This window comes from Macadamia integrifolia, chromosome 12 (assembly GCF_013358625.1).
Source record: "Macadamia integrifolia cultivar HAES 741 chromosome 12, SCU_Mint_v3, whole genome shotgun sequence".
NCBI lineage: Eukaryota > Viridiplantae > Streptophyta > Magnoliopsida > Proteales > Proteaceae > Macadamia > Macadamia integrifolia.
This window is the reverse complement of record NC_056568.1, coordinates 15,481,437-15,553,525: the sequence shown is the minus strand read 5'-3', so window position 1 is coordinate 15,553,525 and position 72,089 is coordinate 15,481,437. Positions and strand designations below refer to the sequence as shown.

Below are 72,089 nucleotides of genomic sequence, written 5' to 3'. Positions count from 1 at the left end.
TGGTTGTAACCAAAATATACGTCCATGAAGGTCTCATGACCTACAGTCGAGTAAATGAGGGAGTTAATCCTGGGCAAAGGATAGCAATCTTTGGGATAGGCCTTGTTCAAGTCAGTGTAGTCTATGCATATCCTCCACTTCCCAATGGACTTCGGAACCATGACCACATTGGCTAACTAGGTCAAGTACTTTACTTCCCTCACAAACCCTGCTGCTAGGAGTTTGTCAACCTCCTCACTGATGATGGTGTTCCGTTCAGTCACGAAGTTCTGGGGCTTTTGCTGGACAGGCTTGAAGTTAGGGTTAACGTCCAGACTGTGCTCAACCACGGCCCTGGAGATGCCTGGCATATCCAAGGCTTTTCATGCAAAAATATCAGAGTTTTCATCGAGGAAGTTTAAAATTTCTTCGCGCTCAGCAGCGCTCCGAGATGAACGATTCTTGATGGTTCGGTCCCAGTGATTGGGACAGTAAGTAGCTACTCAACTGGCTCGACTTGGGTCAGGAGGCTTTCATCTCGGTAATCAACAATTTCTACCATACATGCTAGGCCCGAGCACTGTTTCTTGACAGATTTTATGAAGTTGGCATAGCATTCCTGAGATTCCTTCTGGCTGGACTTGCATTCCCTGACTCCATTGCTGGTGGGAAATTTAACCTTCATGTGCTTGGTGGACACAATCGCCCCAAGACCATTGAGACTAGGTCGGCCAAGGATGGCATTATAGGGTGAGGCGATCTTGACGACCATGAAAGAGACCATGGTTGTGGTTGTCTGAGCTCCCTGTCCGATGGTAACAGGCAAGTCAAAAACTCCTTCTAGCTTTGTTGGCATACCTAAAAATCCGTACAAGGGTCCTGGGGCCAGTTTCAAGGCCCCGGTACCAAGCCCCAGTTTTATGAAGGCTTCATATGATATGAGGTCAATGGAGGCTCCCGTGTCCACTAGGACTGTGGAAGGGGTGGTTTGTCATAACTAATTGAACCACGACAGTGTCATTGTGAGGCCAGTTCAACTCTTCCAGATCTCTGTCAGAGAACGTAATTCCTTCTACTTGCTCAGTGAGTCATTGGATACGGCTCTCCAGGTCATCTCTTCTCTCCTCGGCTCGGTGATCCAGGGATCGACGTGCCCCTTCACCTCTTTTGGGGCTTCTTCCTTAGCCTTGGTGACCACCAGGTTGATCCTGACCTTGTCATGGTGTGCCCTTGGTCGGCCTGATGGGTGAGCCCTGACCCGGGTGGGGTTGATCTTGTCGAGCTGGCCTCTGGTAGTTTTCGCATTCTTCTCTGTGCGGACATGTGCCTCTACTGAGTCTTTGAGGCTACAGTTGGCGTCTTCCTACCCGGGGTAGGGATCTATGAGTATCATGTGTCTCTGGGCTCCGGTGATGCACGAAATTACAAGCTCTTCCATTCTGGGCAGGGACGGGACCTTACCTGTGCCCCTCAATAAGAGAGTGGGGTGGTACCAAATGAACAGTGCATGAAGTTCTGACCGATCCCCTTCTTGTTGTTGATTGAGGGGAGACACTATTGTCAGGAGATTCGTCGTTGAGGTGTCTACCCTGAACAGGCCTAGGCGGCTGAGCTAAACTAGTCCGTGGCACTGGAAGTGCCAGGCCGAACTGGCGTATGAAATCCCACACCAGTGTGTTTGTAGCTAATACCTGCAGCTGCAAGCTCTGTATCTGCTCTTCCATGTTCGGGTGAGTAACCCAGGATGATGGGATATAGCAAGATAGCTGAGGGTTTTGCTCGCGCTGATCCCCCTCTCCCTGGTGACTTGTGCATCAGGCCTGGTTTGCTAGGGTCCTCGTGGAGGGGTCTTTGCTGGGACATTTTCCTGCTCTGCTATTGGTGGTAAATGGGGACGTCCAAGTGGTACTTTACGAGTGGATCTTGCTCGCGTTGTCGTAGAAGAAACAACCTTCTCACTCCTTAATTACATTGGTCCAAGATGACTTTTTGTAACACTTTCCCACAGACGGCACCAATCTGATGTAGTAAAAATTGACCGGACGATCTTCCCTACAGTTCCTGGTGCTTTGGCCGACCTACATAGAAGAGATGATAGGGGAGAGCCAGGCTGACCCGACAGGGGACTCTTTGATACCTAAGTCAGATCTTTCCACAGCAGATGCTCAAGAGAGCTTTTCCAGTAAGAGAAGTGAGTGATCAATCCCCAATGATGGAGGCTTACCTTGGAATTTATAGGCTGCTGATGGAGGGAAAGTGGGAGATGATTGTGAAGAGTCCTATCTAGGTGTGGAGTCCTTGAGGGGAGTGGCTCTGTGATTCTGGTAATATTCTGGGTCTTAGGGGTATATTCCAGGGGAATATTCCCCCTTATCTCGGAAAGGCCAACCGTGTGAGGGATAGACGTCTATGATGATGTGTAGTGGATAGATTCCTGTCCTTCTGAATAGGGATTACGTTCCTTGAATGTAGGGGTGGATGAAAGCACGTCTCTAGAAACCTTGTTGTTGACGTCAGGCAGTGGTAGTAGCACAGCCCGATGGAGGGTTGAGGTGACAGCACGGCCTGTTGGAGGGCTGAGGTGGCAGCATGGCCTAATGGAGGGCTGAGGTGGCAACTCGGCCTAATGGAGGGTCAAGGTGGCAGCCCGACCTGATGGAGGGCCGAGGTGGCAGCACGGCCTGATGGTGGCCCTAGGTGCAGCATGGGTCAGGACCGGTCCTTGCCCATGCCGATGGAGGGAAGAAGTATCCTCATCACTACCAACCCTAAAAATTATATTTGAACTAAATCAAATCTGAAATTGCTACGCCTATAGAAACAAATCTTGAAGAAAAACTTGCACTTGAACAGAGATGCTTTAAAGCTTGGTTCTTGTCACCTAGATCTATGCCTTGAACCAGTAAATTAAAATTATTTCAACTTAAATAACTTGAATAACATGAACCATAAAAATAAAAGACATTGCATTCATTAAATGAAAACCAATTACAAAAGTGTTTAAAGCCAAAAGCAAAGGAGAACTAAAACTAGAACTAGAGCACAACTAAAACTAGAGAAGAAAAGAGGAAGAGAGAAAACCCTAAAAGAGAAATGTGCCCTCCCTCCCCTTGGTCGACTCTCTTTTATAGGTAATGGGAGGGAGTACAACGATTTATGATTTCTTAGTTTAGGGGATTTTTTGAGATTCTTGTTGATGAAGTGGAAAATAGGAGAGAAAAGAGAAAAAGAGAGAAAATAAGGGAAAGAACAAGAGAACGTCCAAGTGCAGGCCCCTCTTGGATCGTGTGATGAGGTGGAGGGAAGAGAGAGGAGAGAAAAGTAGAAAAAATAGGAAGTAGGGAATCTTCAACAATTTTGCTTCCTTTTTCTTTTTTTTTTTTTTTTCTTTCCTTTTTTTCTCTCTCTTCTTCAAACGTGGGTAGCCTCTTGGACGAATTTTCCATTCCTTCTTTGATCGATTTGGAAATCTTCTAATTTAATTGGAAATTCCATCCATGCCTCGTGTCTTTAAGTAGGTGGAAAATAAGAGATCTTCAACAAAATCTCCTAAAAAAATAGGAGAGAGAGTGTTCAATGCCCAAGGAGAGAGAAATCTGCCCCCAAGGTGGGTCCCTCTTACTTTTTGGCATCTGAAATATTCTCTTGTACCCCTGGACAGCTGCAGAAGGGTTGGGTCTGCATCTCGGCTCACTTCTGGTCCATTATTCTTTTTTTTTCCCAAAAAGAATTATCGCGTGTATGGATGTCTAAACAAATGTGTACTTTTAATGCAACACGTCCATCTTGCTCAGAATTTCATCCTCTTTATAGCCATAAAATGAAATGGGCCTCTTTACGTGTAAAATTTGAGAAACGATGCCCTTGAAAATACAAAACCTGCAAAAGGAGCGTAAAATCCAAGGTAGCTCCATTCTAAATATGTAAAATGCATGCTTTACTACCTAAGATTTCACGCATAAATGTGCTCATTAGAATTCCCCCACACTTAGACTTTTCTAGTCTTCAATCAAAACAACAAGAAAAAGAATAAAAAGTAAATAAAAAAAAAACCTAACTCATTTTCATAGGAATCACGGTTGCACTTAGCATGTGCAACAAGCCTTCAAACCACTAGGTCACCCTTAAAGGACAAGTTGTGTCTCATGGGTGTTTATAGTGAATATACACTCAAAATTTAGAAAAAAATCCCAACCTTAGCTAAAGGTAAAGGCCATACCAATCTGGAGTAAAGATAATTCCTCTTACACTTGATCTAGGGACCCCCACACTTGAATTTTTATTACCCCATATCAATTTCAGGCACAAACATATTCCTTAATTTGGAACTCACCTTGTCTCTTCCAAAACATCCTTATCTCAAGGTAAAACCACTTGTAAAGTAATAGGGAACCAAGGACTAAGGCGTTGGAGTGTTTTTGACTAAACATGTTACCAAGGCATTGATGACATTTGGACATACTTTCCTACTGTGTGGTTTTTTTTTTTCATAATAAACTCTATCCTACTTCACTACTGTTGGCCTGAATGACATGGTGGAGCAAACACCAGACACCCAAGTTACTATATAGCTTTGCTTTTTGTATATGCTCACATAGACAGTGATGCTAGAATTCTTTCAGAAATTTCTTCCCTAAGAGTTTCGATCACGACACCACGCTCCCTGAGGCGTAATGCCCTATCTAGTTCCAAAGAAATCAACTTTTATATCACTTTCCACACTTCACTTTAAGGTTTATATTTATAAACTCATGCTAATCTAAAAAGAAGGTTTCAACTCCAAATCAAGAGTACAAGGACCCATAGACTTACATATGGTCCAACACCGTAAAATAAGGGTTTCTTATTTTTCAAAAGAAAAACAAACACAAACAAAGGGGAAAAAGTAAAAACAAAAAGAAACACTGGTTTCCCTCCCCCACACTTAAGTCATGCAATGTCCTCAATGCATGAAAATAATTAAAAGTGAAGGCAATGCAAGGGGGTCATACCCAGGTAAAAGTTATTCATTTATGTAAAGAGGTTCATAGAGATCCATAACCTCTTCTAGAGCAGAAGATGACAACTCAATGAAGGGCTTCAACCATTGACCATTGACCTTGAAAATTACACCTGTGCTAGGGTTCAACACCTCAACAGCACCATGAGACAAAATAGTATGCATAACATAAGGACCATCCCAACAATATCTCAACTTGCCTAGAAAAATATGTAACCAAGAATTATAAAGCAAAACCTTATCACCAGGTGTGGAAAACTTCCTAAGGGTTTGTCTATCATGAAAAAGCCTTAGATCATCTCATTTGTAAAACCTTATTGCAAAAATGCTTGTTTATCCATTTTAGAATTTCTTTGTGAATTGCTTCCTTCATCACTGGGTTAGCTCTTCTCTGGGGTTCCGTTGAAGGTTTGGACCCCTCAATGAGGTGATTATGATGTTGAACAATAAAAGGGCTAATTCCTTTGATGTCAGCCATGGTCCATTCCATGGCTTCCATATTTTCCTTTAGAGGCTTGATCAACTCTACCTCCTGATTGGAAGTCAAATTAGAAGCAATGATGACTAGAAGAGTGTGATCCTTACCTAGCAACGCATACTTAAGATTAGAGGAAAACTTTCTTAACTCAAGCTTGGGGGTTCAACAATGGAAGGCTTAAGCATTAAGGTAGATAAGGGTCCAATGGGCTCTACAGGTGGTTGGAGACTCCAAACCTCTGACATAGTTGCGTCCTCAAAATCACCCATTGTTCCATACACTCTGAAAATCCAAAATCAAAATCAATATCAAAACATGTCTTAGTGGAATCTGGGATTTCCTGGAGCATATGAACTTCTTCTTCATCTAAATGAGGTTGCTTGCCTAATAACCTAAAGACATTAAATTCCAATAAAGTGTTGCCAAAAGAAAGTTTCATAGTACCGTTCCTGCAATTGATTATGGCATTACTGGTGGCAAGGAACGGTCAATCAAGAATGATTGGGATCTGGTCCCAAATGTTGGCAGCTGGTTTGGTGTCTAAAATAATGAAATCAACGAGGATAAAAATCCCCCTACCTTAAGTAAGACATCCTCAACCATCCTTTTAGGAATCTTAACAGATCTATCTACCAGCTGAAGAGTAGTTCCAGTGACTTTTAATTCTTCCAATCCTAGTTGCTTATACACATGGCAAGGCAAAAGATTCACACTTGTGCCAAGGTCAAGTAAGGCATGCTCAATGTAGGTGTTGCCTATGACACAAGCTATGATATGCTCCCTGGATCTTTATACTTGGCGGCAATAGGCTGAATAATTATGGAACTAATGTTGCCTACCAAGAAAACCTTTTTGGGCACACTAGTGATACGTTTGTGAGTACACAAATATTTTAGGACCTTTGCATAGGCAGGGATTTGGTGTCATACCCCACTTCCAGTAAACCCAACTTACCATTAGGAATACTGACGGTGTGAGTAAGACATGTACCTATCTTACAAACATACCAGGATCTCTGATAGCAATACCTTAACATTTTACAATCTCACATCACAAACCAACCAAAAGTAGCAGAATCAGAGTAATATAGTGGAATCATAAATAAAATGGGGAAAATGTCTAATGATAAATAATATCCATAATCGAGTTATTCTGTTTACAATCATTCATGACTTACAACTAATAAGTTTTAAAAAAAAAAGTACCGTACATAAGCTCGTATCAAAATCACCAAAAATACGATGAAAACCTTATAGTGCCACATATGCACAAAAATCACAAGCACGGTCCTGGCCATGATCCTCCACTTCTGGCATCTGCCAGTCAGTCACTCTGTACTCGAGTCCGGAGGAAAGAGATCACTAGCCTTAGGCATGATCATACCTGCATCTTCATTTAAAAAGTGTGTATATGTGATGTGAGATTTTCAACTTGCTCAGTGAGGGGTGGGGTTCAAGCACATCCTAGCAAAACAATCGCAGTAATAATTTATGATGCATGATAATAGAAATTAAACTTATAGCTCATGATGCTCGTGATGCAATTCATTTATTTTATTATCCACTTGATAATACAACTAAGTCTGGTAAATGCTACTACGACACATTAGGGATACAAACCCTAACTGTGAATAGAAGTCCATTGATCCCCATATGCATCCATAGGTCACCTAGCAAACCCTTGATAACCCCCCTCCTGACTATCATGGCACCGGTATCAATCATCAGTCACACAACAATTCTCATCTCTGACAAAAATCACATCATACTGTGGGTGTGGCATTCTGAAAAGGCACATCGAATATACCACAATGGGTTATCCAACACCTTAACCCCTGTTGGCAAAGGTTCGTAGCATAGGGAGTGATACCTAACCATATATATGCTACATGGCTTCATAATCATACAGTTAGTATGAATTACATGATACCGGTAACATATCGACCACAAAGTGTAATTCATCTCCAAATAAGTCACGGGGCACACGATATCAGTAACATCTCGGCCACAAAGTGTAACCCATGACCATTTACTTAATCTAGCATGCATATAACAGTTGAGTATGGACAACGCAACACTGATACCGATCATCGACCACGAAGTGTATCCATTTCCAAATATAATCCCAGAGCATGCAATACCAGTAACACATCGGCCACAAGATGTAATCTGTGACTACAACTAACTCTAATGCACATAATTAATGCATGAATGTAACACACATACGAAAATCACAGCACCGGTGCCACCTTGGCCACGTCGGATTCTGTCTTATATATACAATAAACACACGATGATCACGGTACCATTACCACCTCAGCCACATCGGATCCTGTCATACATATCAATAAATATTTCATATCAAATCCATAAGAATATAACATATGATAATCATCATCATCATGTGAGCAATATAATTAAACATATTAAATCTACACGTGAGCAATTCTAGAATAATAAACATTCACAAAATAAGGCAATCCATCCCCTCACCTGGTTTATGTTCGTGTCTGTTAGGGTTCAAGTACGGCCACCAAACGTCCAAGTGTGGGCCCCACTTGGATAGTGTGATGAGGTGGAGGGAAGAGGAGAGAGAAAGTAGAGAAAATAGGAAGTAGGGAATCTCCAAAGATTTTGTTTCCTTTTTCCTATTTTTTTATTTTCTTTCATATTTTTCTCTTTTTTTCTCTCTCTTCTTTAAACATGGGTAGCCTCTTGGATGATTTATACATTCCTTCTTTGATCGATTTGGACATCTTCTAATTTAATTGGAAATTCCATCCATGCCCCTTGTCTTTAAGTATATGGAAAATAGGAGATCTTCAACAAAATCTCCTAAAAAAAAGGAGAGAGAATGTTCAACACCCAAGAAGAGGGAAATTGGTGCCTAAGATGGATCCGTCTTGCTTTGTTGGCATCTAAAATATTCTCTTTTACCCTTGGAATAGCTGCAAAAGGGTTGGGCCTACATCTTGGTTCACTTCTAGTCTATTATTCTTTTTTTGGCCCGAAACGAATAATTGCGTGTCCGGGTGTCTAAACAAATGTATACTTTTAACACAACACATCCATCTTGCTCAGAATTTCATCCTCTTCGTAGCCATAAAAAGAAGCAGGACCTCTTTTTGCGTAAAATTAGAGATACGGTGCTTGATAGTCCTTAAGGCCTCAAAAATACAAAACCTACAAAAAGAGAGTAAAACCAAGGTAGCTCTATTTTAAATATGTAAAATATATGCTTTACTACCTAAGATTTCACATATAAATGTGCTCATAACCTCACTTGCCAACAAGTCAAGGCAGACAGAGACAGACCCCATGGTTTACTACAGTCACTACCTATTCCGGAGTGAAAATGGAAGAATATCACCATGGATTTTGTCACAAGATTACCCCGCACTAGCAAGGGTATGGATGCCATTTGGGTAGTTGTTGACCAAAGCAACTCATTTCATCCCAATTAAAATCACCTTCTCCATGGACAAGTCGGCCAAGTTATATATTGACAACATCATTGGGCTATATGGTGTACCAGTTAGCATCATCTATGATTGAGATCCCAGATTTACTTCCAAATGGACATGTGTGCAAAAGGCTATGGGTATACAACTGAATTTCAGCACAGGATTTTGCCCACAGATCGATGGGCAGTTGGAGAGGACTATCTAGACCTTGGACCTACTTCAAGCATGTGCCCGGGACATGAGAGTATATCTCTTATTGAATTCTCCTATAATAACAGCTACCAGGCCACCATCGACATATCTCTGTTCGAAGTAGAGTATAGTAGGAAATACTGGACTCCTCTCTATTGGGACGGAGTTGGTGAACAACACATCCTAGGTCTAGACTTAATACATGCCACTAGCAAGGTATTTCTCCTCTATTCCCCTTTGATCACCAGCTAGATGAGGAATCTGAATGCACAAGGGAAGAAGCCACAAAAACTCTGTCTCTTTCTCTTTCTCCCTCTCTCTCCAGAATGCACATTGTGAATAAGATTAGGGTTAGAGGAGGGACCTAGCTCTCTATTTATAAAGTTTCCCAATGGACCCACTCATCACAAGTCCAATGGTTAAATAAATCCCACACTAACTAGCCTATATGACTCACATAATTAGACCAAATAATTAGCCTAGTTTTATTAAAGCACATAAACCCAATTAATATAAGCCCATATAGAAATATTCTAACAAAAACGACTAAGGAGGGAGAAAAATGAGGTTGAGAACCCCTTGGCCCCAATTAAAACCATAAGAAGCTCAATGATCCCTTGTAGAGCTGACACTATTTGCATCCTGGATAATAGCTCGTGCCATTTGGCTGACATTGGCTAAACGTCGCCCAAGTATAGTACAATTCAAGAAAGAAAATGAAAAAAATGAAAAAGTAAAAAATGGAAGATGGGTGGATCTTTCCCATGACCCTACTCATGCTTCAAATCTTAAGTACTCAAATATACAATCTGAAGAATAAAAAATGATTTCTTTTCATGAATATTCGTTGAAAAACAATGAAGAAATTATCTTATCCCTAAATCAGGGAAATAAACATATATGTTAAAGACATCTTTAAATTCACACAATTTGAAAAATATAGCCTTGATGTTCTCATTGACACTAGAGCGACACATGTTGTCTGTCAATGGCATGAAATTCCTGAACTATATTGAAAAAAAATGGAAAAATCAGTTTATGTCCATGGTGTTTCAGAACCTATGGTTACTTTAAAGTATAAAGCTCATAAAGTACAAATTTATTTAAGTGGAAAGAGTTTATTATTCCCAATTAAAATCCTTTGGTTTCCATTTATGCACGGTGATTTTATACAAGAAAAAACCTTTTTATAGAATCACCTACCATTAATGATTTTATCACATTCGGTAAGTTGACACTTTCTTCTCAAGATGTAGTGATACTCATTTTACCTAGCCATACCTCTTATATTGAAAAAGGATTTAAACCAAAATCCTAGAACCCACACATTGGCTCTATAAGGAATTATTTGATAATTTTAGTGACGACCCACTAAAGTTATGGGATAAAACTCATAGTATTACCATATTTAGCTCGATGATTTAAACAAGATCATCCGGATCAAATCAATTTATATTTTGAAAAAGACATTAAAGAATTTGAGATTCAATTAAAAGTGTTGTTAAATCTCAAATTAATTGAACGATCTAATAGCCCTCATACTAGTCCTGCTTTCATGGTATGCAATCATGCTGAGGAAAAACGAAGAAAATCCCACATGGTAATCAACTATAAGCTACTTAATCAGAATTTTATTTTGATAGATACTTCATCCCGAAAAAAGATGTTCTGATCCAGAAGGCAAAAAATGCCAAATATTTTAGTAAATTTGATTGTAAATAGGGATTCTAGCAAGTTAAGCTGATTAATGCAAGTAAACAACTCACAGCTTTCAGTGTCCTGTTTAATAAGCATTATCAATGGACAATAATTCCCTTTGGTCTAAATACAGCACCCCAAGTCTTCCAATGCTAGATGGATTCCATATTTAGGGACTTACACTTTGTTTCTATTTACATTGATAATATACTTGTTTTCTTTCCTACCAAAGAAGAGCATCAAGATCATCTTAAACAAGTTTCCCTTTTATTCCAAAAATATGTCTTAACCCTAAAAAGATTGCATTAAAGAAAACCTCAATCATTTTTCTTGGACTCATTTTAACACAAAATGGGTTACAATTACAAGATCATATTCTAGTTAGAATTAAAGAATTTTCCAATAAGCTGTATGATAAGAAACACTTAAAACAGTTTCTTGGAATCCTCAATTATGGAAGAAATTTAATAAAAGATCTTTCATTTTCTCAAAATAAAGGACATTTGTTACAAAAAATACACAAAAATGTAGAACGGACATGGATAAATTCTGACACGGATAATCCAGCAAATCAAATGGGAGATAGCACATCTTCCTCCAATTTATTTCCCAGCTCTCAAAGATTTCGTAATCTTGGAAACCGATGGTTCCACCGAGCATTGGGGAGTGGTATTGAAAGCCATACCCGTGAAAAATCCAATGGACGAACAAGTTTGTGGATATAACAACTTTACATTTGCCCAAACACTATATTATTTAAAAGAACTTTTAACACTTCTTTATGGATTACAAAAATTCAGAATTTTTCTTATTCCTGAGAGGAACTTTCTTATTAGAACATATAATCAAGCAGTTCTTGATTTTTTGAAATCCAAAAAGCGCAAAGAAAATGCCAGAAGAATTAATTGGTACAATGAAATTAGCTGATATAAGTTTGAGGTAGAATATATTAAAAGTTCAAAAAAATTTCTTGCAGATTGTCTCAGTCGGCAAACATGGATCAACTGCCTGGCAATGATGGATGGATAACCATCAATAAAGGAAAAGGAAAGGCAAAAAGCAACCAGCAGGCCCACTGCTCCAAAGCCCCTTAGATGAAAGAATACTACTTTGTATAGACACCCTGCTACGAAGACTGAATTGCCAAAAGAGTCACCTATCACAGGTGGTTCATCATACTCTCCCTTTTCCCCCAGAAATCATACACCAATATCATCTCAGTCTCTATTTCCTACACAAGGAATGTCTTAGCAATCATGGACTGCCATCTCTTAGATCTAGTGGGTACAAAACCCATATGAACCACCTCTCACCTATCTTTAAGTGAGTCAATTGCAAAACAGAACTAGGCTCCAATATCTCAATGAGCCTACAAAAGTCTCTGAATTCTGCATTACTGAATTCCATCGATATCAAGGACTCCCCAACAATGTCTACTACCAGATTTACCAAGTCTGAAAATCTCATTGTGCAGAAAAGAAAAAAGCTTTTAGGCAAAATCTCACAAACTTGTCTACAGCTCTAGGACAACATTTTGAAAATGGCAATCATTTTCAAAATCTTAACCCAAGTCAATTTTGACGATGAGATTGAATATGAGAAAATAAAAAATTTCTCAAACTTTTAGAATTTTTAATAGATTTTAATGACAAGCCGATTTTCCACAAAATTAGGCGAATTTGTCTACATGAAAAGGCGAAACAAGTCCTACCAAAGGAATGTTTCAAAATAATTAAAAAAAAATTATCAAGCATAATATTTTTCATTTCAAACAGATATTACAAAAATAGATAAAAGCTTTGTTTTTCCAAGACAATTATCTTAAATTCTTTTTACCCTTTCACTGACCCTTGGGATATATGCACTATCAACTGGGGACTTTGTGGAAGAATTGTTTTTCAACTAGATCATACAAAATTTGTGGTTCATCTACCCATGATGATCCAAACTATGAGATACATTAAAAAATTGGAAGTTCTATCCTGGTTTGGTTTTTGACATTTATTATTCCTTGGGCTGACGAGAAAGAGAACGATTTTATCAACCTTATCAAATTTGGATTCTCACTACTACCAATCAAGATTCATATATTGGACCCCCCCCCCCAATATTGAAGAAGATGTTTCTCTTCAAATAATCTAAGACAATAATCACAGATAAATCTGGAAAGCTGCCTTATTACAGTTAAGGAGGAAAGCTCGAGAAGCCGCTATTAGATTCACTACCAAAGTAACTGATGGACGAAGATTATTTTGTACCAATATTAATATTGAGAGGAAATTACATTCCCCTCCCTTGGACTATGGCCTAATAGCAAGTTCCCCCCACGTACTTTCATAAATACCAATCCCCTCCCCTCTAGTTTGAAGATTCTTTCAATTGTACCCCTTTCGTTAGATAACCCAGTTAAGTGAAGATCTCATCATTCAAGTATTTAATTTTATACAAAAATTACCCTTCCCATATGAAATAAGCCTTAAGCCTTTGCCCTCTTCTTTCGTCTTCTCTTCCCCTTCTCCACCACCGGCCATATTGGTTTCTGCTCATCCACCACCTACACCTCCATCTCCTCTCTTCATCACGGACTCTATTGCATTCGTAGGTTTTTCCTTCTCTTTATCTTTTTCTTTCTCTCTCTTCCACTCTTCTTCTTCTAATCTTACATTTTTGAATTTTTCTGCTTTTATGTTTTTGGTTTTGAAGTATAGCTTAGGTCAACTTTCTGTATTCAACCGATTAATTTAAAGGCTTCTTATTTTCAGATAAAAAATTAAGTTTTTCTTCTTTTATTTTCCACTTTTTTCCCCTGAGCATGATGAGATCTAAATTTTTTCTTTAGCTTCTTCAAAGGAAATTGAGAAGGAAAAAAACTTTGTTTTCAAGGAAGATTATGGGGAGTTCTGGTCAATCAAATAGCCTTCCTCTTCCATTCTTAAACTCTATTTTGAACTTCTTTAAATGTTTTTTTTTTTTTTCAAAATCTAGAAAATATAATTTTTTTTCTTACTGCGTATTGGTTTACGTGAACCCTAAATAAGTTCTGAAGAATTGAAGAAGATTTATCTTCTATCTTCCAGGAGACAAAACTTTGCTGGTGTTTTTTTCTTCTTTTGATGCTGATCCAGGATGCCTCCTAAGTAGCAATCCAAATCCGACATAGTAAAGAAGTAGAAGGTTGTTGAAGACAAAACCTTTGAACTCAAGAACAAAAACAAGAGCAAAAATGGTCAAAAATCCGTTTAGAGTCTCCATCAATCCGTCCAACCAAAACCTGACCCTTCGAAGATCGCTACCAAGAAGAAAAAGGAGGAAGAGATGGAGCGAGAGAAGATGCTAAATAATATATTCAAGATTGCTATTAGTCAGCCTAGGGTTCTAGTTGGTGCTGATCCAAAGTCTATATTGTGTGAGTTTTAGATATGTAACGCCCGGGCCCCATTAACCTTGCACAATATTGTCTTCTTTGGCCCATGGGCCTCAAAGTTTTAAAATGCATTGTGCCATGTTAAGGAGGCTAGAGGTTATTAACGAGTCCAAGAATCTCTCCCTAGGTGATATGGGACTAAAGTTTGCAAACCCTCACCGATCTTCCAAAGCCCCTGGTACTAGCTATATTCTTGGTGGGGACACCTCATCGATCTCCCAGGCGGGTCTGGTACTTGTCATATTTTGGGTGTTACAACTTTCCCCTTTAGGCATAGCGTCCCCACTATGGCCCTACAAGCTGTCGAGGTCTACTCTAATACCTTTGGCAATACCCCGACCCCATTAACCTGACACAATACTGTCTTCTTTGGCCCACGGGCCTTAAGGCTTTAAAATACGTTGTGTCATGTTAAGGAGGCTAAAGTTTATTAACTAGTCTAAGAATCTCTCCCTAAGCGATGTGAGACTAAAGTTTATAAACCCTCACCAATCACCCAAACCCCCTGGTGCTAGCCATATTCTTAATGGGGACACCTCACCGATCTCCCAGGTGGGTCTGGTACTTATTGCATTATTGGGTGTCACAACTTCCCGCCTTTCGGCACAATGCTGCTATTGTGGCCCCACACACTGTCAGGGTCAGCTCTTTGGCTCATGGGCCTCAAGGCTTTAAAATGCATTGTGCCATGTTAAGGATGCTAAAGGTTATTAACTAGTCTAGGAATCTCTCCCTAGGTGATGTGGGACTAAATTTATAAACCCTCACCAATCTGCCAAACCCTCTGGTACTAGCCATATTCTTGGTGGGGACACTTCACTGATCTCCCAGGCGGGTCTAGTATTTACCGTATTCTTGGGTGTCACAACAAAGCTGGGCAATGTTCTAAGGGTTATAAGTGCAACTTCTCTCATGATTTAGATGTCTAGTGAAAGGGTGAAAAGATTGATAGTTACAGTAATAAGCGTGATAAAGGCAACAACAAAATAATGGAGGATGCGATGAGGAAACGCTCCAAAAGGTCATGGAGTAAAAAAAGGAGTATAACCAGACCAAACCAACTGAAATTGTTTGTAAACACTTTCTAGAAGCAATGGAGAAGAAACAATATGGTTGGTTCTGGATTTGTCCTAATGGCGGCAAAGAGTGCCATTACAAACATGCTCTTCCTCCTGGATATGTGTTAAAATCTCAAATGAAGGCTTTGTTGGAGGAAGAGGTTGAAAAGATTTCTAGAGAGAAAGAGATAGAAAATTAGCATGCAAAAATAGCATCTACAACCCCATTGACTCCTGAAATCTTCATGCAATGGAAGAAGAAGAATATGGAAGAAAAGAAAGTCGGTCTTACTGCACAGAGGGTTGAGAGGGCTAAGAATGATCTCATGAGTGGTTGTGAACTGTTTCTCTCAAACTCTAGCTTGTTTGTGGATGATGCGGAAGCATATGAGAAGTACCAAAGAGAAGAAGAATCAAATGCTAGTGATTAAAAGGTCAAGGATGATTCTACCTCCTAGGCGCCAAGCAGTTCAACGGCTACATCTGCTGATGTTGAACTTCTTCTGGATGATGATGATAATGATGATGAACTATACTTGGATGAGTTAAATGAGCTAGAAGCAAGCTTGTCAAGAACATACATTGGGATTCGTTAGTTAAGTATTGAAGCACGGTCTTGAGAAAGAGAGAGAACATTCAGATCCGTGAGGCAGAATCAGATGCAAATTAATGTAAATTGTACCTGAGAATATAGGTAGATGCTATAAGGGTAAATCGGTCCTTTTACAAGCCAGTTTAACACCGTCAGTCATTTATGGGATGAATGCAAGAATCTTCAAACTAGAGGGGAGGGGATTGGTATTTATGAAAGTACATGGGGTGAACTTGATATTAGGCCATAGTCCAGGGGAGGAGAATGTAATTTCCTCTAATATTGATTATATGACCAATCCGTAGCAAGAACTCGAGGTTGGTCAATTTCTTGATACAATTCAAGATGTCGTAACTTTGGATGGGCCTCGAGAACTCCTCTCAGATGTGGAACACAATTTTTTTTTTTTGATAGGTAGGGAGGGGATGTAGATAACAACTAGGAGGCTTGAACTGAAAACCTCCTGGTGAGCATGGACTTTTTGCGGACCATAGCTCACCAACTGTGCTAGGCAGTTGTTGTTGTGAAACACACAATTGACCTCTAAGAAGCTATGGATGTTGACTTAATTGACCTTGGAGACCAAACTTCTACAGGCAGTTATGACTTGGTTATCCAACATAATATTGAAAATATGATGGAACCTTAACAAAAGGACCAATCTATTGTCCTTGAGTTATGTGAGTAGTAAAAAATAGACATAACCAATCCAAAACCGGGCTTGAACCAAATACAGTTAAAAATTTGATTCAATGTGGACAAACCAAAGAGACTCTTTGAAGATTACATCATCATAAGGCACATACGGACGTCACTTTTGCTACCAGAACTGTGCACTTACTACCGAAAATGTAGCAAATCATTGTTTATGGATTTAAGACCCTCTGGAATCCATAAACTTAAGAGCATTTGAAGTCTGGACTCTATATAAGGAAACTCCCTCCTCATATGAAGGCATCGCTTGCTTGTGTCCTCTTCTCTCCCTATCTCTCTTTTGTAATTAACTTTTCTAGTTCTAGTGTGTAACTGACATGGCCATTTGGACACTCACATCCCTGAGTGGTGGGAATATACTCCTGTATTCCCCATTGAACATTAGCATCGGCAGTATATATGCACTCCCCAGTGAATAATAGTTCGAGTGAGTACAAGAAGAAGTTAAAGATGGAATAAAAATCCATAACCCTAGAGAAGCATCACAGCCCCTAGAAAAAGCAAGTGCACTAAGCAATAGTCCAATCCAAACTCTAGAGAAATAGCCCACGCAATGGTAACATACATAATCACCACAACCTATGCAATGGCAATGTACATGATCTGTTACACCCCTGCCTTGACCCTGTCTGATTTGAACTGTTATGATAGGTCTCAGATTGAAAGTGGAAAGTACAGTAGGGTTTTCGCTCGTGGCCACCCATTTTTGAAGGGAAGGGATGACCCCATATGTTTGTGCATTGCTTTCCAGTCCAACTGGAGGGATTCGTACTTTCCAATCCTAGACTGTAAGTGACTCGACACCCCACACTTGAATCCCGGCATGCACCAAAATTGTTGGAAGACCATGAACACAGCCTATGACAACTACCAATGTGAGACCAATTAGAGGATAGCTTGGGCCTATTTTCGCTGGCTGCTTTCGGTGACCAATCAAGCTGTTGGTTGGGTTTCAATGTTTGTGGGTTCTGCCACCCGCATCATGGACAGCCTCGGATGATTCCAAATCCTCCCCCCACACCTTCCTCATGACATGAAAACCTTACGAGCCTTATGAGCTCTCTGTTAGGTCCACCGAAAATAAGACTGAAATTTCTGGTGGACACTCCCTGTTTCTAGTGGGTGTTTCTGATGACAGTGCTATCACTGTGAGACCTTATCTATAACCTTTGGGGGTGACCCATGTGGGCCCCTCCCGATGTTCCCGACATAAATTGACGTTCAGTTACCCTTATGTCTAGGATAGTAACTCATACGCACCCCGAGGCCAGAATTGAATGGAACGATCGATGGCCATACTTGAACCCTAATCCGCATGAGCCTAATCAAGTTGTGGGGTGGTTGCTTTTATTTTGGGAATGTTTATTTATTTAAAATTTCTCATATGTGTAGATTTTTACATGTTTAATTAAATTTCTCACATGATGACAATGTTCTATCATATGATACATATTTTTATGAATATGATATGAAATGTTTATGGATATGTATGGCGGGATCCGGTGTGGCCGAGGTGGTACCAGTACCATGATTGCCGTATGTTGTTGCATTCATGCATTGATTATGTGCATTAGAGTTGGTTGTAGTCGTGGATTACACTTTGAGGCCAATATGTTACCAGTATCGTGTACTCTGAGACTGCATTTAGAAATGGATACGCTTTGTGACCAATGGGGATACCGGTGTTGTGTAGTCCATACTCAACTGTTATTATGCATGCTAGATTAGATAAATAGTCATGGGTTACACTTTGTGGCTGATGTGTTACCGGTATCGTGTACCTTATGATTGTACTTGGAGATGGATTACACTTTGTGGCTGATGTGTTCCTAGTATCGTATAATTCATACTAATTGTATCACTATGAAGGCATGTAGAATATTAATGGTTAGGTATCACTCCCTATGTGAACCCTTACCAACAGGGGGTAAGGTGTTGGATAACCCATTTATGGTATATTCGATGTGCCTTTCCGGAATGCCACACCCACGGTACGATGTGATTGTTATCGAAGGTGGGAATTTGTTCGGCATGGCCGATGGGCAGACCCGTGTTGTGACTTCCAGGAGGGGATTATCAAGGGTTTTATGGGTGACCCATGCTGGCATACAGGGACCGATAGGCTCCTAATCACAGCTAGGGTTTGGATCACTATGTAGTCGATGGTAGTTCTAGGACTAGGGATACAACCTAATATGTCGTAGTAGCATTTACCAAACTTAGTTGGATTGTTAGGTGGATAATAAAATAAATGAATTACATCACGATCATCGTGGACTGTGTTTAATTTATATAATCATGCATTATGAATTACATATGCAATTGCCTTTGTTTGTTAGTGCATGAACCCCACCCCTCACTGAGCGAGTTGGAAAGCTCACCCCACGTATACACCCCTTTTTAGATGATGATGCAGGTACAGTCATGCCTATGGCTTGTGACTCTCTTTCCTCTGGACCCAAGTACGGAGTGAACGATTGGTGGATGCCGAAAGCGAAGGAGCATGGCTAGGACTGTGCTTGTGATTTTTGTTCATACACGGCACCATGAGGTGTTTAGCGTATTTTGTTATTTTGATACTGATATGTGGAAATTTTACTTTTAAACTTGATATGTATAAGTCTCGAATATTTGTAAATAGACAAACTTGGTTATAGATAATTACAATATCATTAGATGTTCCCCATTTATTTATGATGCTGCTATATTACTCTGATTCCTCTACTATTAGTTGGTTTGTACTGTGAGATTGTGAATTGTTAAGGTACTATGATTAGAGATCTTGGTAGGTTTGTAAGACAGGTAAGCGTCTCACTCACACCTCTTTCACACCAATGGTATTCCTACACGGTAAGTTGGGTTTACTGGAAGTGGGGTGTGATAGCTTGGTATCAAAGCGCGATGCTCTGCCTTAACTCACAATCTCAGCCAAACCATAATTTGGGGATTAGGAAAAAAAAACTTCAAAGACAACAATTAATAGAATTGCACAACTAGGAGACAAGTATAGGTGTCAAAGCCATTTCATTATAATCAAGAACTGAGTACATAAGCTTACACTAAATTTTTTCAAAATAAAAGACAGAAAGCTGGAAATCCTAACTAGCCTAAGTCTATGAAATTTAAATGACAGAAGCAAATGATAGAAAGTAAACTTCAGCTAACATCTAGAGCATGAAATTCAAATAAAACATGGAGTGGGAAATCCTAAAGCTCCAGTGGCAACTTAGGCCACTACTCCTACTTATCTTGCTGCTATTGATGCTGACCTTAGCATTAAGCCTAGTTCTGGTTTTGACCATGTGCTCCTAGAGGTGGCACTGATATGGTAAGGTGGAAGACCATCACCTACATTTGTGCCTCAAAGGAGGCAACCCTATTTTGTCTATGAGACAGTAGTTCCTATCCATGCTCTCAAGATGGTTGTCCATTTTCCTCAGCAAGTTTGTGGTGGTGTCTAGAGAGGCCATCACATCATTGAGACCATAAGGCCTCATGCCCTTAGTGCTATTGAAAGAGGAGGCAACAGTGGAACCAATAGTATGTGAGTCAAGTGGTGGAGCACCACCATCACCACCACCAATACTACCAGCACCTCTACTAGCACCACCACCACCCACATCAGCATCTCTGTCACCTCCCTCAGCACCTCCACCAACCCTGGCATCACCTCCCAGTTGACCCTCCACCTCCATTGGCTGTTCTTCCTCAGCCTCATCGGGTGAGACCTCGCTCATATCCAGTGTCATCTTCTTCAGGGAATCTTGGTTGAAGTCAATGACATCGGCTCCCAAGTACTCCTCACCTTGCAAGTCCACCCCAAAATGGAGGAACACATCAGTCAGAATCCTCCCATAGCACAGATTACCATTCACATCTCTTCCGTGTCATGGTTCCCACACTGGAGGTTAGAGTAGAATAACCTCACCAGCTTTGGGTAGTATCTCTGGTTGGGCTTCAGGATACAATACCACCCAACTGCCTCAACGCGTTGACAAAGGTGGAACTTCTGAAAATCCCTAGTCGTTACATACTTTCTCGGGTCCACATTCTAAAACTGAAAGTTCTCCCAATGGTCTTCCTCGGCCACAGAACAAAATAGTAGTGGGTTATACTATGCTTCTTTGGGAATGGCCTGTTGCTCTTGTGCAATGATGTGGCGAGTATGAACACGATGACTAGACATGATTTCAGCAAGGTTCCTAAGGTTTTAAAGAATAAAACCTAAGTTAGAAAGGTGAAACAAGCTTCACAGAGAAAAATCTCAAAATCTAGGTCATAGAAGAAGAAAAACTTACCTTTGATGCCTAGGCAGCACTAATTGTTTGTGAAATCACGAAAGGAAGATGGGGAGTAAGTTGGAAAACCCTCCTTGGCCATTTCCTCCTCTTCTCCATAAGTTAAAATAGGGTTTTGTGAGATAAACCCAAAACCCGAGCCTATATATAGCGATTTTTAGTCCACCGGAAACATTGGGCTTGTTTCCGTTGAGTGTTTCCAGTGAGTGAAACAGTCCCAAATCAGCCTCTACAAGTCCCACCGAAAACAACACTGATATGCATGCGATCGGATCCTGATATTTAGTGGACCCCACTTATGCATGCTCTAACCCTAAATTGCCTTATGTATACGTGTGGGACCCACTATGTATGCATATGTTCCAATTACATGTAACCTTGTATATGCATGTGAACTAATTTGATTCCTCCACAGGAGTTGTGTCAAGCCAGAACACCCAGTCCCCATCTCAGTCATGCGCATCGCCTCCTGCTTTCCCTACATGGAATCAAGGTAGATCCCGAAATGCATCCCTGGCTCCGCCGGTGCTTACCACTAATGATGTTGTCTCCATCATGAATAATATGATGTGAGAAGTTGAGGAAGACAAAATTAGTTTATGACTGAAATCAATAATCAGATCCAAGCGACAATGGAAGCCCGTAATGCACCGCCTGCACCCCGTACTCTACCGACACCTGTTCTAGTACCCGTCGGCTGGGCCACTCTTCAAACATCTGTGGGGTACAAGGGCAAGTGTATGGGTAAGATCAGCAACATGTACGTGGGCATGTACAAGATCCAACACCAGAACAAGCCCAAGTACACGTAGAGGGTTAGGCAGACCTAACAAAGATGATGGAGAAGTTTAAAATGCTTAGGCCCCCATGCTTCTCAAAGGTGGGCCAAGATCCATTATATCGATCAAGATGGATTGGTGGTATGGAGAAAGTGTTTATGCTGATGGGCTACCAACTACAAAATGAGGTTGATGATTGGTGGAGTGCTATTGAGCCCATTCTGAGGGTAATTAACCCAAACCCTACTTGGGAGGACTTCGAAGGGGCCTTCTTTGAGATCTATTTTTTGGAAAGCTTTTGGGATAGGAAAAAGAGTGAGTTCTCCCAGTTGGTGCAAAGTTCCCGGTCCATGCTTGAGTATCAGCAATGTTTTGAGGAGCTATTGCATTTTGCTCCTGAGCATCTCAGAGGTGATAGGGCTAAGGCCAAGAAGTTTAAGAAGGGGTTGAGGCTAGGAATTGGGTTAACCATAGTTGGGTTAAAATTGAAGACCTATGTTGAGGTGGTCTAAGTGGCCAAATCCATTGAAGACCAGCATAAGGATAACTTCTCGGCCCAGCAGGGAATGGGAAAGAGACCTATGGGGGCCCACTGACTTCAGGGGAGGTAGCAAACCCTTCAAAGAGCCTTATATCAACCCAACTCCAGTACAGTTCAGGAAGCCTGAGGCTAGCCAGACTTCTCAGTCCTCCTGTTCTAGTGCAATGTCTCAGTTTATGGGGTTAAGCCCAAGGTGTTTCCATTGCAATCATCCAGGCCATCTAGCCAGAACATGCCCCCACCGGAGGTCAGTGATGCACCCTACACTTTGTGACCTAGGCCCCAGCAGACCTATGCAGTCTCCAGACCAGCACAGACCCCCACAAGGCCAGAGAGCATAGGGAAGGGTGTTTACCATGACCACTAAAGATGCAGAGGCTACACCGGATGAAGTGATAGGTACATTATTGCTTGCACATGTGTTAATTGACTTAGGAGCCTTGCATTCGTTTGTCTCAACGGCCTTTGCAAATAAGATGGATTCCACCCAAAGGATTGACTCAGTGTTTGGTAGTGAATACCCCTACAGAAAGTGTAGTGCATCTGAACTATATATATGAGCCTTGTCCAATGACCATAGGTGGACATGAGTTAAATGCTCAAGTGATTGAATTGGATATGACCAACTTCGACGTGATTCTAGGAATGGACTGGTTATCCGCATATAGAGCCAATGTGTTATGTACCAAAAAGATGATCATTTTCAGACCTTGTGATAAGGATGAGTTTCTCTTTCAAGGGGATAAGCTCAAGAAACCCAAGAAGGTTGTCATCTCAACACTCTAGATGAAGAAGCTACTGGATAAGAGATGTCAAGGCTACCTAGCATCTATGACGGATACTGAGATAGAGGTTAGACCATTAACCGAGTTAGGTGTGGTGAGGGAATTTCCTGATGTATTCCTGGATGACTTGATAGGTTTACCCTCAGTCTGAGAGACAGAGTTTGCTATAGATCTACTCCCTAGCTCGGCACCAATGTCAAAGGCCCCTTACCGCATGGACCCCACAGAGTTGAAGGAATTACAAGTGCAACTTCAGGATCTTCTAGAAAAGGGATTCATTAGACCTAGTGTGTCTCCATGGGGAGCACCGGTATTGTTCGTCAAGAAGAAGGATGGAAGTATGAGGCATGCATTGATTACTGGGAGCTTAACAAGCAAACCACTAAGAACTGGTATCCTTTACAAAGGATAGATGATTTGTTTGATCAGTTGCAGGGTACCAAGGTATTCTCCAAGATTGACCATAGATCGGGCTACCACCATCTCAAGATCAAGGATAGTGATATCAGCAAGACAACCTTCAGATTGAGGTATGAACATTACGAGTTCTTGGTGATGTCATTTGGATTGATCAATGGACTAGCTGCATTTATGGATTTGATGAACAGGGTATTCCAGGATGTCTTAGATAAGTTTATGATCGTATTCATTGATGACATCTTGGTTTACTCCAAGAGTGCAGAAGAACATGTTGTTCACCTAAGGTTAGTACTGTAGCATCTGAAAGAGAAACAACTCTATGCCAAATTTAGAAAATACGAGTTCTGTCTATCACAGGTGACATTTCTAGGCCACATTGTTTTAGACAAGGGTATAGAGGTTGACCTAGGAAGGTGAAGGCAGTTCTAGAGTGGGAGACTCCCAAGAATGTGGCAGATATATGTAGTTTTCTAGGATTGGTCGGATACTATAGGAGGTTTGTTGAGACCTTCTCTTGCATTGCTACCCCAATGACTTGACTCACACGAAAGGGTGTGAAATTTGAGTGGTCTGATACTTGTGAAAAGAGCTTTAAGGAACTAAGACAAAGGTTGGTATTAGCTCCAGTTTTGGCTATTCTGACTGGTACAGATGGTATGGTTGTGTATAGTGATGCCTCCAAGTTGGGATTGGGAAGGTTATTGCTTCTGCATCCCGCCAATTGAAGGATTATGAGAAGAACTACCCCACCTATGATTTGGAGTTGGTAACAATGATTTTTACACTGAAAATCTAGAGACATTACTTGTATGGTGAGAAGAGTGAGATCTACAGTGACCATAAGAGCCTCAAGTACTTCTTCACCCAAAAGGAGCTCAACATGAGACAGAGGCATTGGTTGGAGTTGATGAAGGACTATAACTGTACTATCCACTATCACTGAAGGAAGCCAATGTAGTAGCTGATGCACTTAGTCAAAAATCCAGGTCACTGACTCTTGCATCACTAACCACCAATGAGCATCTTATAGAGGAGGCCAGGAAACTAGATTTGGAGCTACTAGTGGAAGGTGTCACCTTGTCACTATCGGTATTGGTGGTACAACCTAATCTGGTGGATAGGATCACTGTAGCTCAGGATACTGATGTAGAGTTGTAGAAGCTGATAACAGAATGCAAGGAAGGAACCCAGAAGCACTCGGATTTCTTTATAACTGAAGGTGGGATTCTCAAGTTCAAAGGGAGGTTATGCGTGCCTAGTGATGGTGATTTGAGAGACACAGTTTTGAGAGAGGCACACAGCTCTCCATACTCTATTCACCTTGGTAGCACTAAAATGTACAAAGACCTTAAGGGCTCCTACTGGTGGAAGGGAATGAAGAATGATGTGGCCACACATGTGTCTAGATGCCTCACATGCTAGCAAGTCAAAGCTAAAAGACAAAGGCCTCATGGTTTATTAAAGTCACTACCTATTCAGGAGTGGAAATGATATAAAATTACCATGGCTTCGTGACAGGGCTACCATGCACTCAGAAGGGTATGGATGTCATTTGGATAGTTGTGGACGACCGCTTGACCAAGGCAACCCACTTCATCCCAATCAAGATCATATTTTCTATAGATAAATTGGCCACGTTAGATATTGACAACATCATCCGGTTGCATGGTGTACCAGTTAGCATCATTTCTAATCAAGATCTCAGATTCACTTCCAAGTTCTGGACATGTGTGCAAAAGGCTATGGGCACACAGTTGAATTTTAACACAGCATTTCACCCATACACCAATGGTCAGTCAGAGAGGATTATCTAGACATTGAAGGACCTACTTCGAGAGTGTGCTTTGGATATGAGTTACAGTTGGGATGAGTACATTTCACTTATTGAGTTCTCCTACAACAATAGTTATCAGGCCACCATCGAAATGTCCCCATTTGAAGCACAGTATGGCAGAAAGTGCTGGACTCCACTCTATTGGGATGAGGTTAGTGAGCGGCATATTCTGGGTCTAGACTTGATACATGCCACTAGCGAGAAGGCGAATGTGAATGTGATCAGAGAGAGAATTAAAGCAACTCAGTCCAGACAGAAGAGCTATGCAGATGTCAGGAGAAAGCATTTGGAATTTGGAGTTGGAGAAAAAGTCTTCTTGCGAATCTCCCCAGTTAAAGGGATAATGCGGTTCGACAAGAAGGGAAAGCTTAGTCCGAGGTTTATGGGACCGTACGATGTACTAGAGAGGATCGGACTGGTAGCTTACAGGATAGCTCTACCACCAGAGTTGGAGAGTACATATGATGTCTTCCATGTATCCATGTTGAGGAAGTACATTCCTGACCCTACTCATGTCTTGACTTACATACCATGTGAGTTGGACGAGGACCTTGCCTATGTGGAGTATTCAGAGAAGATTGTTGATCGAAAGGACCATATCTTCCTCAATCGCACTGTGTCCTTCGTTAAGATGAAATGGATGAACCAACCAGAGCAGGAAGCATCCTGGGAGCAGGAAGAGGAAATGAAGAAGCAGTACCTCGATTGTTTGATTTACTAGGTATATTCAATTTTGAGGATGAAATTCTTGTAAAATGGGGGGATGTTCACCCGTGCCCTAACCTAGTCTAATTTGAATTGTTGTGATAGGTCTCGGATCGAAAGTGAAGTACAGCTAGGTTTTGGCTCACAGCCACCCATTGCAGAAGGGGAAGGGATGATCCCACATGTTCATGCATTGCTTTCCAGTCCAATTGGAGGGGATTTGTACCTTCTGATCCCAGACGATAAGTGACTCGACACTCCACACTTAAATCCCGGCATGCACCAAAATTACCAGAAGACCAAGAACACAGCCTAGGGTAACTACCAGTGTGAGACCAATTGGAGGACAGCAAGCAGTCAAGGCAGGTTGCTGTATTGACCACTGAAAACAACCCACCGAAAATAGTCTGGGCTTATTTCCGCTGGCTATTTTCGGCGACCAATCAAGCTGTTGGTTGGGTTCTGATGCCCGTGGGTTCTGCGACCCGCATCGTGGATAGCCCCAGATGATTCCAAATCCTCCTCCACACTTTTCTTGTGACATGAACACCTTGATGACCGAAGTAGTGGGGTCCACGTGCCCCGAAAGTCGGATTAACCCATTTGGACCTGACTAGGACCAAACCAAACAAGCCCTAAGGCCTAACTTGCCATATAAATGGAAATGAGGTATTCATTTCCTCATTTTCTCACTTGTGCAAAAACGTGGGAGAGGAGAAAAGGAGAGGAAGGAAGAGGAAGAAGAGGAGGGGAAGGACTCACCTTGGCTCTCGGCTGATGCTCCGTTGTCGGAATCCTTGCCGGAGGTAAGTGCAATCTCTTCTACCACTCTCTCTCTTCATTTTGACCTAGGGAAAGCTAGGTATAGGAGTAATATTGAGCCACAAACCCTATTAAGCTTAGGGATTTCGTGTTTCACCTCCCCGGTGCCATTGCTGAGCTCAAATCGAGTCCGGTGATCTCCAACAACAAGATTGACCAAATGACCACCTAGGGTTTTGATCATTCAATCAACGTATCTCTCAAATGGCTTGGTGGAATCTGGATTTTAATAGCTCATAATGATGCTAGGAGCATCCCCCACAAACTCCATAGAATAAATCCCAACGATCGGGCTTGAGCCAGAAAGCCCTAAATCACACGGGCAGTTGCTGCACTACCACCAGAAATAAGCCATCAAAAGCATTGGCGCTGTTTTCGATGGGTGTTTTTGGTGACCATCCGAGCCTTATAAGCTCTTTGTTAGGTCCACCAAAAACAGGATTGATATTTCTGGTGGACAGTCCTTGTTTCTGGTGGGTGTTTTTGGTGATAGTACTGTCACTGTGAGACCTTGTCTGTACCCTTTGGGGGTGACCCATGTGGGCCCCTCCCAATGTTCCTGACATGTATTGACATTTAGTTACCCTTGTGTCTAGGACAGTGACGCGCACATACCTCAAGGCCAGAATTGAATTGAACGACCGATGGCCATACTTAAACCCTAATTCACATGAGCCTAATCAAGGTGAGGGATGGTTGCTTTTATTTTGGGAATGTTTATTTATTTAGAATTTCTCAAATGTTAGATTTTTACATGTTTAATTAAATTGCTCACATGATGACGACGTTCTATCATATGATACATTTTTTTATGAATATGATATGAAATTTTTATGGATATGTATGGCAGCATCCGGTGTGATCGAGGTGATACTGGTACCGTGATCGCCGCGTGATTGTTAAATGTATGAAATGGAATCCGATGTGGCCGAGGTGGTTCCGGTACCATGATTGTAGTATGTTATTGTATTCATGCATTGATTATGTGCATTAGAGTTAGTTGTAGTCATGAATTACACTTTATGACCGATGTGTTACTGATATCATGTACTCTGGGACTGCATTTGGAAAGGGATACGCTTCGTGGCTGATGGAGATACCGGTGTTCATACTCAACTATTATTATGTATGCTAGATTAGGTAGACAGTCGTGGGTTACATTTTGCGACCAATGTGTTACTGGTATCGTGTAATTTATACTAACTGTATCACTATGAAGGCATATAGAATATTTATGGGTTAGGTATCACTCCCTATGCTACAAACCCTTGCCAACAAGGGGTAAGGTGTTGGATAACTCATTTGTGGTATGTTTGATGTGCTTTTCTGGAATACCCACCCGTGGTACAATGTGATTGTTATCAGAGGTAGGAACTTGTCTGTCGTGGCTGATAGACATACCGGTGCTGTGACTACCAGGAAGGGGTTATCAGGGGTTTGTTGGGTGACCCATGCTCGTATATGGGGATCGGTAGGTTCCTAATCACGGCTAGGGTTTGTATCGCTATGTAGTCGATGGCAATTTCAGGACCAGGGATATAGCCTAATGTGTTATAGAGCATTTATTAGACTTTGTTGGATTGTTAAGTGGATAATAAAATAAATGAATTGCATCACGATCATCATGGACTATATATTTAATTTCTATAATCATACAACATGAATTATATATGCGATTGCCTTTGTTTGTTTGTGCATGAACCCCACCCCTCATTGAGCGATTTGAAAAGCTCACCCCACATATACACCCCTTTTTAGATGATGATGTAGGTATGCTCATACCTATTGCTTATGACTCTCTTTCCTCTGGACCTGAGTAAGGAGTGAGCGACTGGTGGGTCCCGGAAGCGGAGGAACATGGCTAGGACTATGCTTGTGAGATCTGTTCGTATGCGGCACCATGAGGTGTTTGGCGTATTTTGTTATTTTGATACAAATTTGTGGATAGTTTGCTTTTAAACTTGCTATGTATAAGTCTCAAATATTTGTAAACAGATAAACTTTGTTATGGATAATTACAATATCGTTAGATGTTCCCCCATTTATTTATGATTCTGCTACTATTAGTTGGTTTGTGTTGTGAGATTGTGAATTGTTAAGGTACTGCAATCAGAGATCCTGGTAGATTTGTAAGAAGGGTAAGCGTCTTACTCACACAATCGGTATTCCTACATAATAAGTTGGGTTTACTGGAAGTGGGGGTGAACATGATCAAAGCAGCCCATTCAACGAAAACATACATGATCAAAGTAGCCCATGCAACGACAACGTGCATGATCAAAGCTACCTATGCAATGGCAACGTACATGATCAAAGCAGCTCATGCAATGACGACGTATACAATTCAAGTAGCCCAAGCAATAGTGATAAATTTTGGTAGCCTAGGAAAATATAGCATAAGAATCCAAACCCACATTTAAGCATTCAATCAAAGAATTTGCATAGTAAAGCCACTTTACAATTAGAAAACCGGGGGCTTTATAGCTAATACGGTTGTCGACGGGAAACTTTTAAATACCACCTGAGTTCCATAACCAATATAGTTGTCGATGGTAATTTTTCAAACTACAAAACCTGGGGTGCCATAGCTAATATGACTACCAACGAGAATTTTCAAAATTTTCAAATCTCCTAAATCCTAGGGTTCCGAAGCAGTGAGGCTACCACTAGTGATTTTTTTTAGGTTTTATCCCCAAAATCTTTGCGTTTTCAATAACACCCCACATATTTTAAAACCTCACTTGGTTTTGGTTTCGACGATGTTTTACCAATGCGGTATCATTTTAATATTTTACCATGTGTTTACATCAATACCCTTGAGCATAGTACCAAAAATTTTTGCTCACCCGACGAAGTGTTATGCAGGAATCACTTCTTTGGATTTCAACATTTTCATAGCCTTAGTCAAAGAGAGGCACGCTGTAGACACCATATTCACCCCTGAAAAGTTTATGCAATGATGTGATGGGAACCCCCTAAGGCATGGATGGTTCATCTATTTACGATCAAGGCTAAATCCTCACCCTAGGCAGTATACTTTGCTTCTGTTCTGGCATAGAATGATTTAAAATGTACAAAAATATTTTCAAAACAAGTGGTTAATGGCTTTGACACATATAGAATTGACCAAGACCACCCAACATACCATAGATCAGTCCCAAATTGAGCCCCAAAACCCAATTGGACTAAATCCAACTCGAACCAAAGTTGTATTGACTTAAAGTCAAAACTGGATGCATTATGGCTGACACTATTTGCACCTAGGCCAATGTCAGCCAAATGACAATTTTTTTTGCCAGAGAACAAATTATGTCGAGTCCTAAGATTTTGTAGGGATTCTGTCAATCTTTGGCCAAATCACGACCCACTCTCATACCTTGACATCCAAGGGACATATGTAGACATGCACTATGACCCTATGACACCTAGAAAACTCTAGAAGCACATGTGACAAATGTGTTAATTGCCCACACCCCATGGGAATATACACTTCCCATGAGTGCACTTCCCATAATATAACTTAAATTCCTCTTGAAACAAGAAAGGCAAACACACTCTTACACGGAAGCAATCCTATACCTTCCTTGGTGATCAAGGAGTCTCTCAACTTTAAATATATGACCCGTACCATGTTTTGGGGATCCAAAACACACTCTACGTACACGTATCTGAAAAATTCAGTCATATCCACTAGAATCGCATATCAGAATCGTAAGGAATTGTTGTTGTACTTCTCACCAATTTGGGCTTGCACTGATCACACCTGAGTAGACATCATCCTAACCAACAAACACCCTTCACGGAAGTTGTAGAAGGGTAAGTTGCCTTTCACTCTCTTCTTAAAAATATTTATTTTGCATTTTGTGTATCAAGTTATCACACTTTTACTGAGCATGACTCACTGTTATCCCCAGTAGGCAGCAATGAAGTGCATCCAGTTACATCACTTTCCTTAGGGACTTTTACAAAACTTCCTTCTTTGATATTGTATATTAGGTTGTAATCTAGCTAATGTATTATTTCATAATTTTTTTAATTTTATTTACTATTTATTTTATATTTTCTCCTTATTGGCCAGTGCGAAACTTGAGATTTTCTCTTAATGGAATCTTAGATTGTACACCTGCTAAAGGCTTTTTCCTGAGGTTTTTTGCAAAAAATATCTGTTTCAAAATTGTTTTACATGATGTACTCAACCTAGCTTGATTTTACTAGATTTTTTAAAACTTTATTTTAATTTTTCTACCAAAGGTTTTTCTTGTTGTTGCTCATTTTTAGCATATTTGTGTATTACATCTTCTCGAACTTTCAATGTTTATTTAATTATGCTATTATGTATTCATATGATTCATATTCAATATTTGTACACTATGATATCCGACCCTACATTCAATTTCATGCATGTCATGTTCGATGAGATAAATGCTAGGGATGGTTTCTTCTTTACCTTCCACTGTTATGCATGTCTGCTTTACTTTTTGTATACTAACCTTTTCAGAGTAGCTGGATGTGGGTATGTGTACTTAAAATTTCATTTTACATTCTCAGTCAGGCTTTCCTTTCAATATGTGTGATAGCAATGCTTGTATTTACTCCAAACTTAGATGGCCCAATCAATAACTTGTGTATTAGACCTAGGGTAGAAGTCCGGATTTTACTAGGTGGACCAAGGTGCATAATCCCTTCCTCGGACTGCAACCTGAACTCTAACTCATGGTTAGACAGATTGGATGGAGTCATTATAATTTCAATTTCAATCATATGGGCCCTAGATCCTTATCTAGGTGGTGACTCCTATTCAATAGAGAGACCAATGGCTTCCCCCATCAGGGCCCGGTTCCTCACACACAACTTATTGTTGCTCCATTCACTGAATCCCATGGTCCAAGTGGCTATTTCTTGCTCTAGAATATGGCTTGTAGATCAGAACTTGAAGTGGTGGCCATCACTCATGAGGTTCTCTCTTACATATTTGTTGTCCCATTTGTCCTTTTTGACCTAGTTACTTTAGATCAATCAGTGTTAATGTTGAGGATAATAGTGAGAGAAAGAGACCAAACCTGCAAGAGAATGGAGAACTAGAGAGAGAAAAAGAGAGAGAAGAGAGATCGCAAGAAATGGAGAGAAATGGAGATTCATGATTTGGTAAAAAATAGACCAAACGCCTCCTATTTATACACTCCCATACGAGCTAAAATATTAAAAAGCCCCTAATATGCATTACAAAGACTACACAAAATTTCTTCTTTAGGTTGCCACCAAAATCTATCGAAGCGGGACAATCTTCAAAACATGTACAATAACACCAACAGGTTTAATCTTGTGCAAAGTAGGACCCCTTGCCATCCCAGCTGCTTTTTGCCCTACTGTAGGTGTGGGTGGACATATCAGTGGAGGTGGGGTATGGCCTTGTAGCTAATAATGTCATTGATGCTCAGATGGTGGATGCTAATGGCTGATTTCTATCCGAAGCATCCATGGGAGAGGATATGTTTTGGGCCATAAGAGGTGGGGGGAGTAGCCAGTTTTGGGATCGTTCTTTCGAAGAGGATCAAATTGGTTCCTGTTCCACCTTTTGTGACTACCATTCGAAGTGAAAAAGACCTTAGAAGGAGCAATCAAGCTTCTAGCCCATAGGTGTCAATAGGGAGAAGAGATGGGACCATACACTGATCCTCTACATGTTCTTTGGGCCACATCTTTTCAAACTAAGAAGTACCAATCATATGGTGAACACAGAATGAACTAGGATCCTTTGTAATTTCTTCTTTTGTTGTTTTTAGTAAAAGATTCTATAAAAAATAAATTTATATCAGAGATTTTAAAATAGTAAAGATGGAAAGTAAAAAAAAAAGAAGATAGAATAGTTAAAGATAAGGGCAGCCAATAGCCAGATAAGCAGAGAAATGGATTAGACCAGCTTAGTGATTTGGAAGGACCAAAGACACCATGGAATGGACATTCATAAGCATCCCCGAGCATATGGATACCAGTTTGGATATCATTTACGAAATTATGAGTTATCTTCTACAGTTCAATGGCATTCTGTAAATATTGGCAGCAACATAAGAAATTGTTCCGGAATAGTTTTACCAAACACCATTGATGTTCCCGAACTGTTCTAGAACCAGTTCTGCAACAGATTGACCAGACTCAAGCTCAACTGAACAAATAACAATCTTGGAGAACAATTACACAAATAAATGGCTCTACCAAAGAACAGCGTTCTCACTACAAGAATGTTACCCAACGCAGCCTAAAGAAACTGGTCCCATTGACTCCCCTAATGTATTTGATGTTATGCAAAACTTGTTCCCAAGATACAATTTGTGCCCATTCATTCTGTGAGAACTCAAGAACAAACCAGATTTGCCAAATGGTTTTAAATTGTTCTCATGTTTCCGTAGGTTTCCTGAAATGGTTACCAAATGCAGCCTCAAATGCACCCTCAGTGTTTGTGATATTTCTGAAATAGGGAAGATAATGTCTGCATTGAAAAAAAATTAAAATAAATGCTGAACATACATTGAAGATGACTTCATTAGCATCAGAGTAACGTGTATATGATATACGGTCATGAAGACCCTCTCATCTTTAGTTTGGGGTCCATGTAGAGATAAACCCCGCATGGTTCATCACGATTACAACATTTGAAAAATAAAACAAGTTGTGTAGCTCATTCAACTTCACCAACACCTTTGAAGCAGAGCAGACATCTGATGGCAGCAGCCCAAGACAATGACAGCAGAATAAATTTCATTTGGTACCTGCGCTAGCTGAGACAATTGAGTGAGAATGATGAAATTTGACAGGCTAACAGGACAAGGGAATATGTTAGAACAACTGAAAGAACAGGCTAGTTGACCCATCCCCAAATGATCTGAGATCTGCAGGTTTAACCAGTGCCCTACACAATGGGCATGTCCGTTCTCTCTCAAACCTGAAAAGAAGACAATAAATCTTTCAACACAGAAAAGTTGCATGCTCTATTCAAAAAAAAAAAAAAAAAAAAAAAAAAAAAATACATTCACAGCCAAAGTTCATGCCTACATTTTTATAATGTATTATACAGTGAGAAACAGCAAAACCATATTATGAATAAGAACACGTGTGAATTTACCAAATATACTACTATCTTATTTTTATTTTATTGGTTACAGAATAGTAAATTAGAAACCACCGACAAAAGATCATGACTGCAATGAGTTACAGCACAAAATGATGTGAAAAAAATTCTGTTCAAATTTCAGCACTGTTCCAGTTAATTAAAAGGAGTAACACGTCCACGCACAAAAGAAGGAAGAAAAGAGGCAGGTTATGCAAGTGCCAAATAAAGTGTGCATTTTTTCAAGGACTCGCAATTATCAGGAAGGTGACAGCTAAATCTGGTCCAGAACAACCTAATCTCTCAGACGTAACATCATGGTTCAATCACAAATTACAATCAAGATACATCAATAAGCAATGGGAAGGCAGAGCTCCCTAGTCCAGAAATAAACACTTGTAATATCGTCTAATCCTCCAAGCATTAGAAGTTGGATAAACAAATTCCATTTCAGTAATCAATGAAAAGACCACAGATGAGGGATCGAGGCCTAAATGGCAAGTGGGAACAATCCTTAAAAGGTACAATGGATGATTTATAAACAGAAAAGAGCCACAGAATTGCCTCTGAGCCTATTGCTCCGTTCAGCTAAACTGAACAAACCCTAACCAAACCTGTGATCGTTTCACAAGGATTCTGTTACTCAATACAAATCATGTTGGTTGCTAGCCAACCCACTACAGCTATTTCAGAACACACAATTCTGAGGGTTCAACCATAACCGATACTTCTTGATTCTTTCAAAAAACCACCTCAAAGCTAGGAAGTGCCCTAGCCTGTCAACAGATTTGACAATCATGTCGTCCAAGTAGACTTCAACTCCTTTATGAATCATGTCATGCAGAATAACGGTAGCTGCTCTTTGATAAGTTGCCCCAACATTTATCAATCCAAAAGGCATCACCTTGTAGTAAAATATTCCCCTTGGGGTAGTGAAGGCAGTCATTTCCATGTCTCCCGGATACTTGCAGAGTTGATTGTATCCCGAAAATCCATCCATAAATGATAGTGAAGCATGGCCGGCCGTACTATCAACCAATACATCAACGTGTAACAAAGGAAAATCATCCTTGGGGCTGACTTTGTTCAGATCCCTGAGGTCGACGCACATTCTGACTTTCCCAACTTTCTTTGGAGCTGGAACAATGTTGGCTAACCACTTAGGGTATTCTATCACCTTCAAAAACCCAGTATTCCATTGCTTCACCACTTCTTCTTTGATCTTCTCACTTTATTCAGGCCGCATTCTTCGAGCTTTCAGGTTGATTGGCTTGGCATCTGGATAGGTAGTGAGATGTTGTTGTACAATCCTCGGGTCAATGCTTGGCATGTCCTCATAGGACCAAGCAAATATCTCTATGAATCTTTTAACAGGCTGGTCATTTGTGAAGCTTCTTCCTCGTTCAAGGTCGCACCAATTTTTACGTTTCGAGGGCATTGATCAAATCCTAAGCTAATAGGCCGAGTATCCTCACGGATGGATTGAGCTCGCTTTTCTTTTGATTAACTCATTATTAAGATCATCCTTAGAAAGAGAGAAACCTTACTCAATATCAAAACTTTCATTGATATCTGGGAGAACTATAGACTCAATGTATAGAAAGTTCGGAACTTCACTAAAAGAAGGAAATACAGGAAAAGTACAAACAAGGGAAGACTCGATAACAAGAATGGAACCTTCAGTGTACTGATTGGCGATTTCAAAATCAGTTGTTCTTTGAGCTTTGGTGAGCTTGAAGTCGTAGCCTGCACTGGCCAAGTTAAAGAGTGGCTCGCGAGCCCAATGGATCAACAGATATAGCTGTGGCCCCTCCTCTATGGTGACATCATCTCAATTTCAGAGAAGTTGATGGTGCCACTTCCTTCACCAATTTCACTGAGATACAAACACCCCAGCTTCTCTCGACAGAAAGCCTCAGATTCGACCTGCTTATTCTTGGCATTCTTTGTTGTGAACACAAGCTGATCAATATCACAATTGTCACACCCCAACTTCATTAAGGTACTTGTATGTGACTAGGACTCATGCCCAAGTCCTAACTACCATCCAAGATCTCAATGCAGTACTTTGACATGACAAACTAGCAAATTTTAAACTGGTGATAAACTGATAACGTATTGTCGCTTCCATTTTAGGTCTTCTGAATATTGCCATAAATTATTTGAAAAAAATATTTTGTTTTTGTTGGAAGACAAATGGGAGTGGTCTTGCAGTCAGAAGGGGTGTGAACCTATTGGTGGCAAACCCAAAACCTATATCTAATTAAACATTAGGGTTAAAATAGGAGAAACAATAATGCAGAACCGGGGTTTAAGAAAACCCGGTTCGGTTCGCTTAATAGCCCATCCAAATAGGAGTACCCAAGAATCAAAGGCAGTGGCAGTATTGTAAATAAACAGAAATAATAAGAGTGGTAGACTTGTAAATATAGATTATTAATGAGCTGTTTGGAAGATGGACTTAAAAGGAATTAATAGTAATTTGATAGGCTACAATAGGAAGTAAAATAGTAACAGGGGATATAAAAAAATTGGAGTCAAAGTGAAGGGCATAGTGGAAAATCTGAATTCAAAGACAGAAAAGGAGCAACTCACGACTCTTCTTCAACCTGCGTCAGAACCAGAAACAAAGGAGGCAGCTTCGATAGTTTTGATGGAGCTCTCTCACACCAGCATGGATCAACCTGGGGCTTAGAAGGGAGAATCGCAATACCCAGGACTTGTGATTGCAACTGGAAAACACTCTGATACAACAGCAACTAGGAGCTGTAGTTCCTGTAGGTCAAATCTGGCAGTAAAAGTAAAGTCCAGCACAGTAGCAGAGTTCGAACCTGCAGCAGGAGCAAGAATAGGGCCTGAGATTCTAGGGTTCAGATCGCTTTGGGGAGAACTTCCTTCGAACAGAGGTTTGGCCCAACACATGAGAGAGATTGATCCCCCACTTGTGGGCTGCAACTACCGCCCAGAAAGAGAACAAGAAAACAAAGAAGAAGAAGAAGTAGAATAACAGAGGAAGAAGAAGAAAGCAGGGGGTCACACACAACCACAGTCATCAGCCATTAAACCAGCCGTTCAAATATTTCATTCCAAAAACTCCGAACTCCATAATCGTTTACAACAATATAAAGAAGAAATCTTCACATAAAATTCGAAAGCAATTAAAAGTTGGAAACTAATCTGAAATGGAAACTAACTAATTGCAAAGAAAATCCTATGTATTTGCTTCTACAATAGAGAAAAATCAACTATATTAATTTGCTTCCCTAAATATCAACTACCAACCCTGGCCAGACCAGAATTTCAGTTTGGGTTGGCTTTGTCTCAGCTTAGGCCTCCATAATGGGTCAGTCCGGTCCAGCCAAGCCAAGGCATCTACATCAAACAAACAGGACAGATTTTGGGGAAAATTGATATCACTCAAAATGCCAATCAAACCAGTCTCAGATTAGGATCTAGTAACCCTCTGACCAAGACTAACCAGTCTCCATAATACCTCAAATCCTCTGAGAGAGTTCAAGGGTGTGATTTGGGTGTATGTCAATCTCAGATGGAACAGGGAAGGCTACTTGTTGGGTATGGAATTAGAACTGGGACTAGGAATCTATGGTAGGATTTTAAAGGGAAAAGTATGCAGGATAATGGGTAAATTTTGGTAACAAATGCAGCATATTTGAAAATTTTATGAGAAGCTGAAGGTGGCTCGAAGAGGTCACAGAAACAGAGTATTTGGATAGACCAGATTAAGGATAACTGAACTTACCGAAGAACGAAAAAAAAAAAATTATGGGGAAAAAAAAAAGAGCAGAACAACTAGAATCGAAATCAGCAGCCTAACCTTGGCACAAGTAGACACAAATAGTTCTCCTAATGACACTAGGTGAGACTAACTAAGAAATGCTAACAAGTCTTCAAATTCAAAACAGAAAATTAAATTCTAATAGAAACCGATTTAAACTCCTAATGCAACTAGGAAACCATAAAAGACACTTAACTGAACTACTAAACTTGTATTGACCCTAAACTACCCACTATCTGGCTTATATATTTGAGGCAGGCCCAATCTAACCAATCCATAGCTCAAGATAAGGCATATTCAGGGTCAACCAAGCAATCTTGCCTGCATCAGCTATGCAGAACTCGCATTGGATCACTAGACAAAGACATGGGCATCCAAACGTGCACCAAGCCTGTCATTTTGGCTCAGCAACCATCCAGCCAATAGATCTGCAAATTCTGATTCTGTAATTTATTTGTATGTGTGAATACCACAAGTACTTTGTTACCAAATGCAATTCAATGACAACCAGAAGCGAAATATTTTAACCAGACTGGTATTTCACAAATACCAAATGCAGGAGCATAAGAGCTGGTTATCCCTGCAAAGTTGCAGCTTGTAAATGCCAAAATATGTACAAGCACTACTGTCCAGCTCAATGGGGCTCTCAATGTTTTGGGGTATTCTTATTTGCCACTTACAAAGTTAAATAATCTGTACCCAAATAAACAAATTCCCAGTTTCCATTCCAATTCTCACAGTTGCAAATTCTCAAGCAAAAGATCCAAAAAGGAGTACTAACATTAAGTCATTTAACTGTTCATAAATGACAAAAGCTAATGAAAACAAAACTAGAACTAAAGGAGATAAACTCACCACTCTGATACACAGTCTTCACAAAATATATGTTTACAGCGAAGTAAGATTGGAGCATGCATCTTCTCCTGGCAAATAGCACAAAGATCACCAGCTGCATTGACCTACATTCAATTACTGATAACTTAGAATGCTTGTAAGCAAGATTATATAATGAATTTATTAAAAAGGTAAGGAGCTATACATAATCACATTTGTCTAATGTACTCAAAACATAAATCTTACACCATCCCAAAGTGAATCATTTATAAAGGGTGAAATTTCCAACAAATCAGAAACACTTAGGTTGAAGAAACTCCATTTGTAAAATATCTATATCTATATATGAAGGATAGAGTCCTTCATTTCCTTAGAGTTCGTGTTCATATTAAACTAGGTCTACCAATAAAAAATTAAAAGATAAAAATAAAAATTGAAATTGTTAAACTGCAATTTTGAAAATCTATATTAAAAAAATTATACTTTCGTTCAAAGGAAGTTTTGTAGCGAACATGCTAAAACCAAGGTCACAAGTTTCAGATGCCAATACTAGATGAGGCACAAAGACTTCATTTCTCCTTCTGAAGTGTATCAAATGTTATCCTCATTCTCACCAATTTCCTCATTGATTTGTCAACAAACATATAGATGCAACAAAGTCAGAAGATTTAATTTTGCCAGCGACCAGAACTTACTTTCTGAACCAAATTTTTTTTTTTTTTTCTCGTTGCTTGTATGTAATTTCACACGACATAAGTACCATAACATATTTAGATCAGGAAGGGACGAGGAAAGTAAGTAAAAACATCATATTAACATAATGAAAGAGAATAATGGATATCACAATTTGAAAATTTGGTTAAATTTTAGGGACATTGGGCTAGAGAAAACTAAATCCCAAAGTAGTGGACCTCTTTATCCTACCTGATCTGATGTGGCATAAGAACCATAGTGGACCTCTTTTCGAGATAATGCCTTTAAAGCAGCAAAGAATGATTGGACCTGAACATCAGATGCAGAGAAAAGTTAAGAGGACAACATACACTCGAACCCCACTTAAATCCTACGGTCTTCAGAACCAGTTTCTTAGGATAAGCATATAGGCAATAAACTAATCACAACCGAAAAATAATTATAATTGGTCAGACACAAAAGATTGTGTTCATGGGAATTCATACCTTCTCAACAACTGACGTAAGCTTAAATGTTAGGTACAACCCTGTAGTTAGTGATGAGAAAAGGCTTCCATACTCCTTGTTCAAGAAAAACCGGTACCAGACAGGAGTTGGTAATAAAGCACGATACAGCAGCAGCAGATACTCAACTAGAGTTAGCATTTGACCCTGGATAAGCCAAGAAAGGTTTGGAAAAATAAACTGAAGATACAAAATGGAGATCTTTGTTCTTTATTGTAATTCATGAAATATACTCTTTCAGGACAAAAGTTACCTGCTTACGATAATTCCGGCCTCTACTGTTTTTATAATACATCAGTAGAATACACTTGAAAACCATAGCTGCCTGCCGCACCATAGTGTCTGAAAAAATGAACCAATTCCAAAGTATGCTCCCAAAACAGACTTTAATATCAATAGAAATGGAAAAACTCATCTATGCATAACGGCAAAGAATGAAGGAACAGCACATTCAGCCAAAACAACAAAACTGTTCAAAGAGATGGCTCCCAGAAAGAATGAAGAAACTCTCTACAAGCATGAGAAGCACCCCCTTTTTCTTTTTGATAGGTATGTAGAGGATAAAGTTTGCAATGAACCCTTGATTTGGTTCCAAGTCACCTAGGCATTAGGGTTCAGAACACCAATAAAACTGAAATCGCAATGACAGGTCTAGGAACGGGAAAACAAAGCTTTAATTTAAGCAGGAGCACAACAAGCCTAATGTGACCAGAAACCTGGTCAAGTAGGCTGTTAGGGAGAGAGAGCAAACCCTAAAAGTCTGATTCAGATTTGATGGTCAGATCCTAAGTTATCAGGTGGTCACAAAAATAGCAGGTAACCAAAATAGAAACTTAGATTTAGTAACTGACAGAATAGCAACCACAAACCAGGAAATAGAATGTAGAACCAAAACCATATTTAGAAAGCAGTGGAAGACAGAAATAGTAACTGCTAGAACAGGCAGTGAAATAGGAAACCAAATAAGTAATTGAAGGAAATAGTAACCAGGTCCTCTTACCCATTAGTTAGAAAAAGTGAGCCACCGGTTTAGTTACTATAGCCCTAGTCTTTTAGCCGACTCTACGGTAGCCGATGACAGGAAAGGGAAGCAAGAGATAAAATAGATAAAATAAGGAAGCAAGCAACAAGGTATAAGCGAGTAAGCTAATGCCAGCCCTTTGATTGCTCCAACGTGCATCAGTACTCAATTCAGGCAAGGAGATCGACCAAGCAAGAGAGAGAGAGAGAGAGAGAGAGAGCGGACAGGCGGAACAAACATAATAAATAGTAACTTGAACTAGCAGCCACACAAGGGAAAGGTGCAGAAACAAGTAAACAGGTAGTTACTAAATCGATGGTCAGAATACGGTTCTGAAATAAAGTAAATAGTTAGAAATCTCAGAACAGAATATGCAACTGATAGAAACAGAACTCACTAGCAGGAAAAAACGATAAAAGAGAACAGAACTGGTATATGCAGAAAATACGTAGAAAATTGACCAGAGAACTGACTGAAAAAAAAAAAAAAAAAAAAAAAGAAAGAAAGAAAGAAAGAAAAAAAGAAGAAGAAGAGAACTAGAAGAAGGATATGTTCATGAGTCCCACAGGAATTGCACGGCAGGAATCCCACCTAACCCCAATCCTGGAATCCCACCAAAGGTTTCATTGCATCTCACAGCAAGGAGCTCTGAATCTCAGAGAACTAACAAGCGAAGGTTTGAGTGGATCGCAAAATCATGAGGGAGTTGTGAAGACCCTTCTCTTCATTTATAGAACTAAAAACTAATAGTACTAGGAAACTCTCCATGTGCAGTCTAAGGAAAGTCCCATTACGGCTTAATTTTTAAAAATAGAAAGTCGCTAGAAATTCTAAGAAAATATAAATAAAATAGGCCTCAAATCCATAATATTTCAGGCTATATAGAATGGGCCTTTTACAACAAAAACCCAAAAACACTTAAGCCCAGGACCCATATACCACATTTGGCGACTTAAATTTGAGTCTAACTTGAACCAAATCATGAAGTACAGGTCCAGTTGGACTCAAAAGAACAAGCTCTTCTTCTCTTCTTGGCATCCGTAACACATCGAAGTTCATCAAAATGAAGAGTCCTATTATGAGGCATATCACATAGAACTGAAGGATAACGATGTGGGGATAAACTTTCTCTGCTGAGTGGGAGGTCTGTGCCTTGTGAATTGAGGTGATAAGAAGAGATTACAGATCCACGACGGCAAGAAATTCCTTAACAACACTAAGGAAAATTTTTCTCCAACACTTTTATGTTTTCTCGTCTTACCTTAACTTGTCTATAACTCTATATTCTGTTCAATTTGCCAAGATCAGAAAGGGTTTTAAGGCTTTTGTATATTGAAATTTTGGACAAAATCCAATGCCCATTTTTGCATCGCTTTTTTTTTTAACTCTATATTGTTGGTGACGGTTCATATAGAGGGATTGAAGTTGTCATAAAAAATAAAAAATAAAAAATAAAAAATAAAAAAAAGGAGAAAAAAAAATGGAATACAGAAAAAGAGATGGGAAATGGAAGGAGAGGCAAGATGAAGAAATATACCGATGACAAGGGTACCAGACTGAGAAAACAATCTAGACACCAAACAGCTGTAGAGAAGATGAAGACCTTCCCTCACCCCACCCAAAAAAAAATAAAAAAGAGAAATGTTTCCATGACTTTTGAAGGGACTGGAGTTACTTTTCCATTTTTTAAACCACAACTTGTTCCAAAATCAGTGGATCTTTTGTCCACACCGCCTCACAATTGTTTTTTTGTTATTTCACCTGCTATATCTATTGGTCCAGAATCTTTCTTCTGCCTCAATCCACCATCAAATCAATTGAATCCCTCGTGTGTGTTTTCCTTTGGAAAGGGGGACAAACTTCAAGATTCCTTAATCCCATCAGTTGGGCTTGTTATCTATGTGTTGAGCATCATATTGCAACACGTCTTATTGTAATTGGTGTCAACACAAGTGCCAAGACAACTACATGGTTCATCTTCAATTCAAGTAATTCAATGATTAGACCCTTGATGGGTCAATTTTCGTACTATGGCTCAATATCTTGGTTCATCCACATTTGTATGGTCTTACGGATTTAATCTGGTTCAGTCAAATATTTAAATATGATTGATCATGGTTCAATAGTTCAATACAAACCAAACCAATTCTGGTTTTCTATAGACCATTTGAGTTGAACCTTTGACCAGCTTGGTTTTTCAATTCAGCAGCACTTTATAAAGACGTTAGAGTCTCTTAAAGATATGAGGAAATCTTTGAGTAGAGACCTATATGGTATTGGCCAAGTGGGACAAGTTGATTTGTTGAATTAGACAAATAAATAGTGGAATGGTGAGTCAGCTTCTAGGCTTTGATTCAATACAACATCATGGCATTTTATATAATGTCTCAGACATTCTTTATGGATAATGGTTCAGCAGCGTAGCCAGCTCAACGTCTTTGATATAATTTCAGCCAGAAATCTCAGGAAGTTAGTTGTGATTGAAACTCATATGCAGCAGGTAAATCTTTTCTAATCCTAATCTGATTATGATTCCCAAGCCATGCGTGGATACCCTATGCTTTATAACAAGAAAAGAAAAAGAAATATGTTATTTTTCCAAGAGTTGGAGTCCAACAAGTAACCTTCTTATAAGTGGGCAGCAAAAAGAGTTTTCACTGATATAGGACAGCAAGGAGTCTCTCTTCTTTCTAATATTACCAGTCAAAAAGAAGAATCCTCAATTCAGTTGGACTTCTAGAAAATCAGCCTTGCTGGATCCGTTTACGTGTGCTGTTATTAACTCAGATTAGAAAGAAAGAAGTAGAAAGAGAAAGCAGCCGCTATCAAGAGGAGTCTCTCATGCGTACATCCCAAGTACAGTCCAAATAAAAAGGGGAAATATCATATTTGAGATCAAAAGGAATTAGGAGAAGAACTCCAATACAGAATTACTTTCTGAAGTCGGTTGTGCCAGGTATAAAAAGAGGTCTTCCTCATATGAAAAAAAAAGGCAAGGAAGGCAGGTAGAAAATTTTAGAAAGAGAGGGCGAGCAACAGATTGAGAGAGTTTGCTGATCATATCTTTTGGTTCATTCTTACTGCTTTGACTCCAAATTTTTTGAAATTGAAGTGCTGCCATTTCATTCATCTTTAATTTGGATCTGTGAAGGAAGTTATTGGTTGTTATTTGAAGTTGCCTGAAATACACCTTGTCTGAGAAGGTGTGCATAGATTGAAGACCAAGAAATCAAAGTGGGTGCATTATTTGTTTAAATTTTGATTTCTATTGAATGTAAGTCTATTCTTGGGTTGTGGGTAGACTGGATGTTCAAGGGTTTTTATTGCAAACCTCTGCTTATTGGTGATTGGTTGTAAACGCTATCGCGTGGGTGCATGACAAGCGTAGTTGGGGTTGTAGCTCCAAATACAGTAGGTGATGTGTTGATTCTTGTAAAAGGGCCAGTGCTCCTTTGTCGTGGGTGCGATACAAATTGGGGTTGGTGCTCTTGATTGTGGGTGCAGTCGAATTACTAAGGCCGGATTTGAGTTGTAGCTCAAACGGTCATTTACTTTGTGGATGTAGGCACACTGCCGAACCACGTATCTCTTTGTGTTGTGGTTTGTGATTTGCTTTCAGGTATTAACTGACGAGTGTGCACGTGAGACAATTTGTGAGGATCGTTTTTAGACATCACTAATTCACCCCCCTCTCAATGATCCATTGGGTATAATAGGTCTAAGGTTTGCCTCCCTAGGCAAGAAGGAGGCTTGGGAATTCGAAGGATTATAGATGTCAACACTGCGGGGATCCGCAAGCTGATATGGAAGATTGTTTCCCAAGCACAAAAACATCTAGGTCTCCTGGGTCTACATGCTTCTCCGCAAAGACTCTCTTTCGATTGTCCCCCCCAATCCCAACACTTCCTGGGTCTGGAGAGGCATTCTTAGCCTCCAGCCTTTGGCTATTCGCGCCATTACAACTTCGATCTATGATGGCCTCTCCACTTCCTTTCGGATGGACAATTGGCACCCTTCTGGTGTGCTCTTTGAGATTGGCCATGAGCTACCTATCCCTCGGGCATTAGCAAAGACTACATTGTCGCCTCCATCATCTCCAATAGGTCATGGGCCCCTCCGGTGTCCTCACCTTCCCCCTATCCCCCCGGTCACTATGGCAGAGGAGACGAAGTCACTTGGCTTTCTTCCCCCTCGGGTTCCTTTTGCTCCTCCTCAGCTTGGAATTATATTCGTTCACATTTTCCTGTAGCCCCTTGGTGGAAGATTGTTTGGTTTATTGGTCATTTTCCTAGGCACAGTTTCATTGAGTGGAGAGCTCTCTCCAATTGCCTCTCAACCTAATCCTTTTTTATTCACAACCAAATTCATGTTTCCAGCTCCTATTGCTTTTGCTGGAATGGTATCGAAGACATAAATCACCTATCCTTTTTTTAATGTCCCTTCTCTTCCTCTATTTGAAAAAAGTCCTCAGCACCTACTGGCATAGCAGAAGATGTACTCTCCCTCTCCATAGGGAATGGATTTGACTTTACATGACCTACAAGGGTCCCTCTATTTGTGACACGGCTGGTAAGCTTGCTTTTTGTCCCACTATTAGTAGCCATATTTGGATGGAGCGAACCCTCCGAAGATAAGACTTCTAACTCTCGCTCTTTTGACTTGATTTGGAAAGCCATCTTCTTTGAGGTTAGTTCCAAATTAAAGATGCTTCAGCCTCGCCATGTTAGAGATTCCCCAAAGAACAGGCCCACTGTTGTCTCCTAGGACCTCCCCCCTCCATTCTTCCCTCCCCTCCCCTGTAATTGTCTGCCCCCTTCTTTTGTTTTGCCCCTACGGGCTGTATATTCCTTCCCCGTTTCCCATTTTGGTAATGAAATTCTTATTCAACCCAAAAAAAAAAAAAAAAAAAAAAAAAAAGCTTTTAAAGTCTTAACCTCATATAACTTGCATTAAGTGAAATGTCTCACCCATTATATTTTTCTTCAAAAAACTAGAGAAAGACATCTTCAAAACAGCCATCACATTGAACCTCATGCACATGAAGAAATACGTATGAACAAAGTATTTTTGAAATTACAATCTACTTCATAGATCACTGTTAAGGTATTTCTTGCTTACAGGAGGTTCCAAGTTCAAAGCAAATTAAACAGAACAATGGCTTTTGGTCTGGCATTTTTTTGGGCAGTCTAAGTCCAACAAATCCAGTTGTCCAATCGTGCCTGCTCTAGGACCAAGCTTGAGCTGACCACCCATGGTTCAAGGTCTTGTCAAAATCTCACTATTTTCTTGTTTTTTTGGCTTGGCAAGTTGAGATCATAAGCGATATACAAAACATGCATTATCTCGATTGGGATCTTAGTTCAATTTTTAGTTCGACGCAACTCGATCGAACCAGACCAAGTCATGTGGGGTTTTATACCTCATTTCAATGGGAATCTCGCCATTCTACCCCACTTGACTTAGGATTTTGGTGCTTCTTCTTGCCAAATCTCACTGATACAGTGGAGATTGTCAACTTCAACAATTGGAGACTGAAGATTAATACTTCAACATCAACTGATGGGGTAGCCTTAGGGAAGAGAGGGAAATCGCGTAAAGAGGGGGGAGGGGATCACACACAAGGCACCAAATTCAACTAATTCTAAAATAAAATTCACTCTACTCTCAAACATGGAGTTTATGCAAGTATATAAAGGGATAATAAGACTACTCCTACTTAGGCACCGTTTGACAACATTCTGTTTCTATCGTTTCTACGTTTTCTTGTTCCCAGAAACGGAGAAACAACCTAAAAAGCGTTTGATAAAGTTGTTCCGTTTCACCCATTTTTAGAAACATAAATCAAAATTTATGTCTATTTACAATTTTATAAATGAATGAGAGAAAAAAAAAAAAAAAAAAAAAAAAAAAAGAGGTTGTTGTGCCCGATAAATCTGTCAACTATTTAAACCTAAAAAGAGGCAACTGAACCCTCTCTCTCTTTTGGGCATCCGATGATACTATTAGGTTTTTTAGTGGCATTATATCTGCAAAAAACGTTCTGAGAAACAGGTTTATCAAACACCAAAAAATCCGTTTTTGTTTCTAGAAACATAAAAAGTTGTTTCTGTTTTTTATCGACACAGAAACAACAGAAATGTTATTAAACGATGCCTTAAACTCTAACGCTGAAACATATCCTATTTCTTTATTTCCTACGTATCTTACTCAAAGACAAACATGAGAAATAAAAAACATAATATAAAACTAACTGCTACTAGCCCTTGTTGGACGGGTTCTTCTTGGGCCTAGGCTTCTATAGCCGGTCATGCTGGTCCAACCAGGTAAGTGCAACTGTATTTGCATCAACTCTCCTCTTCTGAAAAGAACACGACTCTATCGAGTTTGGATGAGGTCCAAGAATTCCTTCAGAGTCGATGCGCTGAAGGAAAAAAGTTCTAACTGTCCTCTTGAGCTTGAGATGGGGAAGATCCTTTGCTGGAAGGAACTTCATCTCAAGGCCACCATGCTGAAAAGAGTATGTATTCTCATTTTCATAATGCTTAGCTTTCTTGTCGAACAACCATGGGCGACCCAAAAGAATGTGACAGACTTTCAGAGGGAGAATCCAATTGATGGAGAAAGCCTTAGGGGGTAGGGAAAGGAAGGGATCACACAATCAAATATTGCACAAATCCAAACAGGGAGGGAGAATATCACACTGAACCTGATCAATCAGTCCACCAATGGAATACGTGAGCAAACACCTTTCATGAATTTTCAAATTATTGTTGTTCATCCACCCAACCTTGTAGGGGTTCGGATGAGGCTCAGTTTTCAGACCCAACTTGCATACAGCATCTTCAGTAACAACATTGGTAGAACTGGCGGGGTCAATCACCATATTACACAAGCTATCATTGCATCGCACACTGGTCTGAAAGATACTGTTACTGCACCAATAGTCCTCCTCGGGAATCCTCTGTGTAGTCAAAAGAGAACGAATCACATAGAACTGTTGAGGCTCACCATCACTGTCACCATCATTAATCTCATTAGGATCACGATCTCATTCAGCCTCCAAATTAACTGTTCCTGTTTTCAGTTGCTCTTCTTATGCATAGGGTGTAAAATTGTCCTTGTCGATGTATGCTAATAACCGGTTAGGACATTGATTAGCTCTATGCCCGCACCCCTTGCATGAGAAACATTGAATAGCCTCCTTTGAAAATACTGAGTCCCTGTCATAACCACGCTGAGGTGAGGAGTATGGATGATTAGGTCGTGAAGATGATATATCTGAATCATATTGAGGTGGAGAATACGGCCAAATAGGTCATAAAGATACCATAGATGAAGCACTAGCCTGTGGTCTGCTAATTGACTTTTCCTATGGAGATGAATGTGCCTAAATAGAACTAGGGCCCCTAAGAAAAGCATCTGTAAATGGCCTCTGATTGTATAAACGTTTCAAACTTTCCTCAACTTGATATGCTTATGGTTCGAAATCTCGCCAAAATTTCAATATTTTGGGCTCTTTTTTTATTTTATTTTTGTCAAAACGACATGAGGCCCGAATCAATGTGTACCATATTTCGGTCAAAATTTCGGTATTTCGGTATCAGTTTGGTATTTCGCCGAAACGATACATTCCATGCTTTATAAATACAAAATTTCATTAAAATTTCAATATCGTTTTGACTCTGTCTCGCCTGTCTCAATGGTTTCGGTTCAATTTGCATATTTTGAAGGAAAAACACTCCAACAAGCCTCTAATTAGCCACATCATCACACATTCTGACTTCCATTGGACTCCTACAAGATCTACACATTCAGAGGAAAAAGCACATCGACTCCATTTTGATTTCTCTTAGACTATGATGTGGCTTGCATTTGTGGTGCAGTAAGGAAAATGCACATCTACTCCATCGTACTGGGCGTGGAATCCAACCAGACCGTCATAGTTCTTTCCAATAGATACTAGATAGTAGATAGTCATTATGATTACTGTTGTACTATTGTGTAACCAATATGCTCAATGGATGACTTTAGTTGGGACTTGTGAATTAGAGTCACATAGTATATTACTCTAATACTCTAAATATTAGTTAATTAATGTTGATGTATGTTTGATCATGGCTTAGAATCTTAGATTCATTATTTATTTGTTTTACTACCACATTATATCTTGTTCTAGCAAAGAAGCAGGTAAAATTTTCAGAACAGTTCGACGATTGCTGCCAGACAAAGGTGCAACTCTAAAACAATGTCATGTTCTAATATTTTTGTATTTTTATGTTATAAACATGTTTATTAACCTTAAAATAAGTTTTCCACCAAGTTTCAGGTCAAAATATGGCCGTTTGACCACCGAAACAATCAATCGAAAAAGAGAAAACCAACACGGCCAAGGTCTTGCCGAGTTGGTGTTTTTGAACCCATCAAAACACCAAAACGAAACAAAATTTCAAACCTTGGATATGCTACTTGGATAGCATCTTCCATTGTAGGCAGTTGGCTAAAGGCAAGGGCAGCTAAGTTAAGGGTGCAAACCATTGCAGAATTGTGCCACCAATACTTCTTTATCACACTCAAAATCTGAATAAGTAGCCAAATAATAAAACCTAGCAACATATTCTTCCATGATCAAATTCTCCTGTTTCAACTGTGCAAACTTAAGAAGCATGCATTTCAACCCAAGTAGTGACTAAACTAATGCCTTAGGTTCGGTTCTGTTGTTGTTGCTTGATCCACCAGACTCGGGCCATGTCTTTCAGTTTAGCCTCTGCAAATAAGATCTTTTGGGTTTCAGGAAAACCGTACCATCTGAAGAATGCCTCTAAGCTGTGAATCCAATCAAGGCATAATTCTGGATTGTTCTCCATAAAAATCAAGGACATCCAATCTTGTTGCTCTTTCTGCTCCATCATATCTACCAGTTCCATATGGTGGTGGAGGTGGTGGTGGCGGCGATGTATGAGGTGGTGGCGGTGGTGGTAATGGTAGTGATGGATCCTGTGGAGTGGTGTTGGAAGAATCCCCAGATTGAATGGGACTCTTTCCTCTATCTGTCGCCACCAAATGATCAATAGAAACTTACATGGATTCCATCATAGTCTTAAGAGCTTCAATTTTTGCATCAGTTTCTCCTTTATAAGCATCCAGTTGTTTAATAACTTTATTATTAGTTACCATGGTAGAGTCAGACAAGATTACACTTGAATATGATGGTAAATAGTAAATAAAAGAGGTTTAAAGGGCAATGTCAAAATGGTAAATAACTCTCTTTTTTTTTCTTTTCTTTTTTTTCCAGTGATGGCAGAAGTGTAAATATAGGAAGTTCAATTTAAGTCGCAAAGGGGTGTGTCACGTGTGGGGCACAGGTCTAATTGGAAATAAATAAAAATATGGGATAACAAGTGATAAGGATAAAGGATAATGGGAGGGGTATGGGGGAAATAAGCATAATTAAAGCCTTAAAGGGGTAATTCTGAAAAAGAGGACTTAAGAAGGAGAAATAAAAAAGAATCGAAGGGTTGGGGTTTTGGATTATCGACAAAATGGGTTCTCCTACTCCTTGGAGACGAAACCAGCGATGGTGGGAGCAGTAACCAGGTATGTCACCACCTCTCTCTCTCTCTTCTCGTCTTCTCCTTCTTCTCGCCTTCCTGTTTCTTCTTCTGTTTCTCTCTTCTTCTTCTATTTTTGTTCCTATCTTCTTCTCGTCTTCCGATTTTGTCTTCTCTCTGCTGCTTTTTTTTCTTTTCTTTTCTTTGGTGCTGCTGGAACCCTCGATTGAAGTTAACAAAGGCAAGGGTTCCAATAGGGTTGAAGGGATGGGGTTGGGGTTTTGGTTGGGACGATGGGTAAGAGAGATCTTTTTTTTTTTTGGGAATCAAAGGTAGGGATTAGAAGGGTAGGGAATAGCGAGAGAAAGGGAGTCGCAGGGCTACAGTGGGGAGTGGGGTGGATGGAGTTGTGTTTCAGTAAGGGATCATTGGGCTCTGATACCAAATTGATGGGGTAGCCTTAGAGGAAGAGAGGGAAATTGCATAAAGAGGGGGAGGGGATCACACACAAGGCACCAAATTCAACTAAAATTCACTCCGCTCTCAAACATTGAGTTTATGCAAGTATATAAGGGGAAAATAATAAAACTACTCCTACTTAGACTCTAACACTGAAACATAATCATTTTTCTCTATTTCCTACATATCCTACTCAAAGACAAACATGAGAAATAAAAGACATAATATAAAACTAACTACCACCAGACCTTGTTGGACCAAAAACCTGGGTTGGACTGGTTCTTCTTGGCCCTAGGCTTCCACAGCCGGTCATGCTAGTCCAACCAAGTAAGTGCAACTATATCTGCATCATCAACTCTTGGAGCTCTATTTCTTCTCAAGAACACTTATGGTAAAAAAAAAATTCTCAAAAACTATCTTATCCGAATAAACATGATCAATAAAAAAATTTCTCAAAAACTATCTTATCCGAATAAACATGATCAATACTTTTTTGTTGACTATGTACTTTTTATATGTGATACAATGTACACTGATCTATGGGTTGATATAGGCTGACCATTTTCTGTTTTTTATTTTATTTTATTTTTTTGTAGAATTTCTTGCAAAAACGGTTGAAAAAAAAAGAAGGCTTATACTCATTGTTAGAATTCCAATTTTATATGTTGGACACTGTTGACGGATCTACGGCATCATAGTGTTGCCTTTTTCTCAATTAGCATAATAATTATTTTAAGAGAGGAGGTTAGGTATGCCGCCGAATTTCCTAGAGCTAGTGGCTCAACCAATGAGAGGGCTGGGATGGGGGGGTATAGGGGACTTTCCCAAGGGGAGGAGAGATAGTACAGACCTGGGTATATCCACAGCATACCTAGCCTTTTCCCTTATTTGAATTTCTGAAACTTAAATAAATTCCAACAAATAGGGAAAAATATCTTTTGTTTTGATGATCTGGCCTGGCACTCATCTCAATACTAGGAAAATCTAGGACTCCAGGATGAGGATAAGGTGAGTCATCCACTTGTATTGTCCTATACTATATTATCTATTGTACACTCTCATATATGTGACTCATCCATATGGCAAGTATAACAAACCACTTTTTATATCTTTTAATTCCTGATGCTTATTTAAGTTGGTTCACACTTTTACTTGAATTATGTGATCTAGCAGTACTAGATAATGTATGGAATAGCCTAGGGTAGAGTTCACCTACATCATACACTACTAGTCTAGGGTTAGAAGGCCTAAAATAGGCTGGATGACAAGTTTTAGGGGCTAACTTGGCCATACGGCCACCGAAACCCACCCTTGAGTATGCCTATAGAAAACACAAGGTTCTGCGAACTTGGGCGAAACCATGCCCGAAACTGAGACCTCAAACCATGAGCTCACGTAAGGTCTTCCTGGTATTCCTCCAAGTATATCTTTGTATACAATACAGCTTAAAAGCAATTCTCACAAACACAACCAAGATAAGCCAATAAAGACAGATGCCACCATGCACATGAATTTAATTTGTCAAGATACCACAGTGAAGGAACCTTGAAGTTCTCCAATGCATTAACATCAAGGTCATCCACAGCTTTTGAGCTTCAGTATCAATATACTCATCAAATAATCCATAGGCAGGTTACTTAATATTAAGTGCTGTCAATAGTTCCATAATCTACAAGACCAGAGTTTACATGGTCTGTTGGACCAGGCGGTTGGACTGTGACTGCTGAAAGGCAATTTTGGTCCCAGGTCATAGTTGTTCTTATTCTTTCGGAATGTTGAGTAATCAATGGACCATCCACTCCAACAACCTCAACAACAATTGCAGTACTTGAACCAGTTAATTGGACTGCAACCTGAAGAATGTGTGCGTTCAAATTTATAAGCATTTGCATAAAAAGCATTAGAAGCAAGATCTGAACCCCCAAAACCCATATTTTGCTATCAGTGCCTTTACATCACACGAAATGCTTTTGTAACAATAAATACTATATGTAACTGTAACTTTTATTCTAACTTTCAGACCACTAAACTTCTTGGACCCACAGTAAAACCAGACCACCAATCAACAACAACAAAGCCATATCCCAACTAAATGGGGTCGACTATATGGATTCATGCAAAAGACAAAATATTAATGACAATGACAGAAAAGAAAGGAGCACAGCATCAAAAAAACAAAAAAAACAAAACTCAGTAAACTGATTTAATGAAGACACTAATTATATAACTGGGAAGATATTTGTAGCCATAATCTAGGGAAAAGTCAACTCCATACCATTCACCATTATCATGAATATAGCATGCCAGAAAGGTGGTATTGCTTTTGGAGGAAGCATGATCAATGGATATAGAAGATCTTCATTTCGAAACCACCAGTAAACACCAACCACGTGGAGCATGAAAACAATCGTGATGCCGATAAGGACAGAAATTTTTCTCTCTCCCTGCAGAAACCCATAATTTTCTTCTTTAAGAAAAGGAAAAAAAAGTGCATGTATTTTACGCACAAAATCCTATCAGCAAAGTGAACACTATAAATCATAGCAATAGAACAGAAAATAGAGGGTTTTCGGTCAGGGTCCATGGCTAAGGCCGTGGAGGTTAGGTATTCTATATAACCCCTAGGTGTACCAAAACATTAGATATGTTATCAAGGAGAGAGAATATATGAGACAAAGAGTGATGCAGAAAGAGGCCCGCTTGGTCCAACGGTAAGAAACGAATTTGCAACCTGATGGTCAAGCGGTCAAAATAGCCTCTCGACATTCTCGGTGTAAGGCTGCGTAGTTCTCACCTCTCCGGACCTCGCACATGTGGGAGCCTCGTGCACCGGGTATGACCTTCTTCTTTTTAGAGTGATGCAAAATAGAGGAACTCAAACCTCTTCCTCATGCTCCCTGCTGCTGCTGTTCTTTGTCTTTTTCAATTTTTATTTTTTTTTTTCATTTTTCTGACAACTGAGGCTACTGGTCTTTATATTCTTCATTTTTTAGAGGGGGGGGATTTCGGCCATTTGTGGAATCCATTATTGACACAGATTTCCAGCTGGTGAGTTGACAAGTCTGGAATACCATATAACTAAAAGCAGTGAAGCCCCAATCCGGATAGTATTAAGAATCAGGTGGGCACATTAAAGTTCACGTATTATTAAAGTAAAATAGTGATGTAGATCGAGCCTGCAAAAGAAGGGGGCTGTTGATTCCATCAAACCAGACCAGCAAGCTCCAACGTTGGCCCATCAATCCAACCCAAATCCAGAATTTACTGTTCACGTGAACAGTAATTTGGTCCCTTTTTTGTTTCCTTTTTGTGTTAACAAGTAGCCAAAGTTAGTTTTAATATTATAGAATAGTCCTTTATTGTCTTATGTTAGTTTCTAACTTATTATTACTTGGTTAGCAAGCTAGAAGTTAAGTTAGGAAATTTTTTCTAGTTTTAGTTTCTTAAGTTAGTTTCCTATCATGTAACTTAGGCTAATTTCCTTTTGAGTTCAGTTGTTAGTTTCTAATTCGGTTTAGCTTAATTAGCAAGTTAGACACAAATTAGAAAGTTTTATTTCAGTCCATTAATTTCTTTTTTTGTTGTCTTTGTGTCAAAGCAATGTAAGGCTATTTGGCGCCCATCAATTAATAATGAAAAGGCAGATTTGAGTGAAACAAAAAAAGATCGCTTATGTTGTTGTGTTGTGGTACGCAGTTAGGTGAGATACCCATTCACTAATTCTTCTCCCCCCTTCTCAACCCCTCCATCAAATTCCTTTTTGTCTTTGTTTTTTCCTTTCTTTTTCGGTGCTGTAAGATCATTATTAGACTTACAAGCACATCAGCAAGATTGAAGATCAAAAGGCAAACTTGCAGCCACAATCAAGCCAAACCTGTTAGGGTTTCGATGTACCATTCAAGTCCTCCTATCTTCCAGCCAGAAGATCAACTTCAGGCCCTCTTTTTAGGGTTGTTCAGGTGCATCAAGAGGGGAATTCAACCAGAGTTTGGAGGCCATTCATGGATTGAAGCAGCTGCTACTGTGAATCACCAAATAGTTTCCTTTTTCATTCCTCAAGCATAACTTCCCAAGCATCCATCAGTTGAGGCTCATCTTCTAAAGGATTCTTATGCAGCATATAAGGGATCTTCCCTCCAATTTTGAGGATCATCCGATGCCAGAAACCCTAGTTTCTGAAGAATGGTCAAAAGTTTCCTAATTCATGTCTACAACATATCTCTCAATTCAACCATCGGAATTGTCTCATCTTTTGAGGGTTCATTGACCCATATGGGACCTCTTCATCTATTCCAAGTTTCAGCTCCATCTGAGCTACGCTTTGTGGATAATCGAAATCTTCTCTATTCAGCCAGAATTTCAGATCCTACCTGGGGTTAGGATCACTTGTGATTCTAGTCTTACATCAAGTAGGTACAAGGACAAGGCAATATATAGGGTGAAAAACCAGATGACCTACTCGACAATAGTGTGCACTACCAATCAAGGCAGAAAAACAGTTTCACCTTTAACTTCCACATGTTCTTCACCCACAAAATACCCATAAGGTAGAAAAAGAGTGAACAGGCCCTCCGTTCCCATGTTCATAGACAAAAATAAGGTAGAAAAAGAGTGAACAGGCCCTCTGTTCCCATGTTCATAGACAAAAAGTAACAGGCCCTCTACATGAAACCCAAGCAGGAACTCACCATCTCCAGTTGTCCAATTTTTAGTACTGGTAGTTCCAGAAAAGTTCTCAAGGTGTGGTATTTTCAGAGAGCTTAAAATACAAATCAAAACCTAATTCCCAACATCCTCATAGAGCATTAAAATCATCCTCATAGAGCATTAAAATGGTCAGCAGATCCAAAAGGAACATTCAATAACATCATATAAAATGTTAGCATGCAGTTCTGAAGGATAATACATCATATCCATAGAAGTAGCTGATAATGATGTCTCCACAAACATTTTGAAGAACTTCAGTACCACAAATGCTCAGATATACCTTCTAAGATTATTTTTACTATTCTTTTGCTATTTTAATTATTATAATATTATTATTATCATTATTATCCTTTTTCCTTTTTTGGCAAGTCAAATTTCAGTGAGCCTTAGATTTCAGATTTTGGATGTTGTTCAGAGTTATCAAGTCTCAAGGAGACAACAGGTCCAAACACGGAGAGTTTCAGGGATTCCAATTTTCTCATTAGCAATTTCAGTTTCTTTTCAGCTTAATTCTTCGATTCTCTCTCCACTTTAAGTCAGCACTTTAGCTCTATCAATTGTAATTATTTGTAATTCCTTCCATAAGGATCCAACTAGGTTCACTTATCCTCTTTCTGCACACTCTAGCGTACAGGGTCCCCCACCATCAACCACATTCCTTGATTTAATAAAAAACTGACAAACTTATTGTTGAACTCAAAGGGCTCACTAAGAGGGGGGTGAATAAGTGACACTCAAAAAATACTTTTCCTAAACGAATTAGTCAACTTGCAACGTGTCACTATGATCACACATTCACACTACCCACACAAATGTCAAAGCAAGCAAATCATAGGGAAACAAACCACAATGTGATGCAGATACAGTTGCACTTGACTGGTTGGACTAGCATGACCGGCTTTGGAAGGAAAGAGTTAAGAAGAACTGGTCTAGCCCAAGGTTTTGGTCCAACACGAGGTGGAAGTAATTAGTAGTAGTTCAATTTTTTTTTTTTCACAAAGTGGGAACTTAGGAGTTAGAATCAGTTTAGACCTTGTTTCTTTTTATGACTTGATTCCTAGTTGAGGCTAGTTTCTATTTCAGTTGGGTTCTAATTTTATGTCTTTATTTTCCTATATAATGATTGTAAGTTTACCTCCTAAGGAGGCTCATAGAAGTTTTTAGAACCCACAAAAAGGACCTACATATGGTCTTTATTGACCTAGAGAAACATACGATAGAGTTCCGAGAGAGCTAATTTGGCATGTCTTTGAGAAGAGGGGTCCAAGTAAATATGTAGATAAAATTAAGGACACGTACGAGGGAGAGGTGACGACTGTCAAAACGACAGAGGGGCAATGTAACGAATTCCCAATCACAATTGGGTTACACCAAGGATCTGCTCTAAGTCCTTATCGGTTTGCACTCATTCTGGATGACCTAACCAGGCACATACAAGACCCGGTTTTGTGGTGTATGCTATTTGCTGATGATATTGTGCTGATAAATGAAACTGTGGACGGGATTAATACTAAACTGGAGCTATGGAGATCAAACTTGGAATCAAGAGGTTTTAGGTTAAGCAGAACGAAGACAGAGTATATGATGTGCCCCTTCAGTCGATCTAGAGGAGGGGAGGGAGTGATGAAGCTTGGGGAATAGGTGTTATACCCGAACCTTGAAACTCCCTATTTTAATGTTCAGGTGCGGCACCAAAGGACATCAGTACCAGTGAGCACTAGGTTGCATCCGTCTTTTGTCGAGGAAGGAAGGGTGACCCCACTTGCACCTGCTACCCATGCTTAAGTAATTGGAAGGGATTTCGGACCCGAAGGGAAAGGTCAATTGAACGTCACACACACTAGAAACCCTGGAGAAGGCCCCACTTAGACTGAGGAGAGATCTCCATACAAAGTGACCAGTTCAGCCTTCACCGGCTGATGGTCACCGGCGGATGGAGCATCCACCGGTGAACAACATAGGATGAATGCACATGCCAGTTTTGGGTTATTTCGCCATGGGACCCGAGACCTCCCGATTGTGCATCCCAAACCCATCCACATTGATGGAACAAGGTGTTAAGGAGTTGATTAATGTGGCGGGACATCTTGAAGTGGGCCCGTTAGTGCCGAATAGCGGAATAATCCGGTATTGTATAAAAACCCATCAATTCCCTAAACAGCCCTTAGTGGGACTTAAGTGGCTATAAATAGGACTCTTACCATTCATTTCTTCTCCTACCAAAATATAAACAAGGAGACGGAGAAAGAAGAAGAAGGAGAGGGAGAGCAAAGGAGGGAGATAAGCCCACATGCTTCTCTCCACACACATACACACAAATCTCTCTCTTTTCCCTTTCACTCTTTATTGGAAGTAATGGAGACCCAACCAAATTCTACCTACCCAACCATAAAGACTACATAATGGGAGGAGGAAATTAGAGTAAGAGACCTACATTGGCAAGGTTATACACTTAACCTTGGGTCTAAGGACAAATCCCTATGAAACCCCAACCCAAAACCCTAGGATTTGGGAATTTGAGCAAATCCTCTATGACCTAACATCCTAACCTAATCCTAAGTAGGGAAAATGAAATTAAACCTATGTATGGTGGGTGAGAGTGATTTCATGAGCCATTAATGACCATTCCATGAGCTCAACCTAAGTCTTCCCCAATTTAGCTTAACCAAGACTTGTGTATATAGGAAATTGGGTGTATCTTGAAACCTAATGTTAATCCACTCACTAATTTCACAAAACCTAAGCTAAGTGAAGTGTGTGAGGATGCCCTCCATGAAAACCAACCCCAAAATCACAAAACCCAATTTGTAAACTATACAAAAGAGGGAGAAGGGAGGAATGGAGTTGGGAAATGACACCCCACTAAAAAATACGCATTTCCACCACCATACACAGGGGCCACAGGGCCAATAGGGCTGATCCAAGCAAGAAAACCCTGATTTTAACTTCACCGTCTGATGGTCACCGGCTAGCCGGTGAAGGTAGGGACCATCCACATATGAAAATATTGCAGGATTTGCATCCCTTTCAGATTTGTTCACCGGTGAGCATCCACTGGTGAACCATTTTAAAGTTAATTTTTAATCCTTTTATTTGGGGCACGAGTCCTAGTGTCCCACTCCCCTATGGACAACCAAATAACCTAAAAAAAACACTGTGTCCTAGGAGTGGAACCGAGAAGTGACGGGAGCACGCAACACGAAACTATCAACTATCTACCGCCATCTAGAACTCGAGGTGAGGGGATTTTGTGTGCTTTTATGGAATGCTTGTATCATAGTACATATGTGGATGAATTTTATCATTTTGCATATTATTATATTATTCCTTATGTAAAGTGTTGATGTGGCATGAGAATGTGGATTATGATTGTGCATGTGTGTGTGTGACTGGGATGCAGGGTGGCCTGTGGTGGGTTCCTACGGCACTGTATGCCCAGAGTGTGTGCATGTGTATGTGGAGACTGGGGTGCAGGGTGGCCAACGGTTGGTGCCGGCCGCACTGCATGCTCAGGGTGTGTGTATGTGTGTGTGTGTGTGTGACTGGGGTGTAAGGTGGCCAACGGTTGGTGCCGGCGGCACTGCATGCTCAAGGTGAGTATGACTGGGGTGCAGGGTGGCCAACGGTTGGTGCCGACGGCACTGCATGCTCAGGGTGTGTATGTGTGTGTATGTGTGAGTATGATTGAATTGTGTTGTGGCATACTAGAATGCATTGGGCTAGGATAACCACCCTGGTGCTACAACCCTTGCCAATAGGGGTTTACGTATTGGCTAATCCTCTCGTCTGATGGTCCGTGGTTGGGGACGATTTCCTATGATTGAGGTGCGAAGATGCCAGCGTCGTGACAGACCCTCACGAGATGTTTTATTCGGTGACGGGTATACCCTACATGCGATGTTGGATTCAATATAGCGGTATTATGGGAGGGTTATTAATAGGGGTTTGCCGGGTAACGATGTGGTTCCAGAACCGGCACGCTCCTGACTCGCAACTAGCTTGTATCCCTAGGGACTGATAACGTACATTTATGACTAAGGATAACACCTATGTTGCAGTAGCACTAATACCCCCTTTGGACTTAGAAATTGTTGCTTAGAATTGTTTGATAATAAATGGATCATGTCATTGCATTCATATAATTGCATTCATATTGATGTGGTCGAGCATGAATATTTATACTATTGCATCTTCTTGGATTGTCATGATTGCTTGCATAGTTGTCAACCAGGCGGTTTGCCCGGGGCCTAGGCGACAGTCGCCTTATTGCACTGCATACCGCCTTGTGTTTTGGCACTTATTTTATATTTGTTATTTCATTTACTTAAGATATTATTCATAAATAAACAAATACCCCCTATTTGAATCCAATAAAAATAGTTTAAAAATCAAATTCCAAAAGGATAAAAAGTCAACCCCCCAGTCCAAGAAGAAAAACTGGATTTTGGTTATAGGGGCGATTTTCAACTTTTAAATGCTGGAGTTTTTCTCAATTATGAAAATTTTATAAATTCTATCATGTTAAAACATTGCTAAAAACCAAAAGTCCGGTAAAATAATTTTTTGTTTTGATATCCATAAAATTATTTTCATTCAGGCGATTTTAACAGCATTTACGCACTTAAAAATAAGTTTGACCGGAGCATAACTTTGTCATTACAACTTAGATTTAAGTAATCTTAGACTTGTTGGAAAGCTGGTTTTATATTATAACTGATACAAAAAGTCTCATGTAAAAATAATATCATTTGACAGTCAAACTTGTTATAGAACTAGAGCATTTCTCTAAATTTTTATTTTTTATAACTTAATATGACTTGATGTTAATTTTTTATGATTTAATATGGCTAAATGTTGATTTTTAATGACTTGATGTTGCTTAATCTTGATTTTTTATGATACAAGGTATATATAGCTTACTAAATAATGTTAGAAAATAGGAAAAATAAAAAATAACAATTGGTCGCCTTGATCGCCTCAAGGCGTGCGCCTTCTCACTTAAGCGCTTAGACAACCCTCCACCGCCTTGGTTCGCCTTGGCGCCGTGACAACTATGATTGCTTGTGTGTGTTACCCCACACTGGGCTTCGTGGAAGCTCACCCCCCGTTGTTGCCCTTTTTTAGATGTTGATTCAGGAATCCCTTTGGAAGCTCTAATCGAGGTTCTGGCTCTCTACGGAGGTGACCTCTAGGATAAAGAGTTAGTTGCGCACGAGGATGGATGCGTGTGCGATGATAGTGCATCTGGAGCACGCTGAGGATGGGAGTATCAATCTTCTATCTTTTATTCTTTTTGTACTTAACAGATGTAGCCCTATGGGGGTATAACTGAAATTATGATCCAGATGTGAAAACATTCTTTTTGTGTAAATATGGTAAATATCAATAGAAATCACCAGTTGATATATTTTGTTTATATTATAAGTATGTGATATTAGAATCATTTCATAATCTTATGAACTTAAGGTACTGCATCGTGGATCCTGGATGGATTGTGGACACGTGTGCGTGTCCATGTCGCCAGCCTTCAAGTGAGTGGAGGCGAGGTGTGACAACAGGAATTACCTCAGAGGGACTGTTTTAAATACTTGGGGTCTATCATTGACAAAGAGGGGAATATAGAAGATGATGTTGTTTATAGGATTAAAGTGGGGTGGATGAAGTGAAAAGGTGCGTCGGGAGTGTTATATGATAAAAGAATACCTATTAAACTCAAGAAAAAATTTTACAGGACAGTTATACAACCGGCTATGATGCATGGAGCGGAATGTTGGGCAACTAAGAAAAGTAATGTGAACAAACTGAATGTAACAGAAATGAGAGTGTTGAGAGGTATGTGCGGAAAGACCAGGATAGATAAGGTACGGAATGAGAATATTAGAAATGAGGTGGAGGTTACACCGATCCAAAACAAACTCTGCGAGAGCCTATTGAGGTGGTATGTCCATGTCCAACAGAGACCTATGGAGGCCCCAGTACGGAAGAGTGACCAGATTTGTTGAGAAGGAGGTAGAAAAAGTAAGGGCAAGCCTAAGATGACTATTAACGAAGTGGTCCGAAAAGATACGTAATTAGTAGGGCTCGACCCTAGTATGACTTCGGATTATGTTTTATGGAGGACAAGAACCCATGTTTTGACCCCCTATAAGGGATGTTCCCATGATGCGTATCTTCTTTCTGTGATACCCTCTTAACTTATCCCCATGCTTTCTCTTTTTAACTTATCTTGTATACTTTACTTTCTATTTTCCAACATTGGATCCATGTAGCCGACTGCCGATCCCATTCAGTTGGGATAAGGTTATCAGTTGTTGTAATGATTGTATCGATAGACAATGGTAGAGTGCATTGAAGAATGTTGGAGAACGAATTAAGAATTGGTTTGATTTGAGCTCTCTAAGAGTGTGTTCCCCTCCCCCTCCCCCTCTTTCTACTCTGATCTTCCTCTTCCTCTAAGGGCCCTCCATCAACTTGGTATCAGAGCTGAAGGATCCTTTCCTTCATCATCCCTCCCTATTTTATCCTCTTCCTATTCCTTCATTCTATTCTGCTATATAGAACAACCCACCGAAACCCTAACTTCCCTTTGATTCCTAAACCTGTAAACCCCTCCCATTTTCTTTCTCTGTTGTAACAGCGAGAAAAAAAAAATTTGCAACAGCAAGTCCATCTCTCAAGCCTGCAGAAACCCTCCCTTTGCTTTCGGCCAAACCCCTCCCATGTTTAAGGTTTCACCAGCATTTAAAAGAAAAAAAAAATGGAAGTAGAAAAAGAAAATATTGAGAAGTAAAGAAACGAAGAGACTTACCTGGTTTGAAGCTCTTCACCACAATTCGACTCCAAGCAACGAAAGCCCATTCGACGCCGCAAGCCCCTAGTGTTCCTTCCCTCTTCCTTGCATCGGCCCCATCCTTCGCTGCAGGCCATCGCTCGTTTCACAGGTTCCTTCAACATAGTTAAGCCCTTTCTCTGCTGGTTCCATCTCCAAGAAGGAGACCCCAATCCCTCTCTTTGTCAGTATATGTTCCCCCTCTCTTTTTTCGATTCCATCAATTTAATACTTTTGCTTTTCCATACTAACCCTGCCCTTCTTTTTATCCCTGATGTAAGGCCAGGTAGGAACTACCCAACCCCAGTTAGGATCCCACAATTTCAAATCTGAAATCAGACTTAGAACCAGAGTTCAAATCTGGCTGAATAGGAGGAATCTTGCAACTGGTTGTAGGGAGCTCTGATGGGGCTCAAATCCTGGTTGAAATTGATGGTAAGTGTTTGAGAAGATGCAACAGATTGATAGTTAAGGAGAAGAAAAAGGAACAATCTTTTTCCCTCTATTTTGATTGCCTCCCAAATATTCCTGTTAAGCTACTGCTTATGTCATATGCTGTTGAATCTATTGACCACTACAAGCCCTAATTTCTGAATTCTATTTGGCGTTGGAAAATTACTGTTTTAACTTTTAACCCTACTTTGGTTACTGTTTATTTCCTCACCGATAAATATACTTATTTTTAACTCTGTTTCAATCACTAGTTCATGACAGATTTCAGTAAGAATCGATTACCCTTTCTTCTCATTGATATACAGGTTTTCAACTCTGTTTTAATCACTAGTTCACAATAGATTTCACTATGAATCGATCACGCTGTGCCCTGTTCTTGTTTGTTGATTTATTACCGAAATACTCTTCTCCTAGATCTGCTAGGATTGTCCTATATTAGCCTGAATTATGCAAAGTTATTAAGGTGTCACCAAGGCACTGGTAAGGCGACGCCTAGGTGCTGAGGCGGCTCAAAGGGTCCAAGGCAATAGGCCGCCCTAGAGACAACGCATAAGGCAGTCGCCTTATGTGGTAAGGCGACGCCTTATGACTCCTTTTACCCAAGGCGGGTCGCCTTATGTGCATTTTAGAATTTATAATTTTTTTTAAACTAATTTAGATAGATTCCAAATATCAATTTGTGATTGGCAGGTGTATGGTCTTGAATGCACTTGAGATGCATGGGATCAAGGCTACTAACAACTCAAGTACTCAACCAAAAAAACAAAACACGATTCACTCACAAAGGCTTTTGAGTCAAGGGTTTACAAGGAACTGAAGAAGAAGAACCAGGCGACCTTCCTCCTTCGATCTTGCTTCGGCAGTGACTGTTCTTCTCCGGCAACGGTGAGGGTTACTCCGGTGAACAATCGTACCCCCCTCTACAGGTATCTTTTTTTTTTCCTTGTTTCTTCTTCATTCTTCTTCTGTTCTTACGGTACCCTTTTTTTTTCCCTTCTATTCTTCAGTTCTTCACTCTTCTTCAACCTACGGTGAACTCTATAGCTATCTTCTTCTCCCTTCTTTCTTCTCCCTTCTTTCTTCTTCATTCTTCTTTTGTTCTTCAAACAAAGTACCTATGTTTTTTTTCTTCTTCTGTTTCTTCACTCTTCTTCAACATACAGTGAGCTCTGTACCTGCTTTTTTTTCTTCTTCTTCTTCTTTGTTCTCCCTTCTTTCTTCTTCTGTTTCTATGTACGATACCTTTTTTTTTACTTCTTCTATTCTTCACTCTTCTTCAACCTACGGTGATAGCTTTGTACCTGTCCTTTTTTCTTTTTTTTTTCTTCTTTCTTCTTCATTTTCTTTTGTCATTCTTGTGGTTCTGTTTTTAATTCAATCTGCTGTTTTGGTTTGATTCTTAATATTAGTGAAGAGTGAAGACCTAAGGCCAGTGTTAAGAGCCAATTACTGAATAAATATGAGGCTACTGATTTTTTTTTTTTTTTTTTTTTTTTTTAGGAAATATGTTACTGTCTGCCATGTTCTTTGGAAAACCAGATTGGATGAATATGCTTATAGCCTTATATGCAACTCTTTATTACTGCCTAGTGCCTTCCATTTATTTGGAAAACCCGATTGGCTTATGTATTATTGCATTGGTATGAAGTATAAACCTTTAATCTTTATTTAGTATATGAGTAGTAATGTAAGATCGAATCACAAGTGATCCAATCTCAGGCAAGATCTTTACTAACTTCAATATAAACCAAATTCAGGGGCTGAAAAAATGAATAAACAAAAACTAAGGGAATAAAGAAAAGAAAGAGAATTTGATGGAGGGTTGAGAAGGGGGAAGAAGAGCTAGTGAATGGGCATCTCACCCTTTGGTTTAGGCATCTCACCTAGAGCATCTCACCCACAACAACATAAGCCATCTTTTTTTTCATCAATAAATTCGTGTTCATTGTTGTAACCACTTACAAACTTATATAGAAGACTCAAAACTGACTCAAACCCTAAAAAGGAAATGCCTAACCCAATCTCTAACTAACTGGGAAACCTAAACTGACTAGGAAACTGAAATAACAAGGGAAAAAGACTCAAAACAGGACTCTAACTAAACTAATGAATTAAATCCCGTTTTCCTACTTTTTACCCATAATTTAGGCCAATTAAAGTGGCCCATTACAAAGAAAACCTATGGGATCAAAGGCCCAACACATACATAACCCAACCCAAACCTTATTTACAATAAAATAAACCATTAAGTGACTTATCTGCATCAATTCTCCCTCTCTTAGAAAAAATTCGTCCTCAAGTTTTATAGAGAGTGAGGGTGATTATATCATGGTGCACGTCCCTCTTCAAGTCGTAGAAAAATTCAGGTAGCTCTCTGATAATAAGGATGTAGTCTAAAATGTGAGGAGCTCAATCTTCAAAATACTTTAATGGGATGACAAACTCTACATACTCATCTTCAACAACCTCAGATGTATCTATGGGATCATTCACATAAACACCTTCAACCACTGTGTTCTTGACCTCCACAATTTCAATCTTAAGCTCCTTAGGATCTTCCTCTCGGCTGTTCACAATCATCACAGTTGTTGTAGTGTCAAGTTCCTCAATCTCAACCTCATTGTCCATTGTGGCAACCTTGTTGCTTTCAAATTCTTCCACCTGAGTTTCGTTGATGGGAACATCAATGACTAGCTCTTCCTTGACAATAGGAATTACTAGAATTTCTTCAACACTAACCTCAACTTTTGACTCTGGTTCATTGGCTGGAGGGGTCTTCTCTTGTCGCTCCCTTTGCAATTTGTTGCAACATAATGGTCACGTGATCAAACAATTTTTTCATGCTCTCGTCATCTATGGGTGGCTTTTGGGGACCTATAGATGTGTTATGATGGGAATCCTGTGGAGGGAAGAGCCTTCTTTGGATATATACAGGGAGATATTATGTTGCTAACTCGTACTCCATTTCATCCCAAGTCCTAGGCTCATGTCCTCGAGCTCGAAGTCGTTTTTCATGGACTCTCCACCAGTCTCTAGCACAACCAATCAACCGGAAGCAAACAAATTGAAGCTTTCGTGTCTCTATCAAGTTATAGTAGTCAAAATATTCCTCAAGAGAATCTAGCCAATCAAGGATGTAGCATGTATCCTTTTGTCCAACAAAGTAACGAACTTCTGGAACCATCTTCGGTTAAGCTCTAGTACCAAATAATGTAAGATCGAATCACAAGTGATCCAATCCCTGGCAGGATCTTTACTTAATTCAATATAAACCAAATTCAGGGGCCAAAAGAATGAATAAACAAAAAATAAGAGAATAAAGAAAAGAAGGAGAATTCAATGGAGGGTTGAGAAGGGGGAAGAAAAACTAGTGAATGGGCATCTCACCCTCTAGTTTAGGCATCTCACCCACAACAGCATAAGCCATCTTTTTTTTATCAACAAATTCGTGTTCATTGTTGTAGCCACTCACAAACTTATATAGAAGACTCAAAACTGACTCAAACCCTAGAAAGGAAAGGCCTAACGCAATCCCTAACTAACTGGGAAACCTAAACTGACTAAGAAACTGAAATAACAAAGGAAATTGACTCAAAACAAGACTCTAACTAAACTAATGAATTAAATCTCGTTTTCCTACTTTCTACCCATAATTTAGGCCCATTAAAGTGGTTCATTACAAAGAAAACTCATAAGAATCAAAGGCCCAACACATTCATAACCCAACCCAAGGCTTATTTGCAATAAAATAAGCTTATTAAGTGACTTATCTTCATCAAGTAGTAGGATTCAACTAGGATTTGAGTCAAATAGAATGGTTGTATAAAAAAATAACACAGTAACGCTTTATTCAATAAGGCAACGCCTTATGCCCGCCCTATCTCCAAAGCGCTCTGAAAAACCCTCAAACTCCTCGGTCGCCTCACCGCCTTAATAACTTTGATTCTTTGATTTAAAGATCTCATATATTGGCTACTATTTTTAGTCTTTCAAATATGATACTACATTACTATTATAGAATTAAACGAACGTCACACACCTTTAGAGCTGTCTGCTTTCTTAGAATGTCATTGGACTTGAACATTACTGCAGCAATCCAGATTGTGACAAAGAAACCTGCAAATAAGAGCCAAGAAATCAAACACAAAGACAGCTGTATAACATTAGTTCCCAAAGGAAAATTAAATATGTGCTAGAGGAATCACTATCCTCCCTGGTCCAATGCTATATCTACCTACTAAGAAGCAAATACATGGCCAAAATGAACAAAAAAAAAAGATAATTTGCGTCCATTAAAAAATATAACAGCAAAAGAATAGTCCAAGATGACCATGGAACATGAGGAGAAAGCCGAGAAACTGGAAAAATGATGTGCATTTAGCCATGTTTGGCTGCTCAAATTCCACTATGCACAATAGGGTAGTGGAGGTAAAATAAAGCTCAGTTCACTTGACCTTACATTTTTTGCTTGGATTAAAGAAGTCATCAAATCTTTGAATGGTGGTGTTTTATTGTAGCTGAAAATTTATTCCACATAAGCTCTACAGTATCACAAGAGTCATTCTTTCCGAACAATGACCATCATAGCGAACATCAGTATTACCACTTGAGCAATAATTACCATCATTGACTTTCCTCATAATCAACTGGACCACCTAGCTACATACTCTTTGCTGAATAATGTAATGGGAAAAGGCCAGGTATGCTGCCGGTATACCCAGATATGTGCCTATCTCTCCTCTTCCCCTTGGAAAGATCTCCTATGCCCCTCCCATCCCAGCCGTTCCATTGGTTGACCCACTAGCTCCAAGAAAGCTGGCAGCATACCTAACCTCCTCCCTAATGCAATAAATAATAAGCCCTTGTTATTTTGAAAAAAAAAAAAGGAAAAATAATTTTCAGCCTGATCATCTGAAATCAGTTAGCTTAAAGTTTCTATGGATCTCCCCAAATAATAAATGGGCTAAAGAACACTACCCGATAGTGTTCCATAATCCTACAAACACATAGAGAAGTGGAGCCGGGGCATGGCGTCATTTCACAGCCTGGTTCCACTTCCCTATGTGTGTGGGCGTACGAAACACTATTAGGTAGCATTCTTTTCCCGTATTAAATATATAGGTCTTCTTTTTAATAGTGAACTTATAATCAATTGTTTACCTAAAAGGAGAGAAAGGAAAACATGAAACATGAATAAGAAGATCAAGTGCTTCAAGGGGAAAAAAGAGAAATAAGAAAATCAAGCTAGACCTATTCCTTAAGTATAAGAAACCCAAGTAGCTTTCCAGACATCTTTGAGAGATGCAAGGCTTCACTGCATCTTTCTTTAAATTGATCTAATCTCCTAGTTCCATTAAGTTGTATTTTGATAGCAGTAGTCTAGGAAATCCGGTGCCTGCAAGGATTGTTGACAACTGGCCATGGCAATAAAAGCATTAATGCAGGGGTTGCCCATATTTTTTGAAACAGGCATTGACTCATTCAGAACGACATAGTTCTAAGGAGGCTTGCACACATCATTCAGATAGCAAGATAAGTGGGTAAGAAAATGAACCCCTTGTTCATATGGATACCTAGAGCAAGCAACAGTGTTGGAAGAAAACCAACATTTTAAAACATGGACTAAAATCCTGCCCATGTACTAAAGCAGACTTAAATAATTAATGGATGGACAAATTAGACAGCTACACCAAGGTGGATTTAGTTCAAATTGAGGTAATTCGATGTAATTCTACTCCACTATTCATGTAAGACCAGATAAACCTCTGATCTGGGTTCTAACTTCTAAGATATTGCATTCAATGCGTCAATCAGAAGGGGAAAAGGATAAAAACAAAAGAGAAGAAAAGAAAAGGAAGAGTACAACCTCTCCCTTATTGCCTCTAATAAATCCTCTGCAACTAGGTCCACAAAAAACTATCTAAAGTTAAATCTAATGAATAAAGGTTGTTTCCCATCTCAACAAAGGTTCATCAGACGACTTTATCTACTGAAATGACCATTGTTGTTCTACCAAAAAAAGGAAATGGCCATTGTTCTTCTACAAATATATTTTTTGTAACCACGGTCTCAATTGGGACAAATTTAGGTATTATCAGGCTGGAAGGTTCCACCAAGGCAATGACACCCTATCATAGGACTGAAAAAACATAACTGGAGACTCTATTTCAGTCATGACAATATTTCAAAAGAATGATTGGGGAAGAAAACTACCTTGCAAATGCTGCCGGATAAATACAACCAATAAGAGCAAAGAGAAGGGGAGAATCTGCTCAATCCACCTTGCAACCTGCTGAATATCGTATCTATGGTAAGAAGTATCCCTCGTATTTCCGCCCAGAACATTACCTCCCTCACCATCTGTGCTACCATTACCCAAATCGACGCCGGAGATTGAAGCCGAAGATGATGAAGAAAGCCCTTCTGCACTCCCGCCATCATTGGCAGCATCCCCCTGACGATCTGATGAAGTTGCCGCTGGTGCCGCCATCTGGCCAGCGGATACTCCGGTGTCACCAGAATTTGCCTCTCTCCCAACGGCTGATGAACTTGGGAGGTTTGTTCCCAACCTGACATGCTCTTGTTCTCCAGCACCAATTATCCTAATGGAAACCTCCCCACCGCTGCCACTTGCCCCTGCAGCAGGATCATCCAGCCGGCTCTGAATTTGGTCTCGGAAACCAGAATTAATTCCTCCATTGATTAAACCCTCTATTTCCTGATGATTTGACCGAGTACGAAGAATACCAGAATATTCCAACAGAGCCGACAGAGGCGCCTGGATGAAATTTGCAGCAGAGAAATGCATTCCGTATCGTCTCAAATTACTACTGCTGCCGGAAGAATTCCTGTACGAGTCGGAATTGCTGACTGAATTGTCCATCCTTTCAATCCCTAACCGTAATCCTAATCGTTGAGATCACAATTTAAAAAAATAAAAAAAATAAAAAAAATAAAAAAATAAAATAAAAAATAAAAAACCCGGTAGTCTAAATGGGGATGAATCAACGGATTTGTCCTTGCCAAAACCAGCATCTCAGGTAGGTCACTTGACAACGTCAATTGAGGTGATCGGCAGAAGTTACAAGATGATCATCTAGTAACCCATGGAAACAATCTTACTAGAGAAGACGAAGCTCCGTCTACGAGTCAAGCTCAGAAGACAAATTATCTCACAAACCCTAAACCTAACGTAACCTAACCTCGAGGGACATCGCCCGAGAGATCGCTAGAAGGAGAAGATTGATTGCTGAGAGAGAAAGAGAGACATTAATGATTCGTCAATTATATAACCTCAACCTTGCACAGGAAATGTAGATGGAAGAATATCTTCGTTTTTCAGAGAAAAAATTCTTGATGGACGAAGATTAATCGAGGCTGCTTCGCCTCTTTCTCTCCTTCCCTCGAGTCTTGAGTCTTGACTCTTGACTCCCCCGCTCTTTCTCTCGTTCCCCCTCAGCTGACCTCTTCTTTCTCGCCCCGAGCGAGAGAGAAGCCCCGACAAAAAATCTAAAATCGTAACTCATCATTTCATCTCATCGTTGCTTGAGGCCCTCTCATTGGCGGTTTTTGGCGGTTTTATCATATTTCCCGTATTAGGTGTTAATGATTGAATTTTCGTACGATATAAAGGTTTTTTATTTTTTATAACTTATCAGTATGTATTAAGAAAAAAAAAATTTACAGAGTAAGGCAGTCTTAGGGCCCGTTTGATAACGTTTTAAGAAATGCGTTTCTACCGTTTCTATTTTCAGAAACATTAGAAGCGGAGTAAAAAGCGTTTGATAAAACTGTTCTGTTTCACTTATTTTCAGAAATAGAAATAGAAATTTTTACTTATTTATGGTTCAAGAAACAACCCCGGCGAAACAAGTTCAACTTGTTTCGCCGTTTCTAGAAACGACTTGTGGTCATTCTTTCATTGGTTACTATCGACTTCTAAAAACATGACTTATCAAACACCTTCAATTCCGTTTCTGTTTCTAGAAACGAAAATTTATGTTTCTGTCATTTCTTGAAACAAAAACGACAGAAACGTTATCAAACGGGCCCTTAATCTCCTTTCATGGATATATAAAAAAAAAATAAAAGGGAAAATAAACCCCTTAAAACCAAGCAGGAGAGGCCCTGTATTACAATGGGAAATCAAAATCAAAGATTACAATCTATAGTAGACTTTAAACTCTGAATCATCTCTTATCAAATTATTCAGTTCATCTGGAAAATCTTGAGCTTGAATAATAGTCTCTCCTTGGCCTGTTGCATATGTTGACATAAAATCAGCTAGTTTATTTATCTCCCTCCAAATATGCTTGAACTCCTTCATTGCTAGTGATTTTGACCTATTCAAAATCTCACTTTTAATAACTCTAGGTTGCCAAGATCCTTCTATCACACCATTTAAAATATCAATAGTCAGTTTTGAATCAGGTCGAATGGACACCTCCATGATATTCTTTTTAACATAAAGGGTGACTCCTCTAAATATAGTCTGTAATTCCAAATACAAAATACTTGCATTTTTTCATATACCCGCGAAAGCCATAATAGGTACCCCCACCCTATCTCTGATCAACCCTCCATATGATGCACTATCATGTGTAAGGGAACCATCACAATGCAATGCTACCGTGTTCTCTAGTGGTTGAAACTAGCAATAGGCTCTGAGAATCACTATGTTCCAAGATTTTGATTCCCTAAGTTGTTACTACGAATTGGTTCCTAGGATTGCATTCATCCATAAATCTCAAAAATGAACATTTCAACTTAACTTCTGAAATTATTGCATCAATAATCTGTGAAGTGGTTCGATTTTTTTATTTGAAGATCCTAAAATTTCTTTCTTGCCAAATATGTTGTACTGTGGCACAGAAAGCTAACCTCCCCACTACTTTTAAAGGATCACTTTCATAAAATTCATTTTTCACCCACAATGTAATTTCTATGACACTATCTGATTTTATCCCATTTTGAATGCATAATAAAGATAAATTTCCCCATAAAACATAAGTAAACTGGCATTCAAAGAATAAACGATTTCTACTTTCCATACCTACCCAACAGAAAATGCATTGAGGGTTAATATTCATCCTCTTTTGGATGAGATGGTCCTTTGTTGGAAGAGCATCTACTAAACATCTCCATGTTGTGAATGAAACAAATAAATATGCATGCTTATACTTTAATAACATGAAGTATAAATGTATTGTCGCACTGTCCACCCCCCCCCCAACTTCTCCACCATCCATTTGATTAGAATTTTCAAACTTAGGCCGTTGAGGATAGGATTCCTCTCCATAAAGCCTAGAGAAAGATGATCTAGGGATGCGTGTCCTATTCCTCCCCAAGAGTGGGATCACT

The 72,089-nt window shown here is 39.7% G+C and overlaps 1 protein-coding gene and 1 pseudogene across 2 annotated transcripts; one reads left to right on the top strand and one right to left on the bottom strand.

Moving 5' to 3' along the window:
• The first annotated feature begins 13,935 nt into the window (after positions 1-13,935).
• LOC122057296 lies at positions 13,936-15,887 on the top strand (annotated as a pseudogene).
• Positions 15,888-33,303: 17,416 nt separating this feature from the next.
• On the bottom strand, positions 33,304-70,262 carry LOC122058364 (RING finger and transmembrane domain-containing protein 2-like). 2 transcript variants are annotated; one of them, XM_042621020.1, is made up of 8 exons: positions 68,943-70,259; positions 66,769-66,845; positions 53,016-53,184; positions 39,966-40,054; positions 39,695-39,859; positions 39,441-39,518; positions 38,538-38,641; positions 33,304-33,721 (listed from the first exon to the last, which is right to left on the bottom strand). In XM_042621020.1, the coding sequence occupies exons 1-8, from the start codon at positions 69,610-69,612 to the stop codon at positions 33,616-33,618; spliced, it is 1,458 nt and encodes a 485-aa protein (XP_042476954.1). In that variant the 5' UTR covers positions 69,613-70,259; the 3' UTR covers positions 33,304-33,615. The 2 variants fall into 2 exon arrangements, with proteins under 2 accessions (XP_042476954.1, XP_042476955.1); XM_042621021.1 differs by lacking the exon at positions 33,304-33,721 and adding an exon at positions 35,430-36,717 and having other exon boundaries at positions 68,943-70,262.
• Positions 70,263-72,089: the final 1,827 nt, after the last annotated feature.

Excerpts from the sequence above, each read along its gene's own strand:
- LOC122058364 (XM_042621020.1), bottom strand. The coding sequence starts at position 69,612 with ATGGACAATTCAGTCAGCAATTCCGACTCGTACAGGAATTCTTCCGGC. Across the intron at positions 40,055-53,015 it reads ATTCATGATAATGGTGAATG|ACACTATGGTGCGGCAGGCA; the intron begins GTATGGAGTTGA and ends TCATTTTTTCAG. Across the intron at positions 39,519-39,694 it reads TTACGTCAGTTGTTGAGAAG|GTCCAATCATTCTTTGCTGC; the intron begins GTATGAATTCCC and ends TCTGATGTTCAG.